The 70,608-nt window shown below is 31.7% G+C and overlaps 3 protein-coding genes across 3 annotated transcripts; all 3 read left to right on the top strand.

Annotated features, from left to right (window-relative positions):
* The first annotated feature begins 14,318 nt into the window (after nucleotides 1-14,318).
* On the top strand, nucleotides 14,319-14,944 carry LOC124936504 (calcium-binding protein PBP1-like). Its single transcript, XM_047477008.1, has one exon. The coding sequence runs from the start codon at nucleotides 14,400-14,402 to the stop codon at nucleotides 14,796-14,798; it is 399 nt and encodes a 132-aa protein (XP_047332964.1). The 5' UTR covers nucleotides 14,319-14,399; the 3' UTR covers nucleotides 14,799-14,944.
* A 27,905-nt stretch (nucleotides 14,945-42,849) lies between these two features.
* On the top strand, nucleotides 42,850-43,392 carry LOC124934866 (agamous-like MADS-box protein AGL62). Its single transcript, XM_047475361.1, has one exon. The coding sequence runs from the start codon at nucleotides 42,850-42,852 to the stop codon at nucleotides 43,390-43,392; it is 543 nt and encodes a 180-aa protein (XP_047331317.1).
* A 16,523-nt stretch (nucleotides 43,393-59,915) lies between these two features.
* LOC124934865 lies at nucleotides 59,916-69,452 on the top strand. Its single transcript, XM_047475360.1, has 6 exons — nucleotides 59,916-60,276; nucleotides 68,161-68,405; nucleotides 68,529-68,660; nucleotides 68,770-68,780; nucleotides 69,142-69,240; nucleotides 69,398-69,452. The coding sequence occupies exons 1-6, from the start codon at nucleotides 59,916-59,918 to the stop codon at nucleotides 69,450-69,452; spliced, it is 903 nt and encodes a 300-aa protein (XP_047331316.1).
* Nucleotides 69,453-70,608: the final 1,156 nt, after the last annotated feature.

Raw genomic sequence — 70,608 nt, 5'->3', positions numbered from 1 at the left:
CGCTTATAAATGATTCAACCGGAGTTTCCGCGACACTACCGATCGTGTCGTTTGTGCCTATCTTGACTTCGATTGTGCAGTATTGACTGTGTCGCTCGTGCCGCGGCGAATACAACGAAGCGCGATCTGTACGATTGAAACCCTAGTAGCGCTTGCGAAAAAGGGGATTTCGCGACTATGTCAATCGTGCCATTTTAAACAAAAATAAATCTAAATCTAGAATGCTGAAAAAAAACAAAAAAAAAACTATATAAAAATATAAAATAAACAAAAAAAAGAAACCTGAAGAATGCAGCAAGCGTCGCCTGAGAAGCATCAGTAGTCTGGTTCAGCAGCAGAGCAAGCGTCGCCTGGAGAGCGCCGGGACCCGTGAAGAAGCGCTGGAAGGCTGAAGAATAAGTGTCACTATGAAGAATACATTGTTGTTCTTCCGTTTTTTTACCTAATCCTAGCTAAAGACTTATTTGGTGATCCAAATGGATCCCAATTAACATGAAACTTTGCAAAAACATTGTAATAATACAATTAAACATTTATATAAATAGAAAACCTTATATCTAATTATTCAAAAAAACAAAAAATTAAATTAAACATTAAAAAATGAGGCGGATTTTATATTTTTTTTTGTAGTGTTATTGGAAACTTTTTCTGCTTTTTTTGTTTTCATTTTTATTTATTAAATGTTATTTCTATTCTACCTATTTACATGATTAAGGTATATAAAATAAAACCTAAAAGCCTATCAAAACAATAAATTTAAAGGAAATCATGCATAATATAAAGTACAAAGAAAGTGAAAAGAGAGAAGGTAGAAGATCATTACTAGGATGTTAAGAGGGATATTTATAGGCAAAACCATGAAATCCTATGGCCTAGGCCCATTTAACACACTTATCCGTTGGAATGAGATTTCTCTTTTAAACATATACAAATGTTTAAAAAAAATTGATCAATCTCCACTTGACATGTCATGTCAAGTGATATACAAAGAATTAGGCCATGTGTGGAAAGTTTCAGCCATGTGTGGAAGAAAAGATTGAAGACTTTGTCATTTTTTTATTAAAATCTAAAATGACCAAGTATTATATCATTATTATTAAAAGCTAGAATAGAAGATGAACACTTCCTTCACCTAATTCTTTTAGCATTTGATTTCATGGGATAAATCTTGGGAATGGGTCGGTCCATTAGTCGGGTCACCGGTCGGATCCGTCAATTTGATTTCCTTGGCCTTACTTCGGGTTGACTTACCTTTGATTTGCCCTATCCATAAATCTGGTCCGGATCTTTCATGTGGATCTTGGATTAATCCATTTCCCTTTATCCTACAAAAGAAATAAAATTAAAACAAACAATTAAAAAAGCAATTTTATTATTATTAATTATTCCTATTTTTAAAGAATAATTATAATTATAATAAGATGCTAACTGACTAAATTTTTTTTTGCAAAACCTAATCTAACAATCTTTTATAAAAACGTTAATATATATTAAAACAAACAATTAAAAAAAACAATATTATTATTATTAATTATTCCTATTTAACAATTATAATTATAATAATAAAATGCTAACTATATATATTTTAAATACTCAAGTAATTAATTAAATAAAACCCTAATTATTCTATTATTCTAAGTATAATAACTTCCCTAAGTATGGTAACATAGATAAATTATTCCCTTAACTTATTAAGAATCCAAAATCAATTATTTTCAAAACTCAATTGTTCTAAAAATAATCGTCTTTAAAATAAATCGTGCAATCAAAACCAAGATCATATCCTACTGTAGGAGAATATTCTACTCAATAAAATAAATAGTATTTGAATAGTTTATTTTGAAAATTTGTTCATTCAAAAGGAAGTCAATTTGTACATAAATGTCTATTTACTGAATCATACCGATGAAACCTGAGGAATTCGCCAGGGCCTGCAATTAAAGATTCAGAAATCGATAAAACCGATCATGAAATCAGAATAAGAAATGTAACAGACTCGAGGCATGCGAACAAGGTAAAAACCAAATAAATTCGTCGCACCTCAAAACGGCCTCTACTTTGTAAAAGTTTGCATCCGAAACGTAATCTACAATAAAGCAAAGGTAAATTTGATATAGATTTGAGTAAACAGAAACATTAGATGGAACGGAAAAGGATTCAAATGGCTTGAAACTTACCAGGAATATTTTGAGCTCTTATAAGACGAACTGCGGCCATATTTCTAGATCGTTTGATGAAAGTGGTTAGTAGAGGAGACGCAGAATCGCGGAAGTGCTCGAGCTAGGCTGCGCAAAGATGGATGTTTATAGCGGTGAGAGGTCTAGTGTAATGGAGAAGGTGAAGGGTCATAAATTTATTTAGTTAGTGCTTATCTGCCGGAAGTTCAGCTCCTATCTCATATGCTTGGGCAAGTGCTCGTTGTCACGGGCTCAGTCTTTTCACTGACGATCCGTGCGACACTAGTTACGATCTTCGCAAGAACGAGTAACTAGTCAGCCTTACTCGACGCAACACTCGGCGTTTAATAAAATTGACACAAGAATTCTAGAGAAAGAAAATAACTCTTACAAAGAATAGTATATTACTCGAATACTTGGTGATTACAATTGAATACCTTCAGGGTATTTATAGGGCTTACACGTATTAAATTAGGAATTGCATTCTAATTACAATTTAATTATACTAATTTAAGATATCCCTTCCATAACAAGAATATCCCTACCTAATCTAGAATATCTCTTGTAATCTCTACCTTAATTAGAATATATCTTCTAATCTCTTCCTTGATTAGAATATATCTTCTAATTCTTTCCTTAATTAAAATATCTTATAATCTCTTCCTTAATTAGAAGATTTATTGGGCCTACTTAGGCAAATGGGCCTCCTTTTGGGCTAAGAAGATTAGCGCACTATCAGACCCAGACCTTAATGAGCCTCGACATCCCCTGGATTGGGTCGTGACTCTAATGGGCCGTGACATTCTCCCCCACTCAATCTGGCGACGTCCTCGTCGCTTCCTCCTTGTAGGCCTGGATGATGTCTCCACACAAGATAGAAGTTTTGAGCGAAATGCTGACTTTCCAACCCGCTTCTTCTCTAAGAAAGGGCCTTTGTATTGCCTCACAAGCCCCTTGTGAACTTTGGAAAATCGACTCTCTTGATGGAGGAGAAGTTTTACTATCACTCGGTTTCCTCCGAACTCCAAGTGTCTTCTCTTCTTGTCCTCCCATTGCTTCATTCTTTTGGCGGTCTTTGCTACTTCGCACTTCTCTTTTTTGAAGAGAAACTCCTCCGGTTGCCTCTTCGATTCCTCCAATTTGGGAGGTTTCATGCGATAAAGAACCGTCGCCGATGGTTTAGTACATTTGACTAACTCTTCTCTATTCTCCACCTCTCTCTTATGGTGGAGTTTCTCTGATACTCCAGCGGGCATTACATCGTGACCTTTCTCTAGGACAATTGTAACTTCTGGATGTATCTTCTCTTTAAACGCAGTCTTCTCATCTTCTTTCACAATGACAAAAGATGATGGGTAGGTGTCCTCTGCACTTTTTGAGAGTTGCATGGCAGATAGGTGCCTAGCTTCTCTCCTGCCCTCTCTTGTTAGAGGTATTGTGCGAGTATTACATTGCTCTAGAATGTACATCATATTGGCAGAAGGGAGTAGGATGGCATTTACCTTGTCTAGGAACTCTATGCCGAGAACCATTTTGTAGTCATCCATGTCGATAATGGAGAAATCCATAAGGCCGGTCCACTCCCCCAAGTTGATCTTCACATTACGAGCAACTCCATAAGTCGCACTTGGTGCCGAGTTGACTGCTTTAAGCCACCCTTTCTCTTTAGTGTACTTAATCCCCAGTCTTCCCGCCTCCTTTACCTCTAGAAAATTGTTGTTGGCTCCCGTATCCAACAAAGCTTTAACCATGTGGTTTCTTACTCTAGTTTCCACAAATAGTCGTCCTTTCTTCGCGGACTTTGACTTATCAAATTTTGCTGTAACGGCACTGATTAGGTTTAACGACCCCAAGCGAGCTTCATCGTGAAGGCGTTCTTGTTCCTCCATCAATGCTGATAGTTTATTCTTCACAGGGCACTCTCTTGCTTTGTGCGGCCCTTCGCAAAAGAAACACTTTATCCGGGGTTTCTCTCCATGTTTCTCGTCATGATCTCCTTTACCATTGGATTTGGTAAACTTAACTGGGTCTTCATTGTTATAGATATGGTCTCCACCATTTTCCCCATCGTCATTCCTCTCATAGGTCGACTTTGGTTTCTCTTGCCTTCTCATCTCGACAAGAGATTCAGCCACGGCAATTGCGGAGCTTAGATCTTGGACACTACGTCGTTCCAATTCCAACTTCGCCCACATTTGTAGACCATCAGTGAAGGCAAACAAGGCTTCGTCGTCTGAGTAGTTAGGGATCTCAAGGAGAGTAGCGATAAACTCCTTGACATACTCCTTGATACTCCCTCTTTGTGAGAGCCGTCGTAACTTGGCCCTTGCTTCTCGAATGGCGTTTTCAGGATAGAACTGTCTCTTGAGTTCATCCTTGAATTCACCCCAGGTATTGATAGAACACGTACCTCTTTCAATATCGCTACTCCTTCGCCTCCACCACAGCATTGCGGTGTCTTCCAGGTATGTCGTGGCAGTATCTATCTTCCTCGCCTCTTCTACTAGGCCGAGTGCTTTGAAATACTGGTCCAGACTCCATAAGAAGTTGTCAATCTCTTTCGCGTTCCTCTCGCCTAAATACGCTTTAGGCCTTGGAATGTCTATCCTTATCGGATTGGGGACTCCTACAGGCGCACGTCCGCACTCTTGCGCAACCGCCTTCTTGAGTAAGGCCACATCCTCTTCGGTGGCTTGTAACTTAGAAGTCATTACCTCGAGTTTCTCAGTCAAGGTATTGATTTCACCAAGGAGGGTCTGCTCCACGATCCGAGTTTGCTCTTGACATTTGAACAAGCCTTCGTTCAGGGCACCTTGCATTCCTTCTCGGAGCTCTTCTCTCTCTTTCTCAAGCTCGGCAATGCGTTCCTCTAGGTCCCCGGCATTATCTTGTCCGTACGCCACGGTGAGTTCTACCTTCTCCAACCTGGCGATAATGTCAACGATAGCGTCTCTTGATCTTTCTCTTTCTTTGGTAGCTTTGGTTCCTCCCGCCTGAACTTTGCGAGAGTTTCTACCATCTTCTCCGGTCTCATGGGGAAGATTCTCTACTTCGTCCACAACCTTTGAAGTTTCTTCCGATCTCCTCGTCATTTCAGCTCTGATACCAATTGTCACGGGCTCAGTCTTTTCACTGACGATCCGTGCGACACTAGTTACGATCTTCGCAAGAACGAGTAACTAGTCAGCCTTACTCGACGCAACACTCGGCGTTTAATAAAATTGACACAAGAATTCTAGAGAGAGAAAATAACTCTTACAAAGAATAGTATATTACTCGAATACTTGGTGATTACAATTGAATACCTTCAGGGTATTTATAGGGCTTACACGTATTAAATTAGGAATTGCATTCTAATTACAATTTAATTATACTAATTTAAGATATCCCTTCCATAACAAGAATATCCCTACCTAATCTAGAATATCTCTTGTAATCTCTACCTTAATTAGAATATATCTTCTAATCTCTTCCTTGATTAGAATATATCTTCTAATTCTTTCCTTAATTAAAATATCTTATAATCTCTTCCTTAATTAGAAGATTTATTGGGCCTACTTAGGCAAATGGGCCTCCTTTTGGGCTAAGAAGATTAGCGCACTATCAGACCCAGACCTTAATGAGCCTCGACATCCCCTGGATTGGGTCGTGACTCTAATGGGCCGTGACATCGTGAATGGAGAAGGGAAGGTTTTAAGTGAAATGAGCCATAATTACTAAATTTATTTAATTTTATAATGTCTGTTTCTTTTGCGGATTTTATTTACCCACCTCTAACTAACTCAGCTCTAGTATGTTTTTTTATACGTACGGACATTATTTAATCACCTCTATATCTATATTTTTTTCGGACATTATAAATAGCGTTAAAATAATATTTTTTTACTAGAGCATGCAATTAAATACCTTTTTTTCTTATATTTGGAAAATAAATAAAATCAACCAAATTAATTAAAAATAAAACTCTCATTTTAGTTCATTTAATTTGTTTGAATTATTTATAACATTAAGTTGAAATTTTAATTATAAAATTTAAGTATATATATAAGGGTGGGTCGGTATGATATACATTAATATTTTATCCATACCTTATACCTTACCTAAAATTTCGGTATGCAAAAAATGCATACTTTTACCTTACCTTGATTTCGGTATACCTTGTTTCGATATAACTTAATTTCGGTATACAAAAAATTCATACATTTACCTTACCTTAATTTCGGTATACCTTATTTTCGGTACCGTATCGATATTATACCTTTGATACCTAAAAAATATATTAATTTTAAAAAAAATCAATCTCATCGGTAAAGTAGAGATTGCATATATGGAATAATATTTCAGTATAATTATATTTTGATATTATTCAAAAATTATATTTCTATAATTAAATTAATTTCAAATTTATTTAATTATTTTCCTTATAAGTATTATATATATATATTTATATATAAATTAACTTATAAATACTATTTCGGTATATCTCGATTAAAAATCTCATACATTTACCGTAACAATAATTACGGTATCGGTATCATACCTTACCTTTTTTTCGGTATATCTTAAAAGTCGATATTTTCGATATATTACGAACCGTATTTTTGATATACCTTTAATATCGGTAATTTTTCCCACCCCTATATATATATATATAATTTATACCTAACTTATTTTTTAAAATATAGTTATTTATAATAAATTGTTTACAATCATAAATTAATAATTTTTTTAATATACATAATAAATATATAATATTTAAAATATATATAATTTATTTTAAATTGTATATATTTAGTTAATCGAATTAATATGGTAATAATAATAATTGGAAAATAATACAAAGATAATGAAAAAATAATTAAATAAATTTCTTAATTAAAAAAATGTATTAATTATTAATAGATAGAAAAGGAAAGATATATTAAAATATAGGATATTAAATGCAAGAGAGAAACAACATATTTATTTGTAATAATAATGTATTTAATTAATTATTTTTTTATTTTTATAATTCATTAATGATTCACTAACATTTTTGGTGTGTGATCTTAAATTATAATATTTATTTATTAATTATTAGTTTATTATTTTTATTTATAAATGGTAAAATATTATTTCAATATCAAAATAATAATAATAATATATAAAAAAAAGTTCAATACAACACTTTCAGTGAAACAAAACCTTCTTGTCAATAATAAAACTTTTTAATTTTTTTTAATTTATATATTTGACTTAATTATTTATAGTTCAAAGATTAAAAACACTTACGTATTTAATTATTTAATTTTCACTTAAAATATTTAAATTAATGTGAAATTATCATTAAAATATATATAATATAATATATTTTGTATTCAAATAAATAGTTTGTTGAACAAATTTTGCCTAGAAATTAAAGTTTTTGATATTTATCATATAATTTTGAATAATTTTTTAAAATTCAATATAATAAAATATATATATATATATATATTTATATATTTGAGAGAATATGTATATATATATATATATTGTGTACATAATTTATTTTAAAATATATAATTGTTTATAATAATTTTTTGAAAATTATAAATATATATAATTATTTTTTAATTAGATGTATTTAGTTAATCAAATTAATATGGTAAAATTATTTAGAATAATAAAAAGTTAATGCAAAAATAATTAAATTAATTTCTTAATTAAAAAATAATGAATTAAATATTAATGTATAGAAAAGGGAAAATATATATATATTAAAATATAGGATATTAAGTGAAAAAGAGAAATAACATAATTATTTGTATTTGATTAATCAATTATTATTTTTATAAGTCACTAACATTTATATATTATTTTGTTGATCTTAAGTTATAATATTGTTTATTTATTAATTATTAGATTAATAGTAATATATAATAAACAGTAAAACTATTATTTAAGGTCAAAATAATAATAATAATATATTAAAAATTTTCAACACAACACTAATTAATTCAAAGTCAAAACTTCTTAGTCAAGAATAAAGCTTTTTTTTATATATTTGATTTAATTAACTAATTATTTATTTTAATATCAAACTGAACAATTATAGTTGAAGAATAAAAAAAATTACTATTAATTAATTCTTTCTTAAAATATTTTAAATTTATGATTATAAAAGATAAAAAAAATAAGAATGATTAAGCATAATCTCATTAACTGAACAAATATAAAACATAAGAATGATTAACCTTTTAATTTCAATATATATAATTTGAGGAATATATATATATATATATATATATAATTTGTACATAATTTATTTAAAAAAAATATATAATTGTTTAACCATATTTTTTAAAATTATAAATTCATGTATATAATAAATATATAATTTATTTTAAATTGTTTATATTTAGTTAATCAAATTAATATGGTAAGAATAATTATTGAGAAATAATAAAGTTAATGCAAAAATAATTAAATAAATTTCTTAATTAAAAAAGAATATATTAATTATTAATGGATAGAAAAGGGAAAATATAGGATATTATAGTGAAAGAAAGAAATAACATATTTATTTGTAATAATGTTGTATTTAATTAATTAATTTTTATTTTTATAATTCACTAGATTTTGGTAAAATTATTATTTTTGTCAAAAATACTAATACAATAATAATAAAAACTAAAAAAATATATGGAAAATTTCAATAGAACACTTTCAATGAAACATAATTAACGTGGGCATATGGATAAGTTGAATCATTTTATTAGTAGACTTGTTTTCTTACCTAACAAATGATTTTTCATGTGTTCTTTAGGATATAGGTGGACTGAATCTCATCATAAGAAAACATATATGTTTTTTTTATAAACAAAACAACCTCACATTATACCCCCAAAAAATAAATTAATTTTTCAATCTAATTCATAGCTTCTTTCCATATATAAATTTCTTTCATTTTCTTCAAGACCACTTAAAAAAATTCACACCCTAACTCTAATTTCTAAATTTATCTATAATTCTTTAGCCATTATAATATTGTAGATAAGTGATAATTAGATTGTAAACTCTATTTTGTTTTTCTTAAAGATTTATTTCCTTTTAATCTAATAATAAGTTTGGTATGAAATACAATTTATATAAGAGATAAGTTTTATCTAATATAAACTATAAGGATATATAAGTATTATAAGGGTATAAGTTTGTACCTACAAGTAAAAATATATGAAATTCTTTAGGCCTTGAGACATATAAAAGTAAATAGGGATTAACAAATAAACTTTAAACTTGTGCTAAATAATCAAATATACTCTCAAAATAAATAATAGTTTAGTCTTACCCTTTACTTAGTCTAGTACTTATGCTTACATTCTTTTCATGGAAATTTCAAAGCTAGTTACAATTAAACATGCTTAGTACTTAAGAAAGATTGTATATTGAGAAACCAAATCTCAATCCCTAAACTATTCTACTATGTTGACACAAAATGTCATAGTTGATTAACTTAGTGTGCTTAATATGACTTTTTAAGGCAAATGGTTTTAAAAATTTGGTGAGAATTTTAATATGAAAAGATTATTATAATTGTTGAAAAGTTTGGTGTGAAAAAAAGAAGTTGCTGGGTTACTTGAAAATGACTAATGTGTCCATATTCTATCTCATTGTGCAATATTTCAAGAGATTTGGAGAAATTTTGGTGTTATTCCAAACTCAAGCTAGTGAATAAGAATCAAATTATCATTTTGAATAATTAAAGTAATAAATAGATGGTTGATTGAATAGATAGTTATTTTAAAAAGTATATAAATTAAATCAGTTTTAAGAGCTTGTTTGATATTGAATTTTTTATTACAAAAATTTATTCACATTTTTTTTCAATCATTTAATTGATCAATTAAAATATCAAAATACACTTATTTTTATTTTATTTTTATTTTATTTTTATAAATTTTAAATATAATTTTTTTATAATAATTCAATTAATTAAAAACTCAAAGTTATTTTCACATCAAATAATATTTTCAAAAACTCAATAAAAGTTCCAAATAACCTAAAGATCAAACAAGCTTTAAAAAGACTAATATCCATTAACTAGTCTACTTTCGATTTGAAAAAAATTGTTCATTAAAGTAGGAAGTAGTTTGATTGGGGTTGTTTTATCACGTGAGGGATTATTTTGAAATAATTTAATTCTAGACAACAAATTCTGTTTATTTGTTGAATAATTTATTTGAATTATTAAAAAAATATATTAAAAATAAAGACCAAGTTTTTATTTTAAGGTCCAAATAAGATTCAAATTTTCATTAAAAAAAATTTATACTTAACATGTCAATTTTATAAATTAATTTGAATTAGAAAAATAAAAAATATATTTAAATTCCCCCTCTAGTAGTGAAAAAAAAAACGAGAAGAATTTCTACATTCACATCAACCTTCCTTCCCCACATAATTATAGACTTTCTAGTAAACACCACAATAATTTAATATCAATTTCTTTATCGTGATAAATATATATTATGAGGAGTGATAGAGAGAGGGAATTTGGTGAGGGAATGACTTGGCATCACCTTCATTTGTTGAAAAATGTAAAAGTGGGAGGAAAGAGTAAAAAAAAAAGAAATTATTTGATTTTTTCAGCGATTATGCCAAATTATTCCCTCACCAAATTTCCTTACCAAATTCCCTCACTTAATCATTTCTCATATATTATATATATAATTTATCAATATAAATTAAAAAAATGATTTATCCAATTATAAAGAAGAAAAATTGGGAAAGAAAAAAAATATAAAATTAATTTTTTTTTTCAAAAAATCAAACTGTAAAGTTATTTCTTTTCCTATTAACTTTTTTAAATTCTACTCTCTATTAAAAAAAGTATATGTATTTTTAAATTTCTATTAAAGATAAAAATTAGTTTATTTTAGATTAAACATAAAACTTCATACTACGTATTCAATTACGTTAGCAAGATAGACACTTGAGCTGATCTCAATTGTACACTTGTATGGCGGCGTGAAGCACCTAACTAGTTCCCGTTATCTTCTTTATAATTAAATAAATCATAAATAAAAATGACACGTGGAATTAGAAAAAGAAGAAAGAAAGTTCTAAGAAATTTCTCAATTTTCACTATCGGAAGCCGCAATTTATTTAATAAATATTGTTATTTTCGAAATTAGAAAAAAGACACAAACCGTCTCAAAATCCCAAGTTTCATTTACACACCCAATTTCCCTCGTGCAAATTTTATTGACCCAGTCAAACCTGATTACCCGAATCTTTTAGGAAAGTGGAAGGCTTAGGCCTTGTTTGTTTATTAATATATATTTTATAACAAAATCAACTACCTAACTTGAATATGAAAAGACTTGGTTAACAAGGAGAAGGAGACTTTGGTCGTTATTTGACCTTTTCTTTCTTTCTTTATTTTAAATTTAATATGTATTATTTTTGAAATAAAATAATTTCCAAAAAGACATATAAAGAAAATGGTCTCACGGTGATTTTTAAATAAAATAATTTTCAAAAAGACTTTCACCTTTGATTTTTTTGTTTTACATTTTTTTTAGAGTGAAGCCAGAAATTTACATATATAGTTAAAATAATAAAAAATAAATAAAAATATGAAAATACATTAGGGAAGAGGGTCTCCGCGTAAACAACGATAACTCTATTAAATTATTTTATTTTCTATTATATTATTATAGAAAGAGGAAATAGTAGGTAAAACAAACTATCTTTATATATAATAATACAAAACCAAAATCGTGGCCTAAATTAAAATAATATATGTCTTTAATCCAATTGTCTTAGGATAAAAAGGGATTACAATTATTTTACAATATTTTTTTAAGTCCAAATATTATTTTTAAAGTCTACCTTTTTAAAGACACATAGAAAGAACCGACAAAAATTGAATATTTATGGGTGATTTATGCAACTTATATTTCTTTTAATTTTTTTTTAATACTTTTTAAAATGATATATGAATGTATAATTCAATTTATATAAAATTAACTTTTATTTTCAATTGTTTCTTTTCATTTTTATTGTCGGCTTTAACATGATTTTAATATTAAAAAATAAAATAGAATAATGATTTGCGATTTTCATAACATACAAATTCATTGAATTGTAGAAAATATGCATTTTTAATGTGATAATTTTGTAAACAAAATAGAAAACCACTTATAACAAATAGAATGTGCATATCCAATTAGTATATCAGTTTTCCATGAGAGAAGAGTAGTCATGGAAATTTTGGACACGACACGAAAACATGACCCAGACCGAACATTAAAAAATCAAGTTAGGGTCATGTATTTTTTTTTTGGTCAAAATAAGGTTTACCTGTTTAACCTACTTAATAAACATGTCAAAATTGGATCGACCTGACATAACCCAAAATAGACCCGATAATCTGTTTATGAGTTTTTTTTGTTGAGTTTCGTGTTATTATTTCTTATTCACTCACTCATTTTATTTTGTAAATATTTTTATAAGTGAATTTGTGATTTAACTTAATTTTTTATTTTGTATTGATGTCATTTTAATTTAAAATAGAGATGTGAATTAATTACATCGGGTTTGATTCGAGTTGAGTTAGGTAAATCGGGTCAAATAGGTCAGGTTCAGGTCAAACACAAATAAACAGGTCAGGTCCAGCTTAGAGATTTTTTATCCGAATTATTAAACATGTCAGGTTTATGTTAGAATCGTTCAATCCGTTAACCTACCAACCCGAACCCGCAAACCTAAAATTTACCTAAAATGTCACCCCTCGAAACAAATTGTGACGACAATTATTCTAGTTCGCTTAAATCGAGCGTCGCATCAAAGTAAATATCAAACCAACTCATTACGTGGTTACGAGATAAATGAGACACAAGAATAAATAAAAAAAATAAAATAATTGAACTTGTTAATAGATATTTAATGGGAAAATTATATTTATATATCATTTTGGTTGCAAGTGTTAAATTTAGTTATATTCTAAAAATATTATATATATCAAAATAAATGAAATTTACTTAAGCACGTAATTTATTTTTCTTTCTTCTTTCCTTTGCTTTGTACTTTCAAAAATCTAAGTTTTGATACCCTAAATCCCCACATTGAAATCTAGGAATTATTTATTAGTCACAAGAGAAACCATTGGAACAAACATTATAGACAAGAAACGACTTTAAAAAAATCGATATCCTATTATATATATATATATATATATATATAATTGAGAAAAAACAAATAATTGAGAAAAAAATCAACAAACATATTTAAATCAATAATAAATTAAGAATCAACAAATAAAAACAAGATAATCAAATTAGAAAAATAAAACGAGAATCCAAATTGATTGATTGTTCCAAATATGAATACAAGAAAGAAGAGTTGTTTGAAAAAGAGAATTTCAATTTAATAATTTTGAATTAAAAGGATGAAAAAGTAAAAAAAAAACAGAATAGATTAAAGAAATAAAACTAGTCCCAAAAAAATTGGAAGACTGATCCTGAAAACACATGACCAAGTAGAAAGAACAGAAAAAACATCATGAAAAAAATTAACTTATAATATTAATTTATTTTGATAAATATGATAGTCTTTTAAGTATATACAGTGAATATTTAATATTTTAATATATACTTAAATGTAACATATACTTGTTTGATATTGTTTTTTTTTTTAGATTTTACATAAAACTCACTTTTTTTTTTTATCTAATGGGTCTCATAACTTGTTTTAACTATCAAAAATACAAAAAAAAAAACTATTTATTTAATATTTTCTCTCACCTATTTAAAAATAGTATAATTATAAACTTTAACAAATTAATTTAAAAAATAAAAATTAAGTCAAATAAATATTTGATCTAAAACTAAAAAAAACCCAAAATCAAACAAGCTCAAGTCAATCTTATTAAATTATAATTATTTTTTAATTCATTCAAATATTATAAAATTTCATTCAAACAAATCTAAAGTCAATTTTCTAATAATAATAAAAAAGAAAAATATTGATATAAGAAAGGTAGAGCTAGCTACTTCCTCGAAAGAATTACCAGCCAAAAAAAAATACTGTTTCTTCTAACTTTCTTGTCATCCACCATAGCTCACTTTCCTCAATCCTTTCCTCAGTTCCTATCTGTCCTGTCTTTAAATACATATTGGTTTTCCTTTCTTTTACACTATCCACCAATTCATCATTTCTTATCTCAAAAGTCTTCACCTTTTTACTCTCTCTAATTCCATGGCGACTCAATCAAAATCCCCATCATCATCAACATCATCACCAATCGTGACAGAATTCGAAGACATGTTACCAATAATGGCGAATAAGCTAGGAGGAGAAGGTCTAATTACAGAACTATGTAATGGGTTTCGTTTACTAATGGATAAAGATAAACAAGTAATTACATTCGACAGTTTGAAAAAGAATGCTGCTGTTCTTGGTCTGGATGATCTTCGAGATGATGAATTGATGGGTATGATGAGAGAAGGAGATATTGATGGTGATGGAGCTCTTACACAGATGGAGTTTTGTGTTCTTATGTTTAGACTTAGTCCTGAATTAATGGCTGATTCTGAAACTTGGTTTCAAGATGAGATTCAACAATCTTTCTTCAATGATCATCATCGCCGGCGATGATTTTACTATCTCCGGCCGCCGGAGACCAGATCACGGCGGTGGAAATAGAGGCCTAATAATATTGCTTCTAAGTTCTAAGTTTAATTATTAGTATTTTTTTTTGTTGGAATATTCGGAATTTATTTTATGGAATTAAGGATATTTGTAGAATCTTGTTGCGTGATTGATCGGTTTTATTTATTTTATTTGGATTTGGACCTCAAATGTCACTCTCATAATAATAATAATAATTTATTGAGCTAATAAAATATAATATATTAAAAAGTATTCAGAATTTTAGTTGAGATGCCACGTTTATTTATATAAATAGCTTTTACATATGATTTTAAATAATTAAATTTTTGATATTAACTTTAAATATCATACTTTAATTCTAATAATACAGAGAAGGGATAGAGGGAGGGGATTTGAGGGAGGGAATGACTACATAAACATCACTTGAAAAAAAAGATAAAATTTGAGGAGAGAAAAAAAAATAAATTTTATTATTTTTTGACTAATCAAATTGTGCCACATCATTCCTCCTATTCTCTTTATAAAATTCTCTCTTACAATCATTTCTCAATAATATATAATTAACTTAGAAAATTTTAAATTAAAAATGTTGGATTAAATAATAACATGATAATAAAGAAAAGATGAGTGATAGAGAGAGAATTTGGTGAGGGAAGTTGAAAAATGTAAAAGTGGGAGGAAAAAGAGAAAAGAGAGAAATTATTTGATTTTTTCAACTAATAAGATTATGTCAAATCATTCCCTCACCTAATCATTTCTCTAAAGAAAAAAATGTTAAATAAAATTATAATATCAAACAAAATAAATTATTTTAAAAATAAATGTGTAATTGTTATTAAAATACCTTCATTTATTTGATAGAAAATGTCAATATAAAATATTTAATTTAATTTTTTCTCACACATTAACTGTCATTAACTATTTTCTATCGTATTGACTTCCTACCCTCATAAAACATTTTGCATCAATCAAAATTTAGTTTAGTTTATGAAAAATTTAAATACTATATCATTTAAAACTGTTAATTTATATTAATAATTTGTAAAAAAATGTATTAATTGATATTTAAAATGTTTGCTTATGCATTAAAAGACTGTCAAAAATTAAAGTAACAAGAAAAAAAGGAAATATAAGAGACATTTTATGCAAATTAAATATATATTTTTTTATAAACATACTAAAATCACAAAAGAGTATTTGACTGAATTTTTTTTAATGGTAAAATATCATAGAATCTGGATATTTAGACATAGTTATAGAGGTATATATTTTTAACATAATTACAAATTAATACACAAAATATATATAATATAATAGTTAAGTTTGATTAGCTTATTCGCTCTAGCTTATTCATTCAGCTTATTAAGGTAAATTCGATATAATTCAGCTTATTAAGGTAAATTCGATCCAGCTTATTCGTTCCATACGCCAGAAGATGGAGAAATTTACGTTTAAACATAAAATGTGTTTAATTTTAATTTTTCGTTAACTTATTACACAAAATTACTGTAATAAATTATTACGCAAATGCTAAAAGATTATACTGAATCAAACACGCCCAATATATAAATGATAATTTGCAAAAATATTTTATATATCTGTGTAGTGGTGATATGAGTTGATTCCTCCATGTGAGCGGTTGAGTTGCGTCGATCCAATCATATTCAAGCATCCAACACATCCAACATTATAGTGATCCAACATTATAGTGGTGTGTATCGAAAAGGGACCAGATTATCCTCATGTTTGAATTTTATCTTCGTCCCATTATATATTCTTTTCAATAAATAATACGAGAGATGACGTAAACAATAAAATGACACAAATTTTAACATAGTTCATTAAGATAAAACTTGACTATTAAGAGATCAAAATAAAGATTAAATCATGACATATTAGAGTTATGATACGAGTTTATATAATATTAGGTCCCTAAAACTTAACAGATACAAAATTAAGACTGAAACCATGCTCTTAAAGTACCCGACTACACATTAAAATAAGCTTCAACTAGGTCAACACTAATATTTTGACAAAATATCTCCAAAATATTGTCACAATATTTTTCTAGTTATATTACCAAAACAAAAGATTAAATTTCTTTTTGCTTTAATATTATTTCTTTAAATCAAGATTATACACAAAAAATATATAATTTCTTTTGTTCAATATTCTATTTTCTTACACTAACAATTCAAGACAACTCAACAAATCTCTAAACCTTAACTTGAATTCTTCCAAGTGCCCAAATGCATTAATCAATGCTCATATATTCTATTTCATCTCTTTGATTCAAAATTTCCCTAAGACAACTTAATAGATCAATTCATTGATGTTGGATGACCTAGATGCACTCGTTGATGTTAGATGATAAAGATGCACTCATCGATGTCGAATGGTTGAGATGCACTTGTCGATGCCGAATGATTGAGATGCACTCATCAATGCTAGATGGCCTAGATGCACTCATCGATGTCGGATGACCCATATGTATTAGTCAATGCCAGAGGTGACCTATATGAATTAGTAATACCAGAGATGACCCAAATGAATTACTCAATATTAAAGCTGGACAAATGCATTAGTCAATGCCAGATGTGTCCTAGATGCATTAATCAATGCTATAGGTTGCCCAAATACATTAGTCAATGTCAAATGTGGCATACATGAATTAGTCAATGTTAGAGGTGACATAGATGTATTAATTAATTCTAAAGATGATCCAAATGTATTAGTTACTGCTAGAGGTGGCCTAAATGCTTAAATCAATGCTAGAGGTGGCACAAATGCATTAGTCAATGCAAGATGTGGTCCATATGTATTAGTCAATGCTAGAGGTGGCACATATGCATTAGTCAATGCCAAAGGTGGCACATATGCATTAGTTAATGCTAGATGGCCTAGATACCTTAGTCAATGCTAGATGGCCCAAATGATCTATCGTCTCTCTTCTAGATCTAGAGTTGTCTCCAAGACAAATTAATAGCTTCTTTGATAACCGAAATATTTAAGTCTACTCAACAAATCTCCACATTGACTTGAATACTCTAAGATGTCCCATATGTATTAGCCTCTTTTTTTGAGACCCCGATGATTACATTATTTGCAAGACACAATATAATTGTTTAATGTGCCTTCTCTTCCAAAATGAACATCTCAACGTTTGTTCTTTCTCTTACCAAAAACATTAATGACCCCCATAATACCATTGTTTCAATAGACCTCGTATCTTGATTTGTCATTCCGTTCCTCTAGAATGACAATCTCAACGGTTAGTTCGGCTCCTACCGATAACTTTAGAGACCCCATAAGCCATGTTATTTTAGTAAAACTCGTAGCTTGATCTGTTATACTACTCATCGAGAACGACCATCTCAACAGTTATTTCTACTCCCGGTGACAACTTTAGTTACCCTCTTTGAGGTTCTAGGTTCGAGCCCGTTAGACGACAAGTTTTGCTCGTCTAGTTAAATTGGTTGAGTAGATTGAGGGACGATGTGCTTAACCCACGAAGATTAGTCGCACTCCGAAGGAGAAGTGGAACCCAACGTTCTCAAAATAAAAAAGACATGTTATTTCAATAGAGCCCGCATTTTGATCTTCCATTATGTTCCTCTAGAATGACCATCTCAATAATTTTCTACTCCATAAACAACTTCAACAAACCTTAAAAGCCTTATTGTTTCAGCAAAACCCATATCTTGATCGGTCATTTTGTTCCTCTATAATGAACATCTCAATGGTTAATTCTATCGACAACTTTAACGATCCCATAATCCTTGTTATTTTAGTTGAGCTCGTATCTCGATATATCATTATGTTCCTATAGAATGACCATATCAATGTTTTTTGCTCCGCTAACAGCTTCAACAATCCCAATAAAGCTCTATTATTTTAGTATAACCCACTTCTTGATCTTTCACATCATCTTCTCCTCTAGAATGACCATCTCAATGATTATTTTTTACTCATATCAATAACTTTTGTGACCCATAAGTCACGTTGTTTTAGTAAAACCCGCATCTTGATCTGTCACATTATCTTCTCCTCTATAACTTGTCGATCTTAATGCTTACTATTGTCATCTCAATTGAAAGAACAAACAATCAAATTAACCTTACTCTGATATTAATTTGCTGTAATGAAAATACGAGAGATGACGTAAATAATAAAAGGACACGAATTTTAACATGGTTCACCAAGATAAAACTTACTTATGTCCACTAGAAAGAGAGAATATTATTGAAGAGATCATAACATAGATTATATCATGAAAAACTAGGGTTATGACACAAAATTATATAACACTCAGTTCCCCGAAACCATAACATATACAAAATTTGGATTGAAGACGATGCTCTCAAGGTAAAGACTTCAACTTTCTAAAGTGTATGGCTACACATTTAAATAAGTCTTAACTAGATCAACACAAATATCTCCAAAATATTTTCACAATATTTTTCTATTTAAAAAAATGGGAAAACAGATTAAGTATGTAGCACGCAAACACACTTTACCATTTAATTAGGCGTAGAACTTGCCACCTGACGGGCTCGAACCCAGAACCTTAGGGTGAGTATCCACCTCTGTCACAATATTTTTCTATTTATATTACCATAACCAAAGATCAATTTGTTTTTGTGTTAATCTTATTTACTTAAATTAAGATTATACACACAAAAAAAAATATATATTTTTTGTTTAATATATTCTCTCTTCTTATACTACAATTCAAGAAAACTCAACAAATTCAAATTAAATAAACAATTTTCATGAAATAAAAAAGTTAATCAAAACTATAACATATTTTTATTTGAATAATCAACGAACGGTCCATTTATCCAAAATTCAATGAATGTGTTAACAACATTTGCAGAATAAAATGTCCAAAATACTTTGACATCTTCAAATTACACTTCTTGAATTTTTGTTTGTTAGTAAAATAAAAGAGAATTAAGAAAACAGCCAAGAACAAGCCAAATTAATAGGCTTAGCTGCTTACTAGTATTGGGTTGAAACTTTGTATTTTTTTAAACAAATGGTTTTGAAATGAAATCTTATGGAAAAGAGGTTTTAGATATTCCCACCTCAATTTAAATTTTAGCTCCTTGTTTTGGTCAACTTGTACACCTCATCTTTCCAACCTTATAATTTGAGATTTCTTATAATTAAAGTTATATATAAAACAAAGATTTCGTCGTTAATTTAATTTTTACATGTCATTTAAAACTAAATAGTTAACATATCTATGTCACTAATTTAATTATCGAATTTCAGCAAAATGAGGAGTTTTGACCCCGATTCTTTGAAATCTGGCAATCAAAATATTCGATTTGCTGAAATTTGATAGTTAAGTAATATGAATCTTTTATTTATTTATAAATGCACGTAAATAATAAATTAACTACGTTTGAAATCGTTCAGACAAAACCTCATTTTTATAATTTAAACAATAAGGAACTCTAAATTGTGTGGTGTAAAAAAAGAGGTTTGAAATTCCAATTGGCCACAAACAAAGAGTCCAAATTCGAGAATTTAATTATTTAGTTATTGATAGTGCAAATAATATATATTATATGTTAAATTCTTGAAAGAATATGAATTGAAAATGCAATATTATTCAAGTTGTTTATTACAAACAATCACATCTCCTTTATATATGAGTTTAATTACTAATAAATTAACTACAATTAACAAAACTAACTAACAACTATTACAACTAATTAGTAGTTTAACCCAGTGGTAAGAGTCGGCTTAAGAGACGAATATGTCATGAGTTCGATTCCATCTAAAAGCGCTTTGAGTTTAAGCGTAGGGCCATGATTCTGGGGTGTCATGTTAGTTCTCCCTTAATTAAAAAAAACTAATTAATAGTTTAAACTAAAAAAATTAACAGTTTATAAAACTATTTTATTATTTTTCTAAATCCGCCCCTTAAGGGGAAACATGATAACAAGACAAAATTTCAGCTTCACAAAATAAGTCGATGAAACATCAAGCTACGATTCTTCATAATCATGAAGCCCAATTTTTCAAACAAGCTCCCATGTTGTTCCTTAGTCGAAGTAACCACTTCTTAAACTTCATATTCCAATAATTTTGGACACATTAAAAGCCTCCCACATAGCTCAATATTTGAACCATTTGCCCTACTTATTTTCAATAATAAATCATTATTTTGAGAGTTTTCTCTCAAATTAGTTATAAACCGATAGAAAACTTGGCCGATAAGCTCATTTACTAAGCATGCCAATTCCTTAGTCTATTTGAATATTTTCAATTGTATTTGCAACTCTTCCATCTACAAGTCCAATCGACAAAGTTCTTTCAGTAAACAACACATTAATAGAAAAAGATAAATTCATTAATGTTCCATCGTAGAGATCCTCCATTTGCACATTGAGGGGATTAACCACATCTTCCCCTTGCCTTGAAATGCATTCGGTGGACATTGATTTTCAAGGAAAAAAGTATCTCAAGGTCTTCCAAATGATACTCCTTCATCATCATTGCATCATCTCATTAATTCATCTCTCCTTGCTAAATACTTTTTATTTTGACAAATTGTTTGGATATCTAAGCAACACTATTCTTGTCACGTTTTTTCCAACTTCACCTGCCACTTCCTTTTCTATGGAAATTAAAATTAGGCTCATTATAGCCGCAAAAGGCTTCTTCATATCATCATGTGATACATTCTTTGGGACTTTGAGTACTTCATAGTCTTGGTGTTGTCGCTTTTCTTAGGCACTCTCCCAAACATAATCAATTTAACATAAATCTAACTTAAATCTAACATCATTCAAACTTAAATCTAAGCTAACATAAATCTAATCTAAATCTAACAAAATCTAACATAAATCAAACCTAAAACTAACATCAATCAAACTTAAATCTAACAAAATCTAACAAAATCTAACCTAAATCAAACCTAAAACTAACATCATTCAATCTTAAATTTAACATAAATCTTAAATCTAACAAAATCTAACCTAAATCAAACATAAAACTAACCAACATCAAACCTCAATCTAACCATATAATAAACTAATTAAACTACCCTAAAAGTTGAAGAGATCGACGAAGAATCGGTGGTGTTGATCAATCGGCGCGGCGACGGCAGGATCAATTGGTGGCGTGGACGTGGGCGACATCGGGCGTGGGAGGCTTCCCTCAAGGGCGACGTGGGCGTTAGTGACTATCTTTCATCTGCAGGGTGAGAGGCGATCGGGAGAATAGGGAAGGAGAGGGCGCAATATTGATTAGGAAAGGAAAAGACTTTTTTTTAATTAAAAATGGTTTTTACCAAGAGATTTATACATATCTCTCGTTTTCACCCTTACATATTACTGAGAGATTTAGGTATATTTCTCGATTTTGACTATTTCATATTATCGAGAGATTTATGTATATCTCTCAGTTTTGGTTATTAATATTACCAAGAGATTTAGGTGTATATATCGGTTTTGATATATTTCACACAAATTTTAAAAAGAGAAAATCAAGAGAATTGTGTATATCTCTCGGTTTTGACCTCTATTACCGAAGATATACTTAAATATCTCGGTTTTAACCTTAGAATTTTTTAACTTAAAAGATCAACAACACACATTCATTTATTTTAAAACATCCTAATTATTATCAAACACATCCTTATTATAATCAAACACAACATATATATATATATATACTTATTTATATAATCAATTACACAATCATATACTTGTAAATTAAACACAATTTCGATACTTAAAATTAACACACACTTGATTAGCTTAGTTAGGAGTTTAGACAATCTAATTAGAAAGTGAAACACCAATTAAATTAATAAATGAATAAGTGGAATACCGAAAGATTTCTAAATATCTTTCAGTTTTGAATGATAATACTGAAAGATATGTCTATATCTCTCGGTTTTAACCTCTTCCAGACCGTTTAGCCTGAGGTCAAATACCGAGAGATATAGGCATAACTTTCGGTATTATAATTCAAAACTGAAAGATATTTAGAAAGATTTCGGTATTCCACTTATTTATTTGTTAATTTAATTGGTGTTTCACTTTCTAATTAGCTTGAACAACATTTATTTAACACATTTCATATCATTAAAACATTAAACAATTCCAACACTTCATTATAATCAAACTCTACATACATCCTTATTATCATCAAACACAAACATATACAATTCTTTATATAATTAAGCACAATCATAAACATTTATAAAATTAATCACAATCCCTATACTTCAAAAATAATACACACTTGACTAGTTTATAAGTTTAGACAAGCTAATTAGAAAGTGAAACATCATTTACATTAACAAACAAAAAAGTCAAATACTGAGAAATATATGAATTATCTTTCGGTATTTAAGGGTAATACCAAAAGATATACTCATATCTTTCGGTATTTACACTTAAATACCAAAAAATGCTTAATTTATCTCTCAGTATTTGACTTATTTGCTTGTTTTTTCACTTTCGTAGCTTGAACAACATTAATTTAACACATTTCATATCATTTAACACATGAACACACATTTTAAAATTATACACAATCCCCAAACATCTAATAATCAAAAACACTAAACACATCCTAACTATCATCGAATACAAACATACATATACACTTCTTTATATAATCAAACACAATCATATACACTTATAAAATTAAACACAATCCTTATACTTAAAAAATAACACACACTTGATTAGATTAGGAGTTTAGACAACCTAAGATAGTGAAAACCAAATTAGTGAAAAACAAATAACGAAAGATTTACTAAATCTTTCGGTATTGACTTTAACACAGATTTTTTTGGGATAGACAAAACCGAGAGTTTCTTGAAAAATTTTCGCAAATACCCTCATCCCAACACTTAGAATTATTTTTTGTTTTTTTGGGGAGAGCTAAAACCGATAGTTTTTTGAAAAACTTTCACAAATACCCACATCCCAACACTTAGAATTTTTTTCTGTATTTTTGGTAAAGCCAAAACTGAGAGTTTTTTGAAAAACTTTCGCAAACACCACATCCCAATACTTTGAATTATTTTCTATTTTTTGGGTAGAGCCAAAACCGAGAGTTTTTCGAAAAACTTTCGCAAATACCCCCATCCCAACACTTATAATTAAACTGTTTTTTTGAGTAGAGCCAAATCCGAGAGTTTTTTGAAAAACTCTCACAAATACCCCCATCCCAACACTTAGAATTATTTTTTATTTTTTTAGGAGAGCCAAAACCGAGAGTTTTTTGAAAAACCTTCGTAAATACCCATCCCAACACTTAGAATTATTTTCTGTTTTCTTGGGGAGAGCAAAAACTGATAGTTTTTTTGAAAAACTTCCGCAAATAATCCCATCCCAACACTTAAAATTATTTTATGATTTTTTAGAAGCAAAACCGAGAGTTTCTTTGAAAAACTTTCCCAAATACCCCAATCCCAACACTAGAGTTATTTTAGTCTTTGGGATTGGTGGTATTACCGAAAGTTTTATAAAAATCATCGGTAAAAAAACACATTATCTCTCGGTAAATTCTGTCGGTAAAGATACTTTTTTTCACTAGTGTGATTTGAAAAGTTGTACACTAAAACAAAGTTATTTATGTCATAAACTTAAAATCCCTAAAAATAGCATCTTTATTTGAGTCTTTTTGCTTATTCTCCTAATAAATAAGGAAACAATATTAAATATTGTGAATTGCAATTTGTTAAGAAATGATTGAAGAAACCATGTATCCATTTTTTTTATTAACAGTATTATTTATTTTATAGTTTAAAATTTCTAACAACATTTAAAAAAATTTATTTCTTACTTTTTATAAATAATATTTTCATAGGTTTATTCATTCCTTATACACTAGTATTAATTTATAAGAACAATAACTTAATAATTGCATAGTAGTTAGATGATGCTTAATTACTAAATAACAATATATGAAACTAGTATTAAGTTTGTAAATATATTTACATATATAATTATTAGAATTTTTCATTTTTTTAGTTATTATTTGATAAGTCTATATTTAATTTCTTTTAGTTAATTATTTCAAATTATTTCAAAACCAGTTTGAATAAGAAATTGTGAATAATAAGGTTAAATATCCCCAAAAAAATAAATTCAAATTTATATATTAAATCCAAGGGTATATCTATAGTATGTTGAAATTTAAATTTATTAAAAAACGCACTTAACACAATTTATTACCGATATTAAAAGTATTAATTTTGGTTAATTTTTAATATAATATATTGTAAAAAAATAATAAAATAGTTTTTTTTTATAAACGTTTAATATATATATATATATATATATATATATATATATATATATATATATATATATATATGCGCTTAATTTTCAAAGTGTCCCGATTACCAGATCGAGAGCGGTTGTTAATTTGGATATATATGTGAGAGTAATTGGATACTTGGGTTAAATTGTGGGTTGACCTGCCCATAAACTTTAAACGATTAAAAATAAAATTAAAAATATTATATGCATGTTTCGAACTTGCAACCTAACAAAATAAGTACATTCTTTTAACCAACTGTATAATAAGACTTTGTATATTAAATTCAACACTAAATTTGATTAACGTGTGATATTTTAACACTATAAGTTCAAATTTTAAAGTTGATTGGTTGAAGTAGGAGTAAAAGAGAGGTCAACTAAGATTGTGAATGGTTTGAATAGGGATAAAGAGGCTTATGCCCAAATGCCAACGACATGTCATCATTCCTGCAACCATGTTGTAACATAGACCGTCATGGTCTAAAATACATCCCTACCAGATTTGAAGAAATTTGCAAGGAAAGGATATCCAAACAATGCATAGTTGTTCCACCAACATTGAATGAATACTTCATCCGTGAGGGACAAACACCCAATGAACTGCAATAAGTTCACCAATAATATATTTTTAAGGCGAATGCTATTTTAAATGCAGATCCAATGGAATTTTGAGTAATTATTCTTCTAATTCGCGAGCAAAAAAACCTACAATATTCAAAGACTTATTTTCATGTAATATAATTAGAGTAATGAAGAATTTAACAATACATATTAAGCAAATTAATCTACACTTAAGTTAGTAGTACATTTCAAACTAAAACATCAAAATATGTCATCTCCTAATTGTTCTTCACCTTCTACATCTTCATCATCTCCATTTGTACTATCATTCAAATTAGTTTCTAGATGATCACTTTCCTCAGAAGCACTTCCAATCAATTCAATTTCATCAAATCCATCTAACTCACCATGAATAACATTGAGATCACTCAAATCGTTCACATCATATAAGGGAATATGAAGAGAATATACAATTCTATGGTAGGATACTCTTGTTCATACACTACTTTATTTTTCCATATTTTCTCTATCTTTCCTCTTGCTTTTGTTTTACAAACGGCCATCCATCCATAATTACGATCATTCATTGTGTTTGGATAGTTCGAATAGTAAACTTTTATAGCTTATTGAGCAAGAACAAATGGGTTGTGCTTAGTATCTATGTCTCATGTTCAAATCAATCAATCTATATGCTTTATTAACTCTAATACCTATAATAGGATCAAACCACAAACATTTGAATAGAAATACATGTAAACATGGATCAGAATATTCTAATTCAACAATATCCTCCAAAAGTCCAAAGTAATTAGAATCATTTGCATGAACGCAAATACCACTATTCATGGTTGATTTATTAGATCCAAAATCACTAGCTCTCCACACATATCCATTAATGAAGTAAGTTGAATATAAGTTGCAGAAGTGGTTGGACTAAATGTTATGTAATACGTTAATTCTTTATCAAGTTGATCCTTTTTTGTTCTTGTAAAACCTTCAAATTGAATTATTATAATGTTTAGATCGGAACCATAATGAGACTTGAAATCTTTAGGCATAATCAAAATTGAAATCACCTTTAATTGGAACCATGATGAGAATTGACAATTCGTTTCAATTGGATGTACTTCAACATTCATACCACAAAAGTCCTTAAATAATGAAATAAAATAAGTTATCAAATTCAAAATGAAGAATTATGATATGATCGTTCAATACCTATAATATAGATCCACCTCCGGACAATTTAATAGGACATATGTGTGAGCAACTAATATTTCTTTACTGGTCATAAATCTCTTTTAACAACCACTTTCACGTCATAGGTAATTTAAAATTGAAATTGGTTGTAGATTTTTGTTTAATGACCTTTCCGCGTTCCTTTGCGGTTGTCTTTGTTTGCAATTTATATTCGATTCAAAATAATACGAAGCAAATGTTGATATTTCTTCAAGAATATATGTATTGCATATGGATGCTTCAATTCTAGCCTTGTTTTTCATTTTATTCTTCACACTCTTTAGAAACCTAAATTGAAAATGGTACAAATTATGAAGTATATTTAATTATTTTGTACAAAGATAATACAAAATATGTATGTACATACCTCTAGAAGGGATACATCCATATGTATTGTAGTGGACCTCCTATTTTTGCTTCATATATTAATTGTATCAAAAGATGTTCCATTGAATCAAAAAAGAAATATGGGAAAATCTTCTCTAGGTTACATACAATTATAGGAATTGAGGTTACATACAATTTATAGGAATTGAGCTTGTAAGTTTCCACTTTGTCTAAGCTCAAAGTTGAACAATTAAGGTCATGCAATAAATTACTTAAATCAGTCAAGGTTTCTCGAACGAATTTAGGTAATATTTTCCTGAATGCAATTGACAATAACCTTTCTAAAAAATAGGACAATCATGACTTTTGAATCCGATAAACCTAGATTCGACTGTGTCAACGCATCTTGACAAATTGGTAACATAACCATCTGGAAATTTCAACATCTTCAGCCATTTACAAATTATGATATTTTTCTTCCTTCGTCAAGGTATAAGAAGCCTTCTTAGGCTTACGAGACATTGTATCTAGATTAACATGTAGCTCTAGACGATTGTAAACAAGAAACATATCCTTCCCAGCGTTAAGGTTGTCCTTCGTCTTAGCCTTCACATTCATAATGGTATTTAAAATGTTTTCAAATAAATTCTTTTCAATATGCATAAAATCCAAGTTATGTTGAATGCGAAATTTTAACCAATACGGAAGGTCCCAGAAGATACTTCTCTTAATTCACTTGTGATGATCACCAAATCAATGAGGATACTCATTGGGAGATTCACTTACATGCTTGTAATGTAAAATTTCACACCATATTTCATTGTCATCTTTTATATGGGGATGAAGAGTTGTTTCACTCAGTCTTTTTAAAATGTTGGGTGTCATTTTTTGTAAGGATGCTTCGGCGACAAAAATTGTCTTTTACAATCAAAATAATAAGTCGTTCGGCCATATTTTAATCGAAAAAATTAAGATTTTTTCATACATATTGGACAACCATCAAGTCCATGAGTACTCCAACCCGACAACATTTCATAAACATGAAAATTATTAATAGTCCACAACAACATTGTCTTCATGTTAAATGTTTCATCCCGGGAAACACCAACATTCCACAACATTTGTAACTCCTCTATCAATGGTAATGGTTGCAGGAAAATATCAATATTTCTTTGTGGAATTTTTTGTCCAGGAATAACTAGTGAAATAAACATATACGGTGACTTCATGCACATATCCAGTGGTAAATTATAGGGAGTTAGAATTACTGGCCATCATGAATATGATTTTCTAAACTGTCCGAAAGGAGTAAATCCATCTGAACAAAGGCCAAGTCGAACATTTCTATGCTCGAGTGCAAATATTGGATAATGATGATCAAATATCTTCCAAGCCTCTCCATCAGAAGGATGACACATGATCCCAAGTTTGTTAACATGACCATCATGACATGTCTTGTGAGCGGCGGTCACATTCGATGCATACAACCTTTGCAACCTAAGAGCAAGTGGTAAATAAAATAGTTGTTTATGGGGCTTTTGCTTAACTGAGTTATCTTTAAATTTGAAAATATTACAAAACCTGTAGGATTGTTTATCAATATCTACCCCAATAAAGCATGCAACCATCTCTACATTCATCGATTCCAATCACGGAAAAACTCAAATCTTCAACCAATTTCTTCATACTATAAAACTATCCGGCATACAATTATTTTCTGGTAATATTAATCTAATGTAGTTCGTATTTTGATTTATAGCACGCTAAGACCAATTATTCCCAGATTTCATATTAAGTTGTTTTACCATAGCTGATAGTTTACTCTCACTTTGATGACTATGCCAGATTGGTTGATGTGCTGCGTTCAATACATTCTAAAACTTTTAAGATAAAATATGTTTGTTTAAATTATAGAAGCTTCATTCCCCACATTCGGTTGGTAACTTGATGCCATGTCATACATATATCATTGACTCATACACATTTGATCTTTCATTGTAACCTACCAATTTTTGTTTACGTTGATAGTTATATACTTTTGAGTTTTCAATTGGTTCCCCATGAGCAGCCCACGTATAATAGTTTTTCATGAATCTATTTCTTAACAAATGATTATGGCATAATTCAGACGTAATGAACTTTTGAAAATGACATTTTTGGCAAGGGCACCTGATTTTTTCACCATCAATATAAGCAAGTTGAGTTGTGACAAATGAAATGAACTCTTTTAAACCTTTTAAAAATATGTCAATGCATTCAGGTTTATTATTGTATATCCAAACCCGATCAACCCTCATTTTGTAATCTACAATATATATATAATCAAATATAAGATTAATATGTATTTTTTTGAGAAAACGGTTAAAACCATTTCATTAAAATCCCAAAAGTGGGAGGGTCATAAATCAAAGCTAGACAAACCCTAGATATGATTAAGGATGACAATGAAAAGACCTTAAAAAAACTGATTAATAACATTCATACATTCTAAAAAAAACAGAGATTATGTTGGGTCAAATTATTTTGACTAAGTGTCAAAGTAGTTTGACTATTGGAATTTTGATGATAAATGTATATCAAACTCTATCTATGTGTCTAATTGCTTTTGGTATAGGTGTATATAAAAAAAGTTATATTAGACTTGGTCTTAATGAGGTTCATTAGACCGATTTGGCATTAGATGCGCGGAGTTAGACGTGCAGTCTAACTAGTTGAGTTAGACGCGCAGTCTAACACACGGAGTTAGACGTGCAGTCTAACAAGCGGAGTTAGACGTGCAGTCTAAGTAGTTGAGTTAGACGTGCAGTCTAACACACGGAGTTAGACGTGCAGTCTAACTAGCAGAGTTAGACGTGCAGTCTAACTAGCGGAGTTAGACGTGCAGTCTAACTAGTGAGAGTTAGACGTGCAGTCTAACTAGTTGAGTTAGATGTGCAGTCTAACACACGGAGTTAGACGTGCAGTCTAACTAGAGGAGTTAGACGTGTAGTCTAACTAGTTGAGTTAAACGTGCAGTCTAACAAGCGGAGTTAGACGTGCAGTCTAACTAGTTGAGTTAGACGTGTAGTCTAACACACAGAGTTAGACGTGCAGTCTAACTAGCGGAGTTAGACGTGCAATATAACTAGCGGAGTTAGATATGCTGTCTAACTAGTTGATTTAGACGTGTAGTCTAACTAGTAAAAGTTAGACGTGTAGCCTAACTCCTTCAGATTAGTCTGAAGTGAAATGTAATTAGACGTGAGGTCTAATGGAAAGAGAAAGTTAGACGTGCAGTCTAACTGGTGAAAGTTAGACGTGCAGTCTAACTGGTGAAAGTTAGACGTGCAGTCTAACTGGTGAAAGTTAGACGTGTAGTCTAACTCCTTTAGATTAGCCTAAAGTGAAGTGTAATTAGACGTGAAGTCTAATCCCGTTAGACTAGGTGGTCTAATGGATCTTGTTATTAGATGGGGACGTCTAATTTCATTAGACGAGGTCGTCTAATTTCATTAGACGAGGTCGTCTAAGTGAAATACGTCTAATGCCATGCTTAAGTAGTTGTTTGAAGCTAGCACCCGCCTACCCACGTTCTCTAGTTGTACGCTACTCCTGCTCCACTTTACTGTGAAGATCAGTACGACCGTCAACTGTAACCAATTGATTAATGGCACGTAAGCAAATATTCTTCCCACTACTTGTTTTTGCAGGAATATCCTTGAAGAATATTTAGCGCACTATCAGATTGGTACGACCACGATCCTTGTACTCAGAGTATGCTGTGTACTATGGAGGCGTTCCAATGGAAGCTCGTCACGTGTCATTATGAAGATACGACCGTTGATACCTGCTCATATTTAAAGATCCTCAAGGACAACGGAAGAATCATCGATCTATCGATACTCAGATTATTCTATCTTAACTGTCAACTGCTTTCTTGCTTTTACTGTGTGTTAAACAAGAGAGAGTTAGAATCAAAGCATTGTATTAGCTGAGTGATATTCTTCATATTGTAAGTTGAACAAAGTCTGTTTTGTTCAACAGTGAGCTAGTCGTGCGATTGTATTTGATTCGTTGAAAGCTTAGTGAATCCTTCCGGTGGTTGGAAAAAAGGGTGACGTAGGAGAGTTAACTTCGAACATCCATAAACAAACTGTTGTGTTGTTTTCTTTCTTTCATCTTTTCATTCTTGGTTCTTAGCTTCAAACTCAAGCAAACATTTCCGCACTTGAATCGTTCAAGAGTTTGTAAGAGGTTGCGCAAAATAGAAAGTGATTTAAATCCCTAACATGATTTCTATCAAATCGTTTTTTTACGAAGTCGTTATCAATCGTCAGACCCCCGTCTCTATTGATTACGCCGATCCTATCAGATTACAAACAGAAAAGACTACATTCAAACCTAACTATCCCAGCCTGAGATTTTTGCATGCCAACTATCTTCATTGAGAGACCTTCTTCCCCTTCCTTTTTCTCTTCCCCTTCTTATGACGATGTAAGGAGATTGTATTGAAGATGATGATGAGTATTGTTGTTTCTCATTTTGAATTCTCTCTTTGTACGAGCTCGTTCTAATTTGATAGAGATAATTGTTTCTAAGAATTTCAGGGCTTTTACATTTGATTAATATGTATTTATCCAAATATATAAATGATGTTGTATATAAAATCATGTATAAGAATAATATGTGATATATATAATCAAAGACATGATAAGAATAATGTGTTAAGTATATAAAATATATTCAAAATCACGATCTTTGTTCATCAAACGATAAAAATTCCCTAAATATCGGATACAACATGAAGACATACATGAAAATAAGAATATTATCTACTTATATATATAAATTATGAAGATAGAAGATAGAGACATATATTTACCTTGATGATAAATGAAATATATTGAAGAACTTGATGTTCTTGATCAAAGATTGAAGATAGAAGTTAGATATTGAGATATTGTAGTGTGTAAATTGTAGAAGATGAAGTGAATGAAGTAAGTACACAAGTACATTGGTAGTTAGTGGTAGTTAGAAATATTAAATACTTTTTTAATGCTAAAATTGTCACTAATTTAATTAAATTTAACGTGAAATAGAGATCCGTAATAGGTTTTTCAATATTATATAATATTGATATTGCAAACGGTTTAGTGCAAATGTTATTGCACTCTTTTACAATGGAATTATACTAGAGAGTTGAAAAATATTTATTAAAAATATCATTCGATCTGCACTAGTTTTCGCAATAATACGTATTATCGATATTGCAAATATTAAAGAAATTCGGCGTTGAACACGGTTTAGTGCAAAGTTTACTGCACTCTAAAATAGAGAATTTCTAGCCGAGAGTGGAAAAATATTTACTAATAATGTCATTCGATTTGCATTATTATTTGCAATAATACGTATTGTCGATATTGCAAACTTTAAAACAATTCGCCGTTGAACATGGTTTAGTGCAAAGTTTACTGTGCTCTCAAATAGGGGATTTCTACCCCGAGAGTTGAAAAATATTTACTAAATATGTCATTCAATTTGCACTAGTCTTCGCAATAATACATATCATACATATCTAAAGATTAAAGCAATTTGGCGTTGAACACGGTTTAGTACAAAGTTTACTATACTTTCAAATAGGGAATTTCTACCTGAGAGTTGAAAAATATTTACTAAATATGCCATTTGATATGCACTAAATTTTGCAATAAAACATATTATCGATATCGCAAAGTTACATCAATTTGGCGATAAACGTTGATTAGTGCAAATGTTATTGCACTCTCAAACAAGGCAAGAGTTCTTAAATAATTACAACATATTATTATTGCAAAAATTACAGCATTGAGGCGATCAATGTGGATTAATACTAATATTATTTCAGATTCATACTGTAGCCGAGAGTTGAAACTTTTTCATTGAACTTGTTAGAGTTTATGGCCCGAATTCTTGTTGGGTCAGTGGGCTTTGCCCGCACTGTATAGACCTGTAGTCTTAATGGGTCTGACTTCTTTTAATTTACATCATAATTTAGGGTTAGACAATATATAAAGAATACAACCGTCTTTTCTCTTATTCAGTTTTTACGTTGTCCACCAAAATTTGTACAATCTTCTATATAGTGAAGCCTTCTCTTCTACCTGTGGTTTTTCACCCGTAAAGGGTTTTCCACGTAATCTTGGTGTTTGTTCTTCTTTTCGTTTTTTATCCTCATTTATTGTGGTTTTGATTCTAACAAATTGGTATCAGAGCCAAATTTGTTTGTTTTATTTTTGGTCATGACCACTATGAAATACGATATTCTGCTGTTGGATCGTAACACCAGATTTTTGTTATGGCAAGTGAAGATACGAGCTATTTTGGCACAGATGGATCTGAAATATGCGCTATATGGCGCTGACAAGATGTCGTCTTCGTGGACTAATGAAGAAAAGCAACGAGCGGATCGTAAGGCTCTATCACAGATTTATCTGCATCTATCGAATCAGATTCTTCAAGACTATTTGAAGGAAAAAACAGCTGCTGCGCTCTGGCTAAGATCAGAGCAATTATGTATGACGAAAACGCTGACTAACAAGCTACAATTGAAGCAACGTTTGTATTACCAACGTATGTTTGACGGTACGTCTTTAGAAAACCACTTAACTATTTTTAAAGAAATAGTCTCTAATTTGAATCTATGGAGGTGAAGTACGATGAAGAAGATTTAGGGCTGATATTATTGTATTCACTACCTCCTTCGTATGCTAATTTTAGAGATACCATTCTCTATAGTCGTGAAACTTTGACTCTGGATGAGGTTTATGATGCACTCTTCTCGAAAGAGAAGATGCATAAACTCGTTGGTTCAGATAACATGGCTGAAGGCCTTGTTGCACGAGGTAGACACCAAGAGAGGTATTCTAATAGAAATAACCATGGTAGGTCAAAATCCAAGAATAGGGATAAGATGTGTAGGTACTGCAAGAATAAAGGTCATATTGGTGTTGAGTGTTATAAGTTATAGAATAAGAATAAGAATAAGAGGGCTGGTGAGGATCATAAGAGCAATCAACCATAGAAATATGGCGAAGCTGATGTTGTTGAAAAGTACAATGATGGAGAACTCCTCGTTACGTCTAATGTTGATTCGAAATAGAGCGATGAATGAATTCTTGATTATGGATGCACGTTTCATATGTGTCCTAATTAGGACTGGTTCTCTACATATGAAGTGGTCTCTAGAGGTACCGTTGTGATGGGTAATAATGCATCTTGCAGAATTGCTGGTATTGGTACGGTTAGAGTTAAAATGTTTGATGGCACTATTCGAACACTTGGTGATGTAAGGCACGTTCCTGACATGAAGAGAAATCTGATCTCATTTAGTGTTCTTAATTCTAAAGGGTACAAATACACCGATGAAGGTGGAGTTGTGAAGGTCAGGAAGGGGTCTCTTGTTGTGATGAAGGGACTCAGGAAAACTGCCAATTTATATGTTCTGCAAGGCTCTATGATTACAAGTGATGTTGCTGTTGCTAGTTCGTCTATGTCTGATTCCGATGCTACAAGATTATGGCACATGCGTCTAGGTCACATGAGTGAGAATGGCATGGTCGAATTGAACAAAAGAGGGCTTCTTGATGTGCAGGGTATTACGAAGCTGGAGTTTTGTGAACAATGTATTTTTTGTAAGTAGAAAATAGTTAGGTTCTCGGCTGGTATTCATAATACGAAGGGGACACTAAACTACATTCATTCTGGTTTGTGGGGGCCTTCTAGAGTACCATCTAAAGATGGTGCGTTCTATATGTTGACTATTATAGATGATTTTTCCAGGAAGGTTTGGGCATTCTTTTTGAAACAAAAGAGTGACGTGTTTTTTACCTTTAAAGAGTGGAAGTTAATGATTGAGAAGTAGACATGGAGGCATGTGAAGCATCTCCGAACTGATAACGGTTTGGAGTTTTATTCTAATGAGTTTAATACTTTATGTAGAACTGAAGATATTGTGAGGCATCATACAGTTCGACATAATCCTCAACATAATGGAGTTGTAGAGAGGATGAATAAGACTTTGATGGAGAAGGTGCGTTATATGCGCCTTAATGCTGGTCTACCGATTTTGTTTTGGGCTGAGACCGCTGCGTATGCATGTCATCTCGTTAATCGCTCTCCTTCGACTACTATTGATAAGAAAACTCCACAAGAGGTATGAACTGGTTCTCCTGCTAGTTATTCTGATTTAAAATTTTCGGATGTCCTGCGTATGCTCATGTAGATAATGGGAAGTTAGAGCCCCATTCTGTGAAGTGTGTTTTCATAGGGTTCAATCAAGGTGTGAAGGGATACAAGTTGTGGTGTCCTGAGACTAGTAAAGTCGTCATTAGTAGAGATGTTGTTTTTGATGAGACTAGCATGCTTCATGGGTCTTTGTCTTCAACTCCCACCGAGGGAAATCAATAGAAGTCAAGTATTGAGGTGGAGCTTGAGATTGGGTTGAAACCTACACCAGAGCAAACTCCAAGGCCTAATCCAGTTTCTATGGATGGTGCTAGCTCCTCAGAAGCACCTCCACAACATTCAATTGCTAAAAATAGGCCTCGTAGAGAAATTAGACGCCCTCAAAGATATGCATAGGCTGATTTAGTTGCGTATGTATTAAATGTGGCTGAAGAGATTGATTCAGAAGAAGAACCTGCGACATATTCAGATGCGGTTACCTACGAAAACTCTGGTATGTGGATGATTGCTATGCAGGAAAAATGGAATCGCTTCACAATAATGCTACATGGGATCTAGTGAAGCTACCAAAGAGCAAGAAGGCTGTTCGCTATAAGTGGGTGTATAAGAGAAAGGAAGGTACGCTGGGAGTTGAAGAAGCCATGTATAAAGCCAGACTTTTTGCAAAAGGATATAGTCAAACTCCAAGTGTTGATTTTACTGATGTATTTTCTCCAATTGTGAAGCATAGTTCTATTCGGGCTTTACTACGTATTGTAGCATTCCACGATATTGAGCTTGAGCAGTTAGATGTAAAAACTGCATTCTTCCACGTAAAACTTGAGGAAGACATCTACATGCAGCAACTAGAGGAATTCGTAGCCTTAGGAAAGGATGACTACGTATGTCAGCTGGAAAAGTCTCTTTATGGTTTTATACAGTCACCGAGACCGTGGTATAAGAGATTCAATACATTTATGACCACTCATGATTTCAGGAGGAGTAGTTATGATAGTTGTGTCTACTTTAAAATATGTGATGATGTGTCATTCGTTTACCTGTTGTTGTACGTTGACGATATGCGAATTGCTTCTAAAGATCAAAGAGAGGTCAGAAAGGTGAAAGCACAGTTGAGTAGCGAGTTTGAGATGAAAGATTTAGCTGCAGCAAAGAAAATGCTTGGAATGGAGATTCTTAGAGATCGACCGACCGGTAAATTGTGCATAAGTCAAAAGAGGTACATTGAGAAAGTCCTTAGTAGGTTTAACATGCAAAGTGCCAAGCCGGTAAGTACTCCACTAGCTGCTCATTTTAGACTTTTGTCTTCTTTGTCACCACACTCAGATAGTGACGATGATTATATGTCGCGAGTGACATACTCTAGTGTCGTTGGCTCCCTTATATATGCTATGGTTTGTTCACGACCTGACTTAGCATATACAGTTAGTGTTGTTAGTAGATATATGGAAAACCCTGGTAAGGAACATTGGAAAGCAGTTTAGTGGATTCTCAGATACTTATGTGGTTCTACTGATGTTTGTTTACAGTTTGGGAAAAGTAGAGATGGAGTTGTCGGTTACGTTGATTCAGATTATGCTAGAGATCTTGATAAAAGAAGATCATTGTCTGATTACATTTTTTGTGTTGGTGGTTGCGTTATTAATTGGAAGGTTATGTTGCAGGCTACAGTTGCTTTGTCTACTACAAAGGTAGAGTACATGGCGATTACAGAAGCTTGCAAAGAAGCAATTTGGATGAAAGACTTGTTTGGCGAACTTAGTGATGATTTGCAGATTTCTACAATCTTTTGTGATAGCCCGAGTGCTATTTTTTTGACAAAGGATAAGATGTTTTCACGAGAAGACTAAGCACATTGATGTACGGTATTATTTTGTGCGTGAAGTGATTGCTCATAGTGATATTGTTGTGAGCAAGGTGAGTACACACAATAATCCTACAGATATGATGACCAAGTCACTTCCTATTACCAAGTTTGAGCATTGCTTGAACTTGGTTGGTCTTCATTGCTGAGTTATGCCCTTAGGGGCTTTGGTGGAAGAGGTTTGATTTTGTGGTTGTGTTATCAAAGATTGGAATTCGTTTCAAGGTGGAGATTGTTAGAGTTTGTGGCCCAAATTTTTGTTGGGTCAGCGGGCTTTGCCCGCATTGTATGGACCTGTAGTCTTAATGGGTCTGACCCCTTTTAATTTACATTATATTTTAGGGTTAGACAATATATATAGAATACATCCGTCTTTTCTCTAATTCAGTTTTTACGTTTTTCACCAAAATTTGTACAATCTTCGATATAGTGAAGCCTTCTCTTCTGCCCATGGTTTTTCACTCGTAAAGGGTTTTCCATGTAATCTTGGTGTTCGTTCTTCTTTTCGTTTTTTATCCTCGTTTATTGTGCTTTTGATTCTAACAGAACTAGACGTTGATCAGTAATATTATTCGCAATAATTTCAATGAAAAATATGCCCAAAAAACAGTGCAAATGTTATAAAACTGAAAGTATAATTTAAATTTTTAAAGACTAAACTATAACCATAAACTTTTCAAAAATTATGTAAACAAAAAATATAAATAATCCTAACTATAACATGTTAAACATAAATAATCATAACCAAAGAACATAAATATTCATAAGCATTGAAAAACCATAATATTGTTCATAACCAAAAATATCATTAAGTATTGATAACCAAAAATATCATTCATAGTACTCATAATAAAAAATAACATTCATAACCAAAAAAACCACAAGTGTTCAAAATCTTCATACCTATCATTCAAAAGAAATAAAAGTTCATTAATTAATTTTTCTTTTATTGCTTTTCAAGCTGCTTTTCATCTTCTTTGCATCCATGACACCCATTACATATTCAATCAAATTATTTTCTACCAACAAAACTTTTTTGATCTAATGAATATAAACAACAAAAATAAGTACGAAAACTCGAAAAAGGTAACATTTTAATAAAATTAAAGGATATACAAAATATGACATACCTTTGTTGTCGTGTCATTGATAGGATCGACTTTATCGATAAAGACGGAGGTCTGGCTAAGGATGAAGGATTATGAAAAACGGTTTGAAAGAAATCCTGTTAGGGATTTAATTCGCTTTCTATTCTACGCAAACACTTGTAAACACTTGAAACAGATTCAAGGCGGAATTGTTTACTTGGGTTTGAAGCCCAAGATGAAATATGAAAAGATGACAGAAAAGAAAGAACACAACAGTTTGTTTATGGATGTTCGGAGAAGCTCTCCTACGTCACCCCTTCTTCCAACCACCGGAAGGATTCACTATAATATGATTCGAATCAAATACAGTTTACACACACTTAACTCACTATTGAACAGAACACTTTCTGTTCAATTATAAGATGAAGAATATCACTCAGCTAAAAGCGTTTTGATTCTAGCTCTCTCTTGATTCACACACAGTACAATCAGAAAGCAACTTCACAGTATGAATATTCAAAAGCTTGAATTCTCTCAAGATCGGCAAGTTTGTAAGGTTAGCAGTTGTGCTTGTTAAGGCAGATTGTCCTTTAGATTTGTTAATTACAGAGCAAGAGCTAACGGTCGGATCTTTTAGAATGATACGTGGCACTCTTCCATTGGAAGGCCTCCATTGTACACAGCAGGTTCTGAGCACAAGGATCGTGGCCGTACATCACTGGTAGTGCGCCGAATATTCCATCAGGGATGTACCTGCAAAACAAGTAATGTGAGGAAAATTATCTTACGTGGCATTCCTTGATTGGTTGCATATAGCTGTTGTACTAATCTTTACTAGAAAGTGGAGTAGGAGTAGGGTACAACTATAGCACGTGGGTAGGTGAAATGCAATTTTCAAGCATACTGCTTAAGCTGAGCATTAAATGTATTTTAGTTAGACGGATTGTAAAATCAGTCTAATGAAATAAAAATCTTCTTCTAATAGTAACGTCTATTAGACCGCCTGGTCTAATAGAATTAGACTTACGTCTAATTATAATAACCATTAGACTGCACGTCTAACTCCACTAAGTTAGACTGCACATCTAATTCCGGTTCTACCTCAGACTTGTCTAAAGGAGTTAGACTCACGTCTAAATTTCACTAATTAGTATGCACGTCTAATTATCAAATAACCATTAGATTGCACGTCTAACTCCACTAAGTTAGACTACACGTCTAATTCCGGTTCTACCTCAGACTTGTTTGAAGGAGTTAGACTCACGTCTAACTTTCACTAATTAGACTGCACGTCTAATTATCCAATAACCATTAGACTGCACGTCTAACTCCACTAAGTTAGACTGCAGGTCTAATTCCGGTTCTACCTCAGACTTGTCTATAGGAGTTAGACTCACGTCTAACTTTCACAGTCTATTAGAATACACGTCTAACTCCGATGAGTTAGATTGTACGTCTAATTCCGCACACATTAGACTTACGTTTAATTGTAAATATGTTAGACTACACTTCTAACTCCGAAAATCTATTAGACCATCCGTCTAATTACATGTCTATTAGACTACACGTCTAACTCCGCTAAGTTAGACTATACGTCTAATTTCGAACACATTAGACTTACGTCTAATTCCGTGTATATTAGACTTACGTCTAATTACATACATTCATTAGACTACACGTCTAACTCCGACGAGTTAGACTGTACGTCTAATTCTATGCATTCATTAGACTACACGTCTAACTCCGATGAGTTAGACTGTACGTCTAATTTTATGCATTCATTAGACTACACGTCTAACTCTGATGAGTTAGACTGTACATCTAATTCTATGCATTCATTAGACTACACGTCTAATTCCGATGAGTTAGACTGTACGTCTAATTCTATGTATCTAATGCCAAAATCGGTCTAATGACCCTCATTAGAGCCAAGTCTTATGAAATATTATTTCAATACACCTGCATTAAAACTCATAAGTCATTTCATCATCAAAATCTCAGTGGTTAAATTATTTCAACATTTAGTTATAACACCTGCATTTTGTTCTCATCTTTGAAGCTTAGGTCATAACAATGAGTGGAAGAGCTTGAAGTCCTTAAAAACAGTTGGTTGCGAGTAAATCGTGTTAAAAACATGATGAAATGATGAAAAAAAAGAGTTTATATAGAGAGAAATATGTTGAAGATAAATTTGTTGAAGAATTGGAAATATGTTGAAGATATGGAAGATGTTTTGATAGGATGAAAAGATGAAATGATGAAGAGAGTTTAATGATGGTGCGTGGGAGTGAAAAAGACGTTTATGGTTGACCGAATTGATGGTGAAAAGGGAACCGATGAGAGTTAAATTAATAAGACTCGCAACTACTCTTGCATTGAATATTTATTTATATTTTAAAAATGATGTTTTATATAAAAATTCATATAGTTTAATGTACATTATAAAGCTAAGAGATTATTTATAATTGTTAATGCGAAACCTATTGTTAATAGATTAATAATAAATGTTTTCAAAATAATTAAATATTATTGCCATAATGTAATTTGCAATAATATGATATCAGACAATTGCAGAACTTTTTGCGAAAAGATTATATATAATTTTTATTGCAAAACGTATTGCATGTATATTACAAATATGTCAAACGAAAATTTAAAAACTAATAAATATAAATATAATTTAGTTTGCGATAATAACATTGCATACCATTGCAGAATTGGTTGCGAAAAGATTATAAATAATAATTAATGCATAACTTAATGCTAATATCTTACGAATATTTTGAAAAATATTTACAAAACTATTATATAAAATTGTAATATAGTTTACCGTAATAAATTATAATAAAATTGCACTACCAATTGCGAATATATTATTTATTTGTGTTAATGCAATGTATATTATAAATTTACTTATCAATATTATCTTAGTTACTTGATATTTTAATTTGCAATAATCACCAACTTATTTATATAATATTTGTTATAATAGTTAATGAAAATATATTTTATTGCAAAATATTTTGCAAACATTGAAATGAATATATGTTAGTGATACTATCAACATTATTCCATGACTTCTTTATTACTAATTTAGTTGTAAAGATATATTAATATAAATTTAGAAAAATATTAGATATTTCTATTTCTAATTTTGTATTAAATATTCTTAAGAATATTTTTTGGTTGAAAATATAGTTATAAGATTTGTAATGTTTCAAATTGAGAAATGATTGGGAGAGGGAATTTGAGGGAGAGAATGGGGAGTGAATGATGTGGCGCAATTTGATTACCCAAAAAATAACAAAAATTTTCTCTCTTCTCTCTACTCACCTTTTATATTTTTCCAACCAGTGATATAATAACACATCATTCACTCTCACATTCCCTCCCTCAAATTTTCTCCCCCTATCACTCCTCTTTCAAATTTTAGTGCAATGTGAATTGCAGTTATTTAAAACTTGCATTAAAATAGGAAATCTTGCAGTTATATGTTGCCACATATTTTGTAGTGTATGGCGACTTACCTACGAAAACTAATAAAAACAATTATTTATATAACATCACTATATTTTTTATTTAATAAAAATATAAATTTATTTTTTATAATAATATAAATTTTAATATATTATAATATATAAACATCATTTCATTTCATTGTATATTTAAATATTTAGAAAAAGTAAAATCCTCACAAAATCAAATAAAATAAAAAAAAAAGTTCATTTTGTTTTATTCAATTTGGAATTGTATATTTTGTTTATTGGTCAACTATCGTTTATAGTTAAATTATTATTTTTATTATTAAATAATTTAATTAATATATTAATTAATATATTAATTTTTATATTTTTCCTTGATTTAATTATATATTATTTATCTGAAGTTTTAATTGTAATTAAAATAGCCTCATTTATAAATTATAAAAATAGAATGTTATTTATTGTTTTAAAAATAAATCATAAATGACTATTAAAAATAGTAATTTGTTATATAAAGTAATTATATAACTCATATAATTAAATAAAAATTAGATTTTGGAAATTGTCAATTCAAGTAAAATAATAAGTTTATTTCTAATATAGGTGGTTTTTAATAAGCAAATATATTTACATATTTTTAATATATGAAGGGAGGGGTTGGGAAATAGTACTGGCATATGCTGTTGTAAAAGATGACTTGTTTCCTTTTCTAATTATTAGAGATTTATTTTACATTTTAATATTTAATAAGCATTAATAAATATATATATAATTTGGAAAAGACTAATAACTTATGAATTATTTAGAATTAATTTTATATTGTATTTCTCGAAATTATATATATAGAAAGAAAACAGTTTTAGATTGGAGACTTGTATAATTGTAGGGTTTTCTATCTTATAAATAGAGTCATTCTCTTCGGATTTCAATACATCGATTCTCCCCTTTAACCATTCACTTTTTCTTACGATTTTTAAAATGGCGAGGAAATATACCGGTAAAGGTCGTAAGAAGATCAAGATGAATCTAATTAACTCTAAGTCAGCTCGTCAAGTTGCATTCTCGAAACGCCATCCTTCCATTTTTAAGAAGGCGAATGAGCTTTGCATTTTGACTGGATCTAAGATTGCCATCATCATCTTCTCGCCTACTGGTAAGCCACTCTCATTCGGCCATCCTAACGTCGACACCATCACTGAAAGTTTTGTCAATAAAACTTTGTTAATTCATGATGATAATAACATGAAGCCATTCGAGGAGAATGTTCGTAAGCTCAATGAACATTATAGTCAGGTCCAGAGGAAGCTCCAAGAAAGTAAAAACCATGGAAAAGTGCTAGATGCGGACTTGATGGGTTATAAGCCTCCTGAGATGAATTTTAAGGAGATGTTTGAGTTTAAAAAACTTCTCATGGAACTTAAAATTAAATATGCAAAACTGATGGTTGGATCTAAAGATTTTGAGGTTTCAGTAAAACCGGTTAAAGATTTTGATCTCAATGCTCTTCCAAACGATTCTTAGGGGTTTTTTATTTTTGGTTTTGCATTTCATATAAGAGACTAGTTCGTCTTTTCTTATGTAGGGATTTGTTTTTGTTTTTGCATTTCATATAAGAGACTAGTTCGTCTTTTCTTATGTAGGTGTGTTTTCTTGTTGATTTTGCATTACATATAAGAGACTAGTTCTTATTTTCTTATGTAGTTTTTTTTGGGTTGTTTTTGCATTTCATATAAGAGACTAATTCGTCTTATGTATGAATTTAATGATTAATGACTTTTCTTGTATTTCATATAAGCGACTATTTCGTCTTTTCTTATGTATGAATTTAATGATTAATGTATTGTTTATTTTTAAGGGAAACATCGAATATCAAAGTTCATCTTATGCATTGATAATGTGTTTATTTGAAAAATCTTATTTAAGCATTTGATTTATGTTCATATAAAATTGTCGCATTATTTTTATTAGATCTAGAAAGTTAAATCCGTGGTTATGTTTCGGTAACATGGTTCCTCTGGATCTGAACATTATAGTCAGATCCAAAGGAACCTCTATAAAGGTAAAAACCATGGAAAAGTGCTAGATGCGGTCTTGATGGGTTATAAGCCTCCTGAGATGAATTTTGAGGAGATGTTTGAGTTTAAAACACTTCTAGTGGAACTTAAAACTAAATATAAAAACTGATGATTGGTGTTAGAAAAATTAAGTGAGTTAATTTTAATCCAGCCAACGATTACAAGTTTTGAATATTTATTCTAAATAATCAAAAATGGAGAAATTGTTAGAAAATAATTGTTAGAACTTATGAAAAGTTTAATGAATAGATAAAACTAAGTTCAAATATATATGTTAAACCGCTAAGTTATATCAAGTATATTAATTGGTTTAAATATAACAAGAAGGTGTTGTAGCGTAGTGGTAAACATTTCTGCCTTTCACACAAGTGACCAGGGATTGAATCTCACTAGCTGCAAATAATATGAGATCAGCTCGGCAAATGATATCGGTTCGGTAGATTGACCAGTAGTCCGACTTCGGTTTGGAAATGAAGATCGATCAAACCGGCTCGGTCAACCGACACTTAATGAAGCATGGAGGGTCATAAATGAGCTTCATTCATAAATGAGTTCTGATTATTAAATGAGTTTCTCCGGTCATTTAATTGCCCTCAGCTCCGGCTAATAAATACCTTCAGCATTCTCAGGTTTGAGATGAAATCCGGACAGGTTTAACCTTTGTGTAGAAATCTGGAACGGTTCAAGTTCAGGATCGGTTGAGTTGCAAACCAAAAGTGTCCGGCTAGTTCAACCCATCGAAAATCCTAAGAGATAACGTACATCTTCAACGGACAAATTATTCAAAAGATATGAATATCTTGAAGATAACGTGTTAAGACAGACAAAATATTCCTTGGGAATATGTAAAAGAAGAAATCAGGCATGTGGCAGGATAATGATTACCTAACCTTACCCAAGATCACAAGAAATCTTCTGAAACAGGCGGCTGCTTAGTGCATGTCTGCCATGTGTCCAAAATGGCCAGGCGTGCACGCCACCTTATTTGAACCGGCATGACTTCAGATGACCAATCCCCTGGAGAGAGAAAAATATGATCGTTGTCATACTTCTCATATAAATAGAAGCCCAAGGCAACGAAGAACACACAGATTTCTACAGATTCACAACCAGACTAATTTTACACGTGACCCTGAATATTTGATTGAAATCCTTGAAATTATTTGAAATCTGACTTTGATAAACTTTGTGTATTTTATCTTGTGTAAAAGTATTACATCATTGTGTGAGTGGTATAACCGACGAGCAGTAAATAAGACTCGATCGAATTGTGTTTGTTGAATATTCCAGTTAGTGAATATCCTTCTCACTGTTTCATAAGAAGGGGTGACGTAGGAGATTCAACTCCGAACATCCATAAAAATCTGTCTTGTGTTCTTCATTTTTTTTCCGGCTTACTCTAATAGAACCGAAACACTATTCACTCCAACCGAACCGGCTTTTCCTTAATTCAAATCGAACCGTCTTTCTCTCCACCTTAACTGACTTCTCATAATACCTTCTAAATCGAATCGTGTACGTTGCTTCAAATTGAAACAGACATTTCCACCCTTAAACTCGATTCAAGAGTCTGTGACAATCTGTGTAGTGTTAAGAGCGGTTCTAATCTTTAACCGGATTAGTACCAGTGTGTTGTGTGTGTTGTTGTTGTAAAGCGGTCTCCTTTAGCCGGACCCCGGTCCTCTATCGGCGATCCTGATCCTAACCGTTTTATCTAAGGATTTCGAGGTTTTAGTAAAACCGGTTAAAGATTTGGATCTCAATGCTCTTCCAAATGATTCTTAAGGGTTTTTTCTTTTTCTTTTTGCATTTCATATAAGAGACTAGTTCGTCTTTTCTTATGTAGGGATTTGTTTTTGTTGTTTTTGAATTTCATATAAGAGACTAGTTCGTCTTTTCTTATGTAGGTATTTTTTCTTGTTGATTTTGCATTTCATATAAGAGACTAGTCGGTCTTTTCTTATGTAGTTTTTTGGGTTATTTTTACATTTCATATAAGAGACTAGTTCGTCTTATGTATGAATTTAATGATTAATGAGTTTTTTTTGTATTTTATATAAGCGACTATTTCGTCTTTTCTTATGTATGTATTTAATGATTAATGTATTGTTTATTTGCAAAGGAAACATCGAATAGAAAAGATCATCTTATGCATTGATAATGTGCTTATTCGGAAAATCTTATTTAAGCATTTTATTTATGTTTATATAAAATTGTCACACTATTTTTATTAGATCTAGAAAGTTAAATCCGTGGTTATATTTTGGTAACACGGTTCCTCTGGATCTGAACATTATAGTAAGATCCAGAGGAAGCTCTAAGAAGGTAAAAACCATGGAAAAGTGCTAGATGCGGTCTTGATGGGTTATAAGCTTCCTGAGATGAATTTTGAGGACATGTTTGAGTTTAAAACCAGTGGAACTTAAAATTAAATATGAAAAACTAATGGTTGGATCTAAGGATATCGAGGTTTCAATAAAACCGGTTAAAGATTTTGTTTTCAATGCTCTTCCAAACGAATCTTAGTTTTTTTTTTTGTTTTTGCATTTCATATAAGAGACTAGTTCGTCTTTTCTTTTGTAGTTTTTTTTGGGTTGTTTTTGCATTTCATATAAGAGACTAGTTCGTCATATGTATGAATTTAATGATTAATGAGATTTTTGTATTTCATATAAGCGACTATTTCGTCTTTTCTTATGTATGAATTTAATGATTAATGTATTATTTTTTTTGAAGAGAATCATCGAATAGAAAAGTTCATCTTATGCATTGATAATGTGCTTATTTGAAAAATCTTATTTAAGCATTTTATTTATGTTTATATAAAATTGTCGCATTATTTTTATTAGATCTAGAAAGTTAAATCCGTGGTTATATTTCTATAACACGGTTCCTCTGAATCTGAACATTATAGTCAGATCTAGAGGAAGCTCTTAGAAGGTAAAAACCATGGAAAAGTGCTAGATGCGGTCTTGATGGGTTATAAGCCTCCTGAGATGAATTTTGAAGAGATGTTTGAGTTTAAAACACTTCTAGTGGAACTTAAAATTAAATTTGAATAACTAATGGTTGGATCTAAGGATTTCGAGGTTTCAGTAAAACCGGTTAAAGATTTTGATCTCAATGCTCTTCTAAACGATTCTTAGTTTTTTTTTTGTTTTTGCATTTCATATAAGAGACTAGTTCGTCTTTTCTTATGTAGTTTTTTTTTGGGTTATTTTTGCATTTCATATTAGAGACTAGTTCGTCTTATGTATGAATTTAATGATTAATGAGTTTTTTTTGTATTTCATAGAAGCGACTATTTCGTCTTTTCTTATGTATGAATTGAATTATTAATGTATTGTTTATTTTCAAGGGAAACATGGAATAGCAAAGTTCATCTTATGCATTGAATATGTGCTTATTTGAAAAATCTTATTTAAGCATTTTATTTATGTTTATATAAATTTGTCGCAGTATTTTTATTAGATCTAGAAAGTTAAATTCGTGGTTATGTTTCGGTAACACGGTTCCTAACGAGTTCTATTTATAAATAATTTTAACGCACTTTTCTTGGGTCAACATTTGATTCTCGGGAAATAATTAGACCTTTATATCCTCCATCTCCCTCAACTCAATTGTCTCCTACAAAGTTCTTTGTTATTTCAGTCAACTTTTGTAATAACTTATAAGAGCTCTTTGTTCTCTATCTACCTCAACTCAATCGTTCTTATGAAATCTCTCACCTCGTTTCGGGATTCTAAGCGAACACAATGACTAAAATATATTGGATTAAAGATTTGTGCCTTAGAAGGTACGACTATGTGACGACGATCGAAAGTTGTTTATAGAGAATCGAACCTAAGGGGATGATATCTTCTCTTCTTCTTATCATGACTCGCCACATAGTATAACTTTATAATATCTTCATGCCCTTCATTGTATATTAATGAATTATTTATTTATAATGATCTAGGTCTTTTGATCATAACTCAGTGTTCTCCATCGTCTTCTCTCTTCTTTATTGTAGCAATAACCGTGTGAGTTTAAGCATTGATTTTCAGAAAATTGAAAGTTGTAGGCCTTTATTGTCTTTTATACCATTAGGGTTTATTTAATTATTAATGGTCTTAGGCCTGTATGTATAAGTAATTTAGGGTTCTAGGCTAATTACTCCTGTATAAGGATTGTTTGTAAATGTTGAATATACAACACTTAAGATTCTTAAGACTTTTTCCTCTTTAGGAAATATCTATTTTCCAGAGTTTCATATCTTCATAGTTGTTCTTAGAAAGATCCAATAGTCAAAGCCAACATTTGGTATCAGAGCTAGATTGAAGAACATGCCGTCGAAAAGATCAACCAGAGATGTGGCGACAATGAAGATTGGAAGAGAAGGGAACGTGACGCTCCGACAATTTCGTCGGTGTGGGCATTGAAGATGTGGGTAAACTTACAAGCACAAGGAGTGTGGGAAGCCGTGATGCTCAAAGATGTCGACGAACGGATGGATAGAATGACTCTCACTGCCATCAATCAATTACACCCTATGGACGTCCTTCTCATAGTGGCTAAGAAGGATTCCGCCAAGCTAGCGTGGGAGACGCTAAGACAATGCATGTTGGAGTGGAGAGAGTCAAGGAGTCAAAAGTACAAACCTTGAAGACACAATTTGAGGCGATTCGTATGAAGAATGGGGAATTAGTGGATGATTTCGCCATGAAATTGACATCCATAGTGACTGGTATCCGCTCGTTGGGAGAGAAGGTGGAGGAGATCTCCCTCGTCAAGAAGCTCCTTAGAGCCTTACCACAAACATACAGGCAGATCGTTACAACGATCGAGCAATTTGGTGACCTCAAGAATATGACCGTCGAGGAGATCGTCAGTTGTCTCAAAGTCCACGAGGAGAGACTTCGCGGATACGGAGACCAAGAGGAGTAGAATCTATTGCTCACACATAATGAATGAATGTCACGAATGAAAAAAAATGGAGAAGCCGGTTTTTCTTCTAGATGATCGAGTCGTAGCGGCAACGGTGGAGATAACCGGGGTCGTGGAAAAGGGCGAGGTGGAGGTCGTGGAGAAAGCTCATCTCGACGAGAAGACACCAAGCCCCACAAAGACAAGAGCATAGTGAAGTGTCACGCTTGTCAAAAGTATGGGAACTACGCGTCTGAGTGCCCTAACCAAAGGCCCAACGATGAAGCAAACCTCACTTGCTCCCATGATGAGGAACCAACATTAATGTTTGCCAAGAATGTGACGAAGAGGAACCAGATGTTGTGGTGCTCAATGAAGAGAAAGTCATGGCTAACCTCCTCGTAAGTGGCGTTGAGTATAATTACACCGATGTGTGCTACCTTGACAATGGAGAAAAAAATTATATGACGGGTCATCGAGAGAAGTTCAATGAGCTCAACGAGAAAATCATCGGAAATGTGAAGTTCGGAGACGGCTCACTCGTCGAGATCAAGAGTCGAGGATCCATCTTGTTCGAATGCAAGAACGGAGATCAACGTATAATGACTGAGGTATATTACATTCCAAAATTGAAAAGTAATATTATAAGTCTCAGTCAGATGACAGAAAAAGGCAACACGATCATCTTAGCTAGCTCGCTCCTAAAGATGTTCGCCCAAAATGGTGTTCTATTGATGAAGGTGGTGAAATCGAAAAACTAGTTATATAAGATTTCTCTCGAGACGAGGCAACCCTCTTCTCTATTAACATCGCTAGAAGACCCAGCTTGGTTATGGCACGCGAGACTTGGGCACGTAAACTTTTATGCGCTCAAGATGATGGGGGAGAAGGAGATGGATATAGGGCTACCCAAGATCACACACCCCGACCAATTGTGTGAGAGTTGCATGGTTGCAGAGAAGACAAGGCTACCATATCCTGCCCAAGCAAACTTTCGTGCCGAGCATCCCCTACAACTTGTGCACGTGGATCTGTGTGGTCGGATCACCCCTCTATCACTCACCGGTAATAAGTATTTTCTTCTACTTATTGATGATTATAGTCGTTGGATGTGGGTGTACATGCTTAGAGAAAAAGGAGAAGCTTTTGAAGCATTCAAGAAGTTCAAGAGGCTCGTTGAGAACAAGTGGCGCACAAACTAAAAACTTTGCGTACTAATCGAGGTGGAGGGTTCACATCACAGAAATTTGCGAAGTTTTGCAAAGAGGAAGGAGCCGAACGTCACCTCACGGCACCATACACTCCACAACAAAACAATGTGGTGGAGAGAAGAAATCGTATAGTGATGGGTGCTGCTAGGAGCTTACTAAAGAGCATGCAGGTACCGACAAACCTCTAGGGAGAGGCAGTACGACATGCAGTTTATCTCTTGAACCGTTTGTCGACAAAGGTTCTAAGAACTTGCACTCCTTACCAAGCGTGGACCGGTAAGAGACCTCATCTAGAGCACTTGAGAGTATTTGGGTGTATTGGACATGTTAAGACAGCGGGACCACATCTCAAGAAGCTTGATGATCGAAGTCAAGAAATGGTGTACCTTGGTGTCAAAGACGGAAGCAAGGCATACATGTTTCTTGATCCAGTTTGCGGGAAAATTCGTATGAGCAGAGATGTCGTATTCGAAGAGGAAAAGAAGTGGGAGTGGTGCAACGATGACAACGAGCTCGTGCAAAATTCCTTGGAATTCAGAATCCTACGAGATGATGACAACCTAATAGAGTTGGAAAACACAACAGGTACACCGAACTCCCATCGTCATCAAGAGAGCTTAGGGGAGTCCACAACCGAAGTTGGCCCCATTAAAATTCGTTCCCTGCTGATGTCTACGTGGAGGCACCACTAGTAGAGATGGATCTTAATGAATTGTTGTTACTCACTACCGACGAGCCAACAACATATCACGAGGCGGTATGGAATGAGGCCATGAACAAAGAGCTCGAGTCTATCAGGAAGAACAAGACATGGGAGCTCACCGATTTACCATCTGGTCACAAGACTATCGGGTTAAAGTGGGTTTTCAAGTTGAAAAGAGACAGCGAAGGCAACATCCTCAAGAACAAAGAGAGATTGGTAGCAAAAGGCTATGTGCAGAAGCAAGGAGTTGACTTTGAGGAGACATTTGCACCGGTGGCGAAACTTGACACAATTAGGTTAATTCTTGCCATCACAGCTCACCGTGGATGGGAGATTCACCACTTGGATGTCAAATCAACATTTCTCAATGGTGACATCGAAGAGGAAGTCTATATCGCCCAACATGAAGGCTTCATCATCAAGAATAAAGAGCACAAGGTGTACAGGTTATACAAGGCTCTCTACGGACTACGTCAAGCACCAAAGGCGTGGAACACTTGCCTCAATAAGAGAATAATGAGTCTTGGTTTCGTGAAGTGTTCTCAAGAGTAGGCTGTGTACACGAGAAACCATGAAGAATAAGTACTCATTGTTGGCGTATACGTCGACGACTTGATTGTGACATGATCAAGCATCAAGGGTGTTGAGGAGTTCAAAAAATAGATGATGAAGGAGTTCGAGATGAGTGATCTCGGGCTACTCTCGTACTATCTTGGTATCGAGGTGGACCAGAAGATAGATAACATCGAGGTGAAGCAGGAAACTTATGCGAAGAAGGTGTTGAAATAGTTTGTAATGGAGGATTGTAACTTGAGCAAATATCCAATGGAAGCAAAGTTGAAGCTCGAAAAGGATGTGGAAGGAAACATAGTGGATCTGAAGGAGTATAGGCGTATCATCGGGTGTCTCAGGTACTTGACACACACTCGACTCAATATCTCCTATGCAGTTGGCATAGTGAGTCGATACATGGAGAAGGATACCACTCTACACCAACAGGCAGTAAAACACATTCTTCGTTACGTGAAGGGAACGAAGAGTTATGGGATTCAGTTAAGAAGAGGACGAGAGGTTGAAGAACTCGTTAGTTTTACTGACAGCAACCTAGCCGGTGACACATACGATAGAAAAAATACTAGAGGGATGGTGTTTTATCTCAATGGGAATCTGATCATGTGGAAATCTCAGAAGTAAAGAACTGTTGCTTTATCTTCATGTGAGGAGGAGTTTATGACAGCTACTGCAGCGTCGTACCAAAGACTTTGGCTAAGAAACTTGTTGAGCGAGGTGATCGGATGCGAGCCGAGGCCGGTAACCCTCTATGTTGACAACAAGTCCGCAATAGCATTAATGAAGAACCTGATGTTTCATGGATGTAGCAAATACATCGACACTCAGTTCCATTTTATCCGTGAATGCGTCGAGAATCGATAGATCATTGTAGAGTTCGTAAGCACTAGAGAGCAGCGTGCAAACATTCTCAATAAGGCTCTAGCAAAAGTCAAATTTGCAGAGATGCAAGAGCTGCTCGGCGTGAAGAATCTCGAACCAAATCAAGCTTATGGGGGAGATTGTGAGTTTAAGCATTGATTGTCAGAAAATTGAAAGTTCTAGGCCTTTATTGTCTTTTATACCATTAGGGTTTATTTAATTATTAATGGGCTTGGGCCTGTATGTATAAGTAATTTAGGTTCTATGCTAATTACTCCTATATAAGGATTGTTTATAAATGTTGAATATACAACACTTAAGATTCTTAAGACTTTTTCCTCTTTAGCAATCTATTTTCCAGAGTTTCATATCTGCATAGTTGTTCTTAGAAAGATCCAATAGTCAAAGCCAACAAATTGAAGCTTGTGTGACTGAGTTTGTAACAATAACCGTAGCTTGTGTGACTAAGTTTGTAACAATACTCTCCCCATTTGAAGGCGAACGACCACAACGTCTTCTTCTCCTCCCTTTAGTCTTCCAATTGAGGTTCGGATAATCTATACTAATTTGGTCGATATCTTCCTAGCATGTTTTATCAGGTTCGTCACATTTTCCATGAATTAGTATTTGATGAACTTCCTCTCCATTTCTCAATGCGAGTCTTTCATCTAATATAACTTCATGTACATGTGTATGATCATTTATGTCCAAAAGATTTGTAACTGTGAGAACATTCCCGATTTTCATCTTTAGTTGTAAGATGTGGAAAACATTATATATTTTGGAGTTCGGTGGCAACATTATTCGATAGGTTACCTAGAGAACTTTATCAACTATTTTGAATGGTCCATCAAAGTTTGTGATATCGATCTTGAGTCATTGTAAGCTGTTAGTATGGGAGAGCCCTCAAGTATACATTGTGTCTTACTTTGAGTGTCAAGTATTTGTGTTTTTTATCATAGTTTTCTTCATCCTATTTTGTGTTTTCAAATTGTAGAACTTTATTAATTTTGTGTTCCCTCAAGTATTCTATACATGTGTCTGTGGAGCTGCCAAAACCCTTCTCCATTGGAGAAGAATATTAGAGTTAGCAACAAAATTGGGGTTTCGCTTTAGTGAAGTTTTCATCTCTTGTTTAAATAGTAGTTGTTGATTGTTCTGAAATACTTGCATAACATCTATTGACTCATAGAAGGCGTCTTGAATCCCACATGGTAGGAGCACAGGTCCGTGGTTTGATTATGGTTTCAAGCATCTGTTTTTTTGTAATAGAGAATATATATATATATATATATATACTGATTGGTTATACCAATCGGTGTTCCATATATTGATTTGTTATAATACCAATCGGTGTTTCCCTATACTGATTGGTATTATAACCAATTAATCGATGTTACCTTATACCGATTGGTTAAAGTCCAATCGTTATTATTTAAATTCATATTAATAAGAGAGCTTTTAGCGACTGATGACGATTGTATTATAATAAATCAATATTTTTCTATACCGATTGAAAATCAAGGTATTACTGAGTAGAAAATATCTCATTATTGAGGCTTTTTTTTACTAGTGTCTCTTGTTTGCAGACTTCTTTATATTTTCTCATTAGTGGAGTCCCCTACTAAGTATAATACATGAACTAGAGGAGGGTGACCATGTAAAGCTTGAATGAAGATACACCTATTGCTTAATGAAAATTTGTATAGTACCACAATGCTGATAAAAGTAACCACTTAACCCACGAATTTGATTGTTGTCCCATCATGTATCTAAGATATGTTTCAAATATTTGTTAATGATTTTTGTTTGTCCATCTCTCTATGAATGGTAAGTTTTGGGTGAAGTTTGAGTAATTACTTATAATTTTAAGAATGTTTTCTAAAATGAGTTTATAAATACTTTATCTCTATCACTTATAATAACTTGGGGCATCCCATGTAATCTAAAAATTGTATCAAGAAAAATAATAGAAATTGTCTAGACATAATAAGGGTGTTTTATTACCATAAAATGTGCCATTTTTTATAATCGATCAATTACTACAAATATGACAGTTTTGTCTTGAGATTTAAATAATTCTTTTATAAAATTCATAAATATTTATGTCTAAATAAAAGTATAAATAGAGAGAGGTTGTAAAAGATCAGAAGTGCATTACTTGTTTTATTAATTTGACAAATATGCAATTTCAAAAAAATTCTCTTATGTCTCTTAATATTCCTTTCAAAAAATAGGCCAACTACATCCTTTTGAAAGTTGCAAGCACTCTAGAATGTCCTCCCATAAAGAAACAATGCATAGAATCAATTAATTCCTATCTTAATTCCTTATTGTAACTCATTACTAATTTACCTTGTCTTCTAAGTTGTTTACCTAGGTAAGTAAAATTTTGATGAGAATTTGGGACTTTTCATAAGTCTGAAACGGCCTGTTAAATATTTAGGTCGGTTGTAAAAATTCGGATGATAATGTTAGTAAACTCAATTAACATTATAGTCGGATCTAGAGGAAGTTCCAAGAAGGTAAAAACCATGGAAAAGAGCTAGATACGGTCTTGAAGTGTATGGAGCCTTGGTTCCGAGGTTTCTGTTAAACTGGTTAAAGACTTTGATCTTAGTAGTTTTTTTTTTTCTTTTTCTTTTTGTATTTCGTATAAGAGTTTGTATTTAAATATTTCTTATGTAAGAAGTATGTAATAATTAATGTATTATTATTTTCAAGGGAAAAATCAAATAGCAAAGTTTTCTTATGCATGGATAGTGTGCCTATTTAAAAAATCTTATTTTAAGCATTTTTTTTATATTTATTACATATTATATTACATATTAAATTGTTCATATCATATATATTAGATTAAAATTTTAAATTTGTGGATCGATCGATATATAATTGTTCGCATTTTTTATATTAGATCCAGAAAGTTATATGTGTGATAACGATATTTTAATTATTTTACAAGTTTGGTTTGTTTGACCTTAGACAAAAAAAGGATGTTCTATTTCTATGACTTGAGACTTTTGATGAACAGACCTTTATTAATTTTTTCAGTATTAGTTTATATGTTATTTTCTTCTATTATTACGAAAAGTCAACCAGTAATTCTTTGTATTAAAAAGATCTTATAGCTTATTAAGTTATAAATTAATTTATCAAAATAACATATTAATAAAAAGACCATTTTGACTATTTTATTTTAAGAAAATAAATAATTTTACAGCACTTTCCTTGGGTCAAAATTCAATTTAGTTAAAAAAAATCGTTTTAATGTTTGTACAAATTTACCCCTTTATAACTTATACTTCATAAATAATTATTACTCTGGAAACTCTTTCCAGAGTTTAAATGGGCCATGTCTATAGGGTGTCATGCTAGTTCTCTTTTTAATTCTAAAAAATAAATATATTACTCAGTAAACTCTTACTTGACACATAAATACCGACACATATTTTGCATTGAAAACCTAAGAAAATCACATAAAAAATAATATTACTCTATAAACTCTTACTTTTTAATTTACAATCTATTAATTGTCATTTATAAGTGAACCTTACATACTTTTTTATTTATTTTAGAAAAATTGTTTAACACCATTTCATTAAAAAGCTCAAAAAGTGGGAGGGTCAAGAATAAAAAACTAGACAAATCCTAGTTTTGATTATAAGATAACAAACAAATGACCATAGAGTTTCTAAATGGTAACAATAAAAAAAATACAATTACAGATTACAATTAACGTTCCTAATCTTTGTTGTTATTTCCATATTTATTTGTCTTGTAGATGATGTTGCTTTCTTCTATGTCCCTTCATCACTCATACTTCACGAAAGCTGATTAAATTGTAGTATATGGTGATGTATGTCTGCTCCCATTGTTTAACCTACCTATATATGAACTTGTACTGATCTGATAAAAATAATTATTTTTCAGAATTATAGGACTTTTATATATGTTTTCTCTACTTTATTTTTACAGTTTTGAAGAGCAACAACCCTAGTTTCCTCCAACTTCTTACCGTTTTATTTTCTTATTTTCATTTACGCCCATCAAATACAAATACTTCTAAATCAATATTCTCATTTTTTTTTGTTAAACCCTTAATATCAAACAATTCTCCTTCAGACCATAACTATTGAAATAATATTTTCCCGTCATCTTCTACATCTCGAGATCTCCAACAAAGTTCTTCGCCATCTTTGTTATTTTTCGACATTAGAGCTCTTTGTCCGTATCTCCCTTATCTTGATTGCTCTTATGCAATCTCTCACCTCACTTTGTCCTGAGATTATAGGCTATGACAATGACTAAAATCTTCATAAAGATTTGTGCCCTTACAGGTACGACTACTCATAATATATTACGTGCTTTAATTTCCTTCTAACTTTTAACGCGGTCAATAATATTTCTAAGATATAACATATTTTTTCTTAAATCAATATTTTATTGAAACAAATAAACAAAAATATATCATTGAATGTCGTAAAAACAATATTAAATAGGTACAATTCTACTGTGACCCACTAGTTCTAGATTGAGAAATACGTCTCCCACTAACTAACGTAACTCAAAGAGAATTATAAAGTACAATAGATAGGGGAGAAGAAGTTATAGAAAAAAGATAGATTGGATGAAGAAGAACAAGTAATATAAAAAGATCAAGAACTGAAGTTCAATATGTTTCTATATTAGGATAAAGAGTAAGTGTTAATATTAAAAAACATTATCTACAATTTCTACAAGTTCTAATGATCTAAGTATTTATACTAGGTGAGCTAACCGTATTTCGGTAATTCTAATAAATTATATTTTAATTACCGTATTCACGCATTCCTCATTTCTTAAAAGCCTACTTGTAGAACGAAGTTTTGCTCAAAAGAAAATATTTGCATAATCCTGGATATTGGGATTGAGTGTCCAGTCTTTCCAAGTTGAATCTTCGATCGTTGTATGAGTCCACTGAATCAAAGTTTAGACCATGAGGTGACTTCTTCTTTTAATCAATAATTTCTAATACCGCTTATGGTTGTAATTGTATCTCTCCAACTTTTTGGTTTGATGGTAACTGTGTTTCTACTCATCGAAGCACTCCCAGTTTAGCCCTGAGAAGAGATACGTGAAAAACAGTATCTTACAATAATCCGGAAATTTTAATTTATAAGCAATTTGACTTAACTTTTCCAATATGACAAATGAGCCAAAAAAAATTGCTGCTAGTTTATTGTTCCTTATTGCTACAACTATAGTCTCGATAATGCTGATCTTTTAGAAGTACTCAATCCCTCACTACAAATGTTATGTCTATTTTATTTCAATCTGCATATTGTTTCATTATATTTTGTGCCACAACTATGTTATCCTTTCATTACTTGACTCTTTGAACTCTTTCCTTCATGAAATCCTCCACTACTCATACTGATGTCTTCACTATATTTACCAGTTTTAACGATGAATGAAAAAATATATTGTACCACGAATGCTAACCATTTACTTAGATTTTTGGTTTGTATCCGCTCATACACCTTAGGTAAGCTTTTATACACTAGTTTACCCTCTATGTTTTCAGATGATAGGAAATACTTAACAATGATTTCACCCAAATATTTTTTAGCAATTCTTGCCAAAAGTGACTAATGAATACATGATCTCGATTTATAATGATTGATTGAGACAACCCATGTAGTGTATAAATACTTTAAATGAATTCATTTGCTATATGTGATATTGTATACGGATGTCTGAGTTTAATAAAATGACTATATTTAGTAAATCAAATCACTACCACCAATATTGTTGTATATTTGTCTGAGATAGGGAGTCTTTCAATGAAATCCTCAATGAAATCCATTGAAATATGTCATAGGGTGAATCGGGAATATGTAGAGGTTGTAGTAAACATGTCTTCATGTATTTTTCATTTTTGAATCTTTGACAAGTATCACATATTTTGATTATCTCTTGCACATCCTTCTTAATTCTAGGCCAATAATTTTGTCATAATTCATTTATAAGTAGTCTATATACCTTAATGTCTTCCAATACTAGATTTGAGTCGTAGCAACAATATTCATTTCCTCAGATTTCCTTGGTTGCCTAAATAAATTTTATTTTTATATTTGATCACATTTCTTTCATATTTATAAAATGGAAATTTATCTAATTGTGTTGTAAACAGAATAATAATATTTTGTATTCATTTATTTTATTTATATGAGTCTTCAAATTCTCCTTTCCATACTAAAGTGACCGTGGAAATCATGGTCAATTATAATGTTTCTATCCTAGATAATGCACTAGCATCCAAGTATTTTTTCTTTTTTATAGATGATGGTATAGTTAAACCCGAGAAACTTGGACAATCATCTTTTTGTGACAATATCCTAATCTTTTGTTTTATTAGAAATTTAAGACTTTGATGATCTGTTTGAATAATGAAATGTTTCCCATACAAATTGTGTCTTCATTTAGTGGCGTCCATAAGAACTATAAACTTTCTCTCATATTTAAAAAGTCTAAATTTTGTTTTAGCAACGACTTTACTTAGATAAGTAATTGGTCTCCCTATCTACATTAGTACTGCCTTAATCCCATAATAGTTGGCATATGTTTCAACTTCAAGATCTACTAAAAAATATAATAGTACTAATACTTGGTAGTCATTAAAGATTTTTAATCACCTTGAAAGATTTATCTGCTTCATCACTCTATTTTAACATTCCTTTATGGTCTCCCTTTCTACATTAGTACTGCCTTAATCCCATAATAGTTGGCATATGTTTCAACTTCAAGATCTATTAAAAAATATAATAATACTAATACTTGGGTAGTCATTAAATATTTTTAATCGCCTTGAAAGATTTATCTGCTTCATCACTCCATTTGAACATTCCTTTATTAAGCAATCCATGTAATGATTTTACAATAACACCAAAATTTCATACAAATCTACTATAATATCCCGCTAATCTAAGAAACCCTCTTTAAGCTTTGATATTCTTTGGAGCTGACAAGTCTTGAATACATGATATTTTTGTGGATCAACTTTTACTCCATTTCCACTAATTAAATACCTAGATAATTTAATATCTTTATTCCAAAAGAGTATTTTGACTGTTTAACCAATAGGCGACTATTAGTTATAAGAATCTTTAATACTTTTCTAGATATTTTAAATATAACTTCATATTAGTACTGTATATAAGGATATCATAGAAGAATATAAGTATTTCTCTAAAGATAATATTCATTAATTTATGAAATATTACATGTGCATTAGAAAGACCAAATGGAATAACTCTGAGTTCTTATAGCCCCGAGCGAGTACTAAAAGTTGTCTTATGTATGTGTTCTTCTCCTGCCCTTATCCGATGATATCCTACTCTCAGGTCTAGCTCTGTGAACAGAGTGGCTCCATGAAGTTTATCAAGTAATTCATCGATTGCAGGTATGGGTTATTTGTCTGTAATAGTAATTTCATTAAGTTGTCTATAATCCACAAAATCGTCAAGTACCATCTTTCTTTTTAACAAAGATTATTAATGAGGCAAAAAACTAGTACAGCTGAATTTGATAGTGGACGAAAAAAGTGTTCGATCATGGGAACAGGTGATAGTGGGTAATTATATTGGGAAAGAATTTTCTACTTTTTATGCCACCAAGGAAGAACTCATGAAGCAATGGGGAAAAGGAAGTCTAATGAAGGTCACCTCTAACAGTAACGGCATGTATTTCCTGAAATTGAATCAAGAGGCTAATCTTGAGAAAATTTTAGAGTTGGGACATACACACGTGGGGAAAGAATGCATGAAGCTCGAAAAATGGAAGGAGGGTACGAGCTATGACAGTATTCCAAAAGAAACAATGCAAATCTGGTTCAAGTTGCGAAATATCCCTCCCCACATGTATAACGCGGAAGCCTTAAGCCATTTCTCTAGCCTTCTAGGAAAACCTCTATACATGGACAAAATCATTGAGGAAAACGAAAATCTCACATATGCTAGGATTAACGTTGAAGTTCAACCCAGAAGCGTTCTCCCCAACAAAATTACAGTGGTGGATCGAAAGGGAAATGCTACCAAGATGGGCATACACTATGAATGGCGACCGTACAGATGCGTGAACTGAAATACCTTTAAACATTCTATAATGAGATGCCCTAAATTAATGGCCAACTAGAAAGCAAACCAGGAACAACAAATGCAGAATGGAGAAGCCGAGCAACAAAAGGTTCCTAGTACAAATGAAACAATTGTGGAAAAACAAGCAGCAAAATAAAGCAATGCCAAAAGGAAAGATGTTCAGAATTCGAGTGAATGAACAAAAAGGAAATCAAACTCAAAAGGAATTAAGAAAGGAAAGGAAACTGATGAAACAGGGGATTCTGAAGAATATAAACCTAAATTTAAGGAAGAGAAAGATGCAGAAGATGAAAGAAAAGATACAACAGAGGAGAAGGAAACTAAGGTTGTTGATCCTCAAACACAGAAAACTGAAGTAGAGAAAAGTAGTGACAAAACCTTGAAATCCTGAAAAAGAATACATTTTACTATGTTAGTACGAGTTCATATAGAGGAAGATTAAACAATAAGAGCACACAAACATCATCATCTGCTTCATTTCAATCTCTCTTCATGAAGAACGCGAGAAGATTGGGACGTGGAAGAAGGCAATATGGTCAAAAGTCGGACATGGAGATAACATAGGTTGGGATAGCTAGATTGTAGTCTTTGTATATTTTAATTTGTTTTTTGTAATGTGATTTGACTGCCACCATTCAGAAATTTTTGGGTCTTTTATTTGTAATCTTACAATCAAAACTAGAGTTTGTCTAGTTTTGATTATTGATTCATCCTAGTTTTGGGCCTTTTAATGAAATGGTGATAAACCGTTTTCCCCAACAAAAAAAATGTTATTTAAAATTAAAGTAATAAAGAAAAAAATGAAATATAAGAGACATCTCATGTCAAATAATCTCTAAACTATATTGTTTTTTATAAACAAGCTAAAATCACAAAAGGGTATTTGATTATTTCTTGAATGGTAAAATCGTCATATCTGGATATTTACAATTAATTATAGAGGTATGTACATGTAAGGCTCACATAATTACAAATTAATACACAAAATAAATATAATTTGCAAAAAGTTGTATATCTCTGTGTATTATTGGTGGTGTGGTGGTAATATTAGTGGTAGATTCCTCCATGTGAGGGGTTGAGTTGAGTCGAGTCGATATCATATTCACGCGTACAACTCTTTATTAAAGTGGTTTGTATCAAATAGGGACAAACTTGTTAGACCTTATATTTGAATTTTAGCGTGGTCCCATTATATATTCTTTTTAATAAATAATAAACAAAACATTTAGAAAAATACAAGAAGATAAATCCAATAAGTTATAGAGTTATAAAATTTTAATATAAATATTTTATCAATTCAATTTAAATAAACAATTTTTCATGTAATACAGAAATAAATCAAAATCATAGCATATTTTTCTTTGAATAATCAAGGAACTCATGAGTCAAAATTAACCGGTCCATTTATCAAAAAGTCAATGAACGTGTTAACAGCATGTTCAAAATACTTTGACCTCTTTAAATTCAACTTCTGGGATTTTTTTTTTGTTACTAAAGAAAAAGAGAATTAAGAAAAGAGTAGAGAACAAGCAAAATTAATAGTCTTTGCTGACTATTAATGGGTTGAATTTTTTTATTTTTTAAACAAATGTATATTTTTGAAACAAAATTGAATGGCAAAGAGGTTTGAGATATTTCGACAATAGGGCTAGAAATGAGTCAAACTGTTCGTGAGCTGCTTGCAAACCGCTCGGTCAAAGTTCGACTTAAGCTTGAGCTTTAGTTTGACTCGAGCTCGAGTCGACTCGTTTAATATTCGAGTCGAGCTCGAGCTCATATAATACTGATTTAATGGTTTGGCTTTTTCGAGCCTAATAATATATTATATTTTTATTTTATTTTATTACAAAATAAAAAATTTAAAATAAATATTTTTTTCACTCTCTTTTTAAAGTCCATATGACAGGCCAACAATTCACATTATTATATCTCATGACCCAAAAATTAAAAAAAAAAACTAATTCTTTAATACATTATCATATGTTATATGACTTTTAATATTCGCTATTTTTCTTATTTATTCACAAGAGTTCTTCATTTTTCTCAACGTATTATCTCTCATTTACTCAATTTCTCACACTCATTCATAAAGTTTTTTCATTTCTCCATATTATCTCTCATTTATTCAAAGTGCATGCACAAAACATACATCGCTATGAAATCGACTAAGAGACAAAGAGTTGAGAAAGTAACTAGTGATGAAGGCGGATATAAAATCTTCTCCAGCTACTGGAGGTGTGAAGAAGCCTCATAAATTTCGCCAGGAACAGTTTCTTTGAGAGAGATCTGTAAGTACCAAAAGAGTATGAAGCTTTTGATCCGTAAACTTCTATTTCAAAGATTTATTTGTGAAATTGCACAAAATTTCAATACAGATCTGAGATTTCAGAGAGCTCCGCCATAGTTGCTCTCTAGGAGGCAGTTGAGGCTTATTTAGTTAGTCTATTTGAAGACACTAATCTCTACGCCATCCACGCCAAACGAGTGACTATTATGTCTAAATATATTCAACTTGCGAGACGTATTCATAGTGAGTGGACTTAGAGACCTTATAGGTGGTTTAATGATTATGTTAATAGTCATGTTTTTGTCGATTAACAAGTGGCTTTGTTAGATCAATATATTATGTTATTTATTGTTGATGATTAAATATTGATTTTCTTTAATTGCCTTTTCATTTTAAAATATTATGTTTTGAATGTTGAATGGGTATAAAAGTTTGATATTTTTGTTATAAAATAAATTTTAGTTTGAAAATAAATTTTGGCTTGAATTCAAGCTCATATTCGAGCTTGAAATTTAATTTTAGTTCAAGATTTCGAGTCGATCCGAGCTTGTAGATAAATAGTCGAGTCTAGTTCGAGCTCAAATTTATATACTCGTTCGAGCTCGAGTTCGAGTCGAGGTAATAAATAATTAATTGAGTTGAGCTCGAACATAATCTTGTTCGAGCTCGGCTTGACTCATAATTTAGCTCGCATGACTAAATAGATGTCAGATTTTATATCAAAAATATTAATTTGAAAAAATATAAGGTAAGATACCGATATCAAAATTATTGGTACGTAAAGGATATGAGATTTTTAAAATTTAATTTGGTATATCGGTATCCATAAAAATATTGAAATAATATTTATAAATTAAATATATATATATATAATAATTTTAAGAAAATAAATAATGACTAATCAAATTATAAATATATATATTTTAATTTTCACTTATGAAAATATATTTAGTGATCCATTATGAAATCTTGACATGATTAAACGCTGTCAATCAATCAGTTAATTTTAGTAAATTTAATTTTTCTTTTAAATATATTTGATACTTAAATTTGAATATTTTTAATTTCTTCAAATTTTATAAAAAAAAATTCAAATATATTTGATGTTAATTTAATTATATAGTCTTTATTTTGTCGTTCTAAATTTTATAAATTTATTTTCTTTTTTAAATGATGTTAATTCAATTATAGAAAAAATATTAAAATGTAATTATACAATAAATGGTTCAATATATATAATCAAACATTTTATTTTATTTCACTATAAAGTGTTTCATTTTTCATTTTAAATAGATATAATGGAGTCTAATATTTATAAAATTAATCTCAAATACAAAATATTTGTAACTAAAATTATTCATCTTAACTCTAATTTAGTCTAACTTTGAAGACTACTTATATTTATTAATGTTAATTTCAATTTTTGTATCTAAATTTATTTTTTTTAACATTTGTCGGTCTCTAAATATGTTGGATTCTTAAAATTAATATTTTTTTGAAGATAAATATTTTAAATTTTGTTGAACATTTTTGTACTAACCATACTAAATTGTTTTTTTATTTAAGTAATATATTTTTTAGGTATCATTATAATATCGATATTATACCGAAATTAAGGTATACTGAAATCAAAGTACGGTAAATGTATTGATTTTCTTATACCGAAACTTTCAATAAAGTATAAAATATAGATAAAAAATTAAGGTATTTCGTATCGACTCAGCCCTATTTTTGACTACCGATTCTCTAAAATTTGATAATCAAAATATTCGATTTATTGAAATTTGATAGTTAAATTAGTGATATAAATCTTTTGTTTATTTATATATAAATGCAAGTAATAATAATAAATGGCAAACCGTGTTCTGTTGAGTCGTTTTTTTTTAATAAATTTAGATTTTATCATACCATAACCCTAAATTTAATACTTTTTGGGATATTTAATAATATTTTTGGGATATTTAATTTTATTAATAACAAATTCATATTTAAATTGTTTTTGAAATAATTTTTAAATAATTAAATTAAATAAATTAAATACAAACTTACCAAATAATAACTAAAAAAATAAAAATGAAAATTTCTAATAATTATGTATATAAATATCAGTTCAGATCTTCTGCTACCGATTGCCGTGTTCCCCTGTGGCGCACCAATCAGATTGCAGCATTATTAATTTAATAATAAATCAATCTGGGCAGGAGACGGAGGGAGGGAGAATCCGGAATCCGGGTTTAGGCCCGGGTTCACACCAGACGCCGTTAACGGAATCGCCCGTTAACGCCAGGAAATAATATAATATTCAGATAATACCCAGATAAGATATCTTCGCTCTGATCTACACGCCCATTGAAATGACCCTCATGTAAACCCCCCATACCCACCCATGAGAAGACCGTCTGCCGTTCATGAAAATACACTTACACGTCCATGTAATGACCGAATTGACATGCATATTATATTTACGTTTATTAAATATTAATTTAATTTATTAAATAACACAGGCAGCGATATAATATTCGCTTCAAGTAATTCAATCTTTTATTTTCTTGGATTTTTTATTTACTTTTTTTATTTAATTTTTTTTTGCCTCGAGACTCGCTGGAGCGAAGATATATTTGCTTCAATTAATTTTAATAAAAACCCCATGTAAATCCCCCCTACCCACACATGTAAAGACCGCTTGACTACCATGTAAAGACACTTACCCGTTTATGTGAACACCAAAATGACATGGATTTTATATTTCCGTTTATTAAATATGAATTCAATTAATTGAGGATGACACGCAGAAACCGAACAAATCTTCGCCTCAATTACCGGATTTTTTTTTTTTTTGTATTTAATTTTTTTTTGCCGGAGACATTCATGAGCGAAGATATATTTGCTTGAATTAATTCTAATAAAAACATCATGTAAAACCCCCATACCCACCCGTGAGAAGACCGCTTGCCTACCATGTAAACACATTTACCCGTCTATGTAAAGACCAAACTGACATGGAATTTATATTTCCATGTATTAAATATTAATTCAATTAATTGAAGATGACATGCAGCAACCGAACAAATCTTCGCCTCAATTACCAGGCTATTTTTTATTTTTTATTTTTTTCCGTTTATTAATAAATGTTAATGTAATTAAATTAAATTGACAATCAGTAAACGACCAAATATTCGCTTGAATTTTGTTTTTCGAGTAGATGATTGAAAGCGAAGATTTCTTATTTTCAAATAATTTTATCCTCACGTTCATGTAAAACCACCTCCCCTCCAATGAGAAGCCAACTTGCCTGTAATGTAAATTCACTTACCCGTGCATTTACATTCCGCGAATAAATCTTCGCTTCGATGAATTGTTTTTACTTTGCATTTATTTTTATTATTTTTTTAAGAAGTTACGATATCGAACGAATATTTATTCGCTTCCATGACTAGTTGATATAATTTCAATTTCCCGCTACAAGCCGACTCTCCCTCAATTTCATTTTCATAAGCAACTGTTCATATTCTTCTCTCTCTATCTCCCGGCGATAATCCAAACACTGAACGTCGAACCCTAGATATTTCGTTTATACTACAAGGATATCTTCTGAACATGTCGGGTAACCAAGGCAAGAACATGGAAGTGGATCATCCCATCGACTCCCGAGAGGTCGTCTTGCAAGTTTGTAGGAGCATAAACGAAAACGAAACTGCACCCACTCCGGCATCCAACGTCAATCCCAGCACTAAACCAGAGAGGTATGTTGATCTTATTGTGTTTATACTAATTTTACACATGTTTATTCAATTTATTTCGTATAATACTGATTTATGCTATCCCACCAAAATTAATGACTTGTAGGACCTATGAAAGGAAGAGGAAGAGAAATCCGAAGACGAATACTAAGTCTTCATCGACTGCTGAATTAGTTTCCACAGTTGCTGTCGAAGCTACTGATGTTGCTGCAGGTACTGATGATATTTTACCACCACCTTTTCCCCCTAAAAAAAAACCAAATGTTATTCCTACCTCCAATCCAACAGTCGATGAAGAGTTACCAGAACCACCCCCAGAAACCACTAATATTTCTCCGTCTACTACCCCATTCGATGAAGAGTTTCCCCCCTCTCCCCAAAAAACCAAAACCCGCCAGAAACGTAAAGTGACATTTCTAACCAGATCATCACCTCATGGCCTCGCTCAACTCATTCCTCAATTGAGCGTAGAACAGAGGGAAGCCGTTAAGGAAATCGGGTTTGGTTCTCTTCTTACAATGGGCGTCTCCAAGTGCCTTGCTCATTTTTCCAAACATGTAATCCAATCTTTTGACCCGGATAAGAGTTCTCTGGTATTGGCCAACGGTGATGAGATCCGTATCGATGAAGATCTCGTACAGCTCGTGATGAACCTCCCTAGAGGCTCAATGAACGTAGTCGAGTCCGTTGGGTTGGACAAGACTAAGGACCCTGCTTATTTTAATTTCTTGAGGGATTGGAAGACCAGATGGACCGGGGAAGACTCCAAAGCTCCCGAAACACTTTCTATGATCCCCAAGATATTAAGTAACACAAGTGCAGACAACGATTTCAAAATAGACTTCGTTGTCTTTGTTGTCTCTAGTTTTTTATGTCCTGTTCAAAATTCACGAGCCAGGTAAACATGTATTCAAACCTCTTATATATCTAATTGTATTTTTGAATACTGACAAATGTATTTTTTTCATTTCAGGTTCAAAATTCTCAAATCCTTAATGGAGGTTGATAACATAAAGGAACTGAACTGGTGCCACTTTACACTACAACGATTGGTTGACAGTGTAAGAAGTTGGAAAGAAAAAGCAAGTAAAAATAAAAATCCATATTTCGATGGACCTATAACCCTTTTATCGGTAAGTATTGTTGCCTCTCTTATATATGATTTATAGATATGTAATATTTTCTAACATGTCTCCCACTCCTTTACTCCAGATTTGCTACCTAGATGGTGTTTTTGTGGAAGGTGAACGTATCCCCTACGAAAGAAAATTTCCAATCATCTCCTGTTGGGATGACGTCAGCGTGTTGGAGTTTACCAACTTAGAAGGTCGTGCCGGTGGTTTTGGGCTTGGCAGGGCAAGGGCGCGCCTAGCAGTTAGACAACCCGAGAATCCAGTTGACTCGGTTGAAGTAAAAGAAGACGATAATGAGGTATGTGGAAACAATAAATTGACTCCCATTGTTCTTTATTATCCTGTTTTCAAGATTAATGAAGTATGTTTTTCATAATGTACAGTTGTTGACATCCAAAATCCTGCAAACTTTTAAAGATACAGCCCAACAGCTGAATTACCTATCAGGGGAGTTGGAGAAACGCAACATCGATCCGAAGCCCTTTTTTGAGGCCGGTTTCCTGAACCTCAGAGAGTCTGAAGGCTTCATGAAACACTTGAAGGTGGTGATCGATGGTCCGGTTCATGTAGGTGTGGAAGATCCTACAAGGGATGCACTTGGGGACACTTTACAGTGTGCGGGCTTGAAAGTCAATAGTCCCCGGGTTGATTACACATGTCGGACTGCAGTGGATGACCATGCAGTGGATGACCATGCAGACCATCAACCAGCACTGGCTGAACTGAATGATTTTGAGGATTCAGTGATGTCAAATCAAGAAAATCCATCCGATCACGAAGAACAGAATGATCTCGATGTTGCCGTTGTGCACAATGATGCTCCGTCACCACCTCTTCAACCGCAATCTGTTGAGGATGTACGTGAGGACATTTTAGATGAATCAGTCCTTGTTGAACCGGAAGATGTAGAGGCTGTATTTCATCACAGTCAAGCCAAGTCACCCCCTCCTCAGCAGGACGAACATGAGGATTCATTTCTGCCCAACAAAGATGACTCACCCATTGTTGAACCAACTGATCATGAGGGTGAATGCAAGGAACCGGATGGGGCACACAAAGTGCAGACAACCACTGTTGAAGACGATGATCAGGTTGAAGTGAAGGAACAGGTTGATGAACCAAAATCTCCGCCTGAAAATCCAAATGATCAGGGGGCAGGGAAGGAAAATGTTGAGGAACCCCTAGCTCAGTCTGTTGCACCAAGTGATCATGGTGAAGGCAAGCAACAGGTTGAGGTACCCAAATCTCATCATTTTGAACAAAATGATCATGGTGCAGGGAAGGAAAATGTTGAGGAACCCCAAGGTCAGTCTGTTGCACCAACTGATCATGGTGATGGCCAGCAACAGGTTGAGGCTTCTAAGGCCGTTGAATCTTCTGAAGATGAAGATGAAGGTGATGGGGGGGGACGCATCAACATTAAAGAATATCCTAAGAGGAAGATCTCAAAAATTCCTGTGCACCTTCGATCCCCCTACATGCAACAGGTTGCTGATATGTTGGACCACAAAATAACCAACAAGGAGCAGAGATTAGCCGATTTTGTGTTTGATGAAGACCTGCCTCCAACGTAAGTTAGTTCTCATTTTTTTATAATTTTTAAAAATGAAATTATTTAGTTATGGTCTTCTAAATGAATGTATTTTTCAGTGACGTTCTGTACGAAGGTGCACCTGGTAATATTACCCGTCAATTACTTCGTTCAATGCAAATGGGTCGCGAAATTTCGAGCGAAGTGATTGACGCTTGGTCCATAATTGTGCACTTCAAATGCCGTAGGTTGCCAAGGCATGAACCAAGAATAATTTGTTTCTCATCATGTTCACATGTAAGTGCATGAACTGCTTTTTTTTTGCTATGTATCCTTCAATGTTCATGACTTTGATGCTCTGCCCTTATTTTGCAGGTTAATATGGAGCATGATGCCACCTTATTTTCCCAATCCATTGAAGAAGACATGAGGAACTACCAAATCACAAAAGAAGACCTCATCTTCGCTGACGTGGTCTGTACATATCCCTCAATTCCAAGTAAAGAATATGCAATAAAGTAATAAATGTTTGTGTTCTTTTTGCAGATATTCCTACCCGTTGTCTTTTCCCGACATTTCTTCCTTGTTTGTGTGAATATTAAGGACTCCAAAATCGTTGTACTTGACAACTCCGGCCGTCCTCATGGAATGAAAATTTTGGACAAGTATGTCACTTTGAGTAAACAACTCGATTGTTTTGTGAAATTCTTGTTAAGTCAAGGCATGGAACGAATGGCTGCCAAGGTTAAAAAATACAGGATAACGGCCCCAAAGCTGGACTGGCAAGACAGAACAAACAAGACAGACTGCGGTGTATACTTAATGAGACATATGGAAACATATAGAGGAACGGCGAAGAATTGGTCTATTGACATCAACGAAAATAATGTAAGTGTTATACCATATCTAATTTTTAGTAGATGACATTGAACAATTTTAGATGTTCTTATACTTTCTCTTGTTCTTTTGAAGGCCGAAGAAGCTTTGAGTACGTTGAGGATTAAATATTTATACAGAATTCTTATGTCTGAGCACAATGTCAATAGGTTCAAGATAAAGACTGCAATTAGATCAAGATATTAGGGATTTTTATGTCTTACACGGAATTATACTTGTACAGTAATTCTTATGTTTACACAGGTCAATTCACATTTTTTAATGTATGGATGTTTGATATTGATTTATAACTTATAATGCAATTCAGATCTTAATGTATGGAAGGCAGTTCAGATCTTAATGTATGGAGTTATAATGTATTGATGTTTGATGTGTCTTCTTGTACCGATTTTTTAAAAATCATAAACGAGGATGTTTTCTTAACCGTGTGTTTAAATATTCTTAAACGAAGATATCTTCTTATGTTCATTTTTGGTGCAATCCATATTTTGGAAATCCGAGACGAAGATATCTTCTTCACTATATGTTTTTAAATTCATAAACGAAGATATCCTCGCCACTCTACATTTTCAAAATCATAAACGAAGATATCTTCTTATTTTATTTTTTGGTTCAATCCATATTTTAATATCCGAGACGAAGATATCTTCTTCACTGTAAATTTTGAAATTCATAAACGAAGATATCTT

This window comes from Impatiens glandulifera, chromosome 4 (assembly GCF_907164915.1).
Source record: "Impatiens glandulifera chromosome 4, dImpGla2.1, whole genome shotgun sequence".
NCBI classification, from domain to species: domain Eukaryota; kingdom Viridiplantae; phylum Streptophyta; class Magnoliopsida; order Ericales; family Balsaminaceae; genus Impatiens; species Impatiens glandulifera.
Note: the sequence above shows the minus strand (reverse complement) of the source record. Positions and strands in the feature narration are given on the sequence as shown.

Excerpts from the sequence above, each read along its gene's own strand:
- LOC124936504 (XM_047477008.1), top strand. The coding sequence starts at position 14,400 with ATGGCGACTCAATCAAAATCCCCATCATCATCAACATCATCACCAATC.
- LOC124934866 (XM_047475361.1), top strand. The coding sequence starts at position 42,850 with ATGGCGAGGAAATATACCGGTAAAGGTCGTAAGAAGATCAAGATGAAT.
- LOC124934865 (XM_047475360.1), top strand. The coding sequence starts at position 59,916 with ATGTATTTCCTGAAATTGAATCAAGAGGCTAATCTTGAGAAAATTTTA. Across the intron at positions 60,277-68,160 it reads GGGAAATGCTACCAAGATGG|TGGATGACCATGCAGTGGAT; the intron begins GCATACACTATG and ends GTCGGACTGCAG. Across the intron at positions 68,406-68,528 it reads AACCGGAAGATGTAGAGGCT|GAACCGGATGGGGCACACAA; the intron begins GTATTTCATCAC and ends GGTGAATGCAAG.